This window comes from Dermochelys coriacea, chromosome 13 (assembly GCF_009764565.3).
Source record: "Dermochelys coriacea isolate rDerCor1 chromosome 13, rDerCor1.pri.v4, whole genome shotgun sequence".
Lineage (NCBI taxonomy): Eukaryota > Metazoa > Chordata > Testudines > Dermochelyidae > Dermochelys > Dermochelys coriacea.
In genome coordinates, this window is record NC_050080.1 from 22,396,718 (window position 1) to 22,468,806 (window position 72,089).

Consider the following 72,089-nt stretch of genomic DNA (forward strand, 5'->3'; position numbering starts at 1 on the left):
CTGGGGGAACTTTCATCCTAGCCCCTATCAGTTAGCGATTGCCTTGAAACTTGGGCATTTCTATCTTTTCTACAAATATTTTTTTTCTTTTCAGTGTAACTGTGGGTGTTATTATTATCTGCATAAATGTTTAATCCCTGTCTGAAGATGAACTATTACTGTACTATGTGGCACTTATTGGTGACTCTGGAAGCCCTTGACGTCTCCTCCAAGAAACAGGTTGCACCAGACTATTCTTACCTGTAATGCCTCAGAATCAAGTAATACTACCTGAATTATATAGTATCCTCTTTCAGTTGGGAATCTCTTGCATGTCTGAGTTAATAGTACTTTGTAAGAGGTCACTGGTGTTTTAACCTCCTCCAGCAGGGCTAACATTAATAACAGACAAGTCCTTACAGAACTTTCCTCATATGCAGCTAGTGGTAACATGGCTTTTCCAGGGCTCCGCATGCTACAGTGATAAGTGTCATCAGCCTTTCACCTCAAGGAGACCCGGCCATCCTGAAAGTAGACCCTTTTAGACAGGTCACTCCCTGGCACATTCTGTTTCCTCTGACATATGTGGATAAAAGGTTTTTCTGAGAGAGTGCACTGAAGATGCTAGTCAGTACCGGGAAGTGTAGGGGCATGGATCTGGGAAGGAAAAGCGGAAAACAGAGGAGCTATTTATAGACTAAATGACACCTCAATGGAGGAAGAATAAGAACAAGAGTATTAACATGTGCCTTATAAGAGTGTGGAATGCAGCAGCAAGGAAGGTAGACCTGGGGACTGGGTTGCACTAACAAGGGAAGACCTCAGGTTTGCAATACAGGAGCCATAATAATTTACACAGACGTTCTTTCCCATAGGGTCTGATTCTAATCTCATCTATTCCAGTTTACACCAGTGAAAGGGATACCCCAGGGAGATTCTCCTTTCATTTACTCCAGTGTGAATCCAGAGTAACTCCACCAATTTCAGTAATGACTCTGGATTTACAATGGCATGAGCAGAAGTTGTCCCGCAAATATGTATACGAGTGCAAGGTATTTTGTTGATATTTAGTATCACTACATCAAGAAAGGTAATGCTTTCTTTATGCAAGGCCCAGATTCAAGTACATTAGAAAGAGTATGTGCAGCGTGGTCACTTTTTAAAAAATAATGCAGTCAGAGTGGGCTTTTCCCAAGGGTCTATCTCTGCTCCCACTGACAAATGATAAAACTCCCACTTCAAGTATTAGGCAAAGGATTAGTTGGGTATGGACAGATTGTTTTATGAGGACAGCTTTTGATACATGAACCTGTACATGCTTTAAAAATGGTGATTGAATGGGGATTTGATCCTGGTTTATATGGGTTCATTGGAGGATATGGGGCAGGATGTGTACAAGCTACAAGATGAAGTAACAGGTGGTCATGAATTAAAGAAAAAAGATTTGCTTGAGTTTAGGTGGACCAAGGGCTTTCTTACTGGTATCAGCCGCATCATCAATATGTAGACTAGGCTGCTCATGGCGATAAACTGGAAAGGGGAAGACACAAAGCAGCTGGTGATCCCCTATCAGTACAAAACACATGTCCACAGGCTGTCTGGCCCAGGCAGACATTTATGGCCTGATCTAAAGCCATTGATGTCAATTGAAGTATTTTGAAGGCTTTGGGTTGGGCCCTTGAGTAGGCAGTGTATTGCTTATCATGTTACTTTTGGCTTGGGCAGGATATGATCACAGGTTCTGATTGACACTTGTAGCTATGTATATAATATATCCATAGTAGGTTGGTTTGGGGCAAAAACTCCTTGAACAGAAACATTCTCTTTGCTTTCAGATTTCAGGTTTCAGAGTAGCAGCCATGTTAGTCTGTATTCAAAAAGGAGTACTTGTGGCACCTTAGAGACTAACAAATTTATTTGAGCATAAGCTTTCGTGAGCTACAGCTCACTTCATCGGTGCCACAAGTTCTCATTCTCTTTGCAGTCTCTGAAGAGCAGCTCTGAAAGAGTTTCGTCCATGGCACTGAATCTGTAGTCACTTCCCAGTAGAATGGCTCCTAGTGCCACACACATTCCAACAGTTGGAGGGGATCCAGACTGAGATGCAAATGTGCATGGGAGCATGATATGGCACAACAGCTTTGGTTCTGACTTCTGACTGAAACCTCTTTGCCAGCCATCCCGGGAATCTGCTGTAAAGACTGTGATTTATTGTTGTGTTATCATGCCTGTCTGCCTCATTACGGCCCCTGAATTTTATCAGGCAGCTTGTCCTGTAGGGTCTGGTAAGCAATTACTATGGTCTGCAAAGAAGCCTAAAATGCATTGCCACACATTGCTGATAAACTCTGAAAGAGTCTGAGCACCTCCTTCAGAGTACTTTAAAAGAGATCCCAATAGTTCTTTTGGCTTTATTGGCTAGTTCTCGATATGAACTGGGCCTTATGAAGAGTCACTCATTACACAGAGCTAAACTCTTTACATATTAGATTACTATACATGAGCTCCCGTAAACTTTCCACTGTAGCTAGTTGGAGTCTGTCAACTGTCTACAATGGACTTTGGATAAGGCCCTCACTGTTTTCAGAACCCTGCGATCACTAACATGGTAAGAATATAAATATTCTTCAACTAGAAGAGACCAATGCCCTCTCTTGTCTTGTATCCTATTGCCCATAGCAATCAATGCTAAATGTTTTGGAAGTCACGAAATTTTGATAATGTACCTACTTGCACTGTGTTTTAGGTTCTGTCTGGAAAATTTTGGTCAAAAAATGGTGCTCTGAAAGGGTGAAATTCATGCCCCCATGCAGAGTGCTTATGCAAGGTTGTATATTAAGGTTTAAACAGTGGATAGTGCCTTGTATGGTGTTATGTTTCATGGCATAAACATGGAAGTTAGATAACTTCAAATACTCTGCCTGGAAGGTCACGACGTAGCATTACCGTTATTCTTAGAATCCAGAAAATAACATGTAGTAACCCCAAAAGAGAGAGAGAGACAAAGCTGGCAGCTTCCTAAAACAGAGAGATCACAGCTCACCCCACCTTATTTTAGGCAAGCTGGCTGCAGACTGACTGCTCCTAGGTGCAGCTCACATCCTTCCCCACAGAGCTCTCTAACCAAGCAGGCCTTAGGAAAAATCCCTGAAATGTAGTGACAGTTTACAATTTTAACACAGCTCTCAATACACCATATATGGGCCCTTGGCACAGGGGTGAGTTTCACACAAATGCATGTTGTGTGAAGCACTATATATAATTTTTCTTTTGGAGCTGACATGCCCTAACTGCACAGAAAGGGGATGTGGGGTGTGCTTTCGAAGGCAAAAATCATCAGCAAAATGCCCTCACTAACAAGTTTATAAATGTTTAGTGTCTCACTTTCCAGAAGTCCAACTCTCTGTGTTTCTGCTCTGTGCTCCAGCACCTTGCAGGACTAGCCTATAGCATTACTGCTGTGGGAGCTTGGCTGGTATCAGATCCTTCTGCTTGAAACTGAAACAGATTGGGAACCCTGTTCTCAGAGACAGCTGCTCCAAGGCTACAGAGCAGATTTCCTTCTCTTTTCCTCCTCTCCTTTTAAAAAAAATTTCCCTGTGAGGCAAGCCTCTTAAAAGTTTTTTTCCAGGTTATAAAAGACCTATTCCATAAAGGAATGGCTTAGTGCTACAGTGACATGATTTGTGGATTCTAGGCTCCAAGGCTGTAATTTATTCAGACAATTATCAGCAGCCCTGTATTCTTGACAAATTCTCCACTTGTGGTGTAGTAGTTGCACACAAGGTGCTTTTAAGAATTGTGCCTTTTGGATTAAAAGACTTTTTTTCTTCTCTCCACTTACTTGACAAGTTCTTCTCACAGTCAATGGAGATTAATACAAAGGGCTAGAGAGGTGATACACAATAATTCAGCTAGCCAGGAATATACTGTATGAAGAAAGCACGTGTAGTCCCTACAAGGATGTTCAATAGCAGAAAATGAATGCTTCACTCATTGCCTTTTGGTAGTGTTATTTCACCCTTCACTTCACATAAACCTCCAGAGTTACTGTAGGTGAATATTACTCACCATACTATTAATAAGTGGAAATGGTATTCATATGAAGGTGTCTTGTCTGAACTCTACTATATGTATTCTCTTTGTAGGATGTTTGGAATAGCAACCATCTTTCCATGGTATATGTGTAGAGGGCCTAACACAATGAGATCTTGATACCAAATGGGGCTGCTAGGAACCACTGTAGTATAAATTATTATTCTTTTCCTCCCAAAATCTAGAGCTAGGCCTGAGTTGCTAAATTCATGTACAAGCCTGGTTTCTGAACACCCCAAGGCTTCCAGAGGTTGAAGTAGATAGGAACGGGGGTTGAATCCAGGTTTTGGAGTCAGCCCATTATAGAGTTAGGTGTTCACAGCAAAATTCCAATCTGGTTTCAGATTCCAAGCTCATACAAAGTTCAGATCTAGAGGTATATTTTGGATTTGCCTCTGTCAAAAACAATAAGATATGCTTCAATTAAATTCCTCAAATAAAGATTTGGTTCATAGCATGAAAGAGTCCCAATCTCTAATTGGATCCTGTGGCAGAATGCAGCAGCCAGACTGTCCAATGTAGCAGCATGATAAAGTTTGGAGTTATTATGTTAAAAAATATAATACCAAGATTTCTTTCTCCCACACATCTCTTTCCATAACATGACCCCCAACAAGCCCAGATTCCTCCAGGTAGCCCTTCCTCCTCCAGCTGGAAGTCAGGGAGCTTTATAGAGTGCTTCCCTACCCAGAAGCCTTTGCAGGGAAGGGATGACCCACCTCTGGCTCTATAAGTGATTGACAGCTCATCCAGCCTATCAGCTCTCTTTCTCCCCTCCTCCCCCAACTTCTGGCTTTGTAAGTGCTTCACCCCATCACAGGGCGTCCAGGTGCTATAATAACAATATGATTAAGCAGCTGGCCCTCTTCTCAAGTGTGTCCCAGAGCCGCCGTCTCTCTGTAATGGCAGAGTGAGGACAAAGCTGATCATGTCACCTGTTTATATTACTGATGAACTCAAACAATTTCTGTGAACTAGAGGGACAAATACTAAGCTGACAAATAGGGCTGTTTGCTGGCACAGGTACGGGAAATCCGAATCCTCCCTCTCCAGGCTGAGAGTGGCTTTGTAGAGGCAGTGCAGTAGTTGGAGTACATTCTGTGGCCCTTGGCATACTCCCCACTAATAGGATTATCACCTCTGAGACATCTGAGACTGTGAAATCTTGGAGGATCCTGAGCCCCTAAAACTGGACAGCTGGCAGTGTGCATGGAGCACCTTTACAGATTTCCGTAGAGAGTTATCTCAAAAAAAGGACAATGCTGGGAAAACTTGGATAGGTGGCAATCCTACCCGCTAAGGATGGAAGTCTGAGGAATCTGCACAGCTCAACCCCTGCCCTGTCCATGGCCTGCCCCCTTCTTGGCATTCTCAAATCCTTACCCCTAACATCTCAACAGTTCTTCTGCCAGGGGATCCTCTGCAGCCATGGAGGCAGGGCCAGGAAACAGCATTATTGATTTACATGACCAGTCACACATCACATAAACAGCAGATATTCCAAGTGAACAATTTGCAAGGCTGAAATGTGTTGACACAAACTCTTGGGTGAATAGCAAGCAAATAATATGGTAATAGAATTCAGGATCAGTTCACTAACAGTTTGTGAGCAGATAAAAGGGTGACATTCATCATACAACATATTCATAATAAATTATTCAGCCAGATGTTGGAGCTCGGATGCTACAGTAATGTGAAACTAAGAAGTACCTGAGAGTGAGAGATACACTGAAGTTGCCACAAAACTGCTAATCTTGGTCTGAGGTTGCTCTTGTTTTGTTGGTCCTTTTCCATTGATTTCATTTAGATGAGGACTGGCCCCTGTGTGGACTGAAATTTTAAAAATAATCCACTTAATTAGGCAAAGAAGGTGTCTGTGAAGTTGAATTAACTTACACAAATCTATGTTAATTAAAAAACAAATACATTTTCCATGCACAAAACTTAGATGGCTATGGAAATATATTGACACCCTGTTTATCTCTCTCTTTCTCTAACCCTTTTTTTAAAGCTTTCTGGTTAATAAGAACAAACTCAAGAGGAAAAAATACAATAGAAAAATGACCTTATTAACAGATCTGCTAACTGAAGACATTTTAGGAACTGAACCAAAACACATTTCACAAAATATCTGCACCAAGTTAAATGAATACCTCGAAAATAAGGGATGTGTTAAAAGAAAAGCACTTTGGTGCAAGAGGATTTGTTAGGTTTCCACTGCATTAATACTTCATTGCAGGGTCTGTTTTCCCTGGGCCAGCTCCTCAGCTGGTGTAAATCGATGTAGCTACCTTGATTTCAATAGAGTTATGCTGATTTATACCAGCTGAGGATGCAACTCCCATGTGTGTAACACAGATGTTAATGGGAGTTGCAAGAGGGGAAAACAGGCCATTTTCATTGCACACAATTAGTTCATCAGGTCACCCAAATATGGGAGTTTGACAAATTTGCCATTCAGCTAAGGTCATATCTCTTCAGGGTCCTTTTTCTCAGACAAGCCTGGTTTATCTAATTTTTTTTCTTCTTTAGGGCTTCCCTGTGTTTTGGGATCATTTTCCTAAACATATATGTATTTATATATATATATTTAATGAGATTTTCTTGATTTTTGGCTGGGATTCAGACCTCTTTTACTGCTAATGTTTTCTCTGAGTAACAGAATCAGTATCTGCAACAGCAGTGGCACTTTGTATTTGGAAATGGATTCTGGAAATATCAAGCTTTGCTGGGACATTTCTTAATCAAATGGATTTTGTTTGGAAGCCGTAGAGAGAGATGGAGCAACCAGAAAAAAAAAATAGAAGAGAAAGAATGGGAATTCTCCATTCACTGTCAATTTAATAAGGCAGAGAAATTGTAAAGTAGGCTCCAGATTGCCCCCTCACACAGGAAAACCACTGGAGAAGGTCAATGCGGGGAAAAAAACACCTTTAAGTTCTACTCAGGTTATTTTCTCCTTGATGTGTCTTTCCCCTCCAAAGCAAGGAGGTTGGCCCCCAGACTCTGTGGATCTCAGGGGATCAGCTAGGCAGTGTTATTAACGCTGAGGTTCTGCACTTCTCATGCTTCCTGGCTCCCTGCTGCTTTCCCCTCATTTCTCCTACCATCTGCTCCTCCGGGAACTTCCCTTGTTCCACAGCATGGAGTGACTCTGCTTAGGAATTATTGCACTATCAGACTGATTAAACCCCTGTGCCACTATTCCAAACAGGAAGGGTATTAACTTCAGTGTTCTGGTCACCTCAGTTTGGGCAGTTAAGAATTGTCTAACCTAATTTTCCCTCTATCTACACCATTTTGTATTATTGTGGTGTGCTGTTTAATACTTGCTATGATCCATCCCAGAGGAGGCTGCATTTTCCTGGTCCCTTATGTTTTCATTAGCCCCCTGTATGTGTGAACTTCCAGGACAAAAGGTACCATATAAAGAGGATAATCTTTATTATTATGATTACCTTGTATGAAACTAATGTAAATCATGGAGTGTATTTAGCCATATTTAGGTGAGTAATTCTTAATAAGATTTCACTTTACAGTCATACTGAACTGTTTATGGCACAGCATATCATACAAACAGAGGGACCCTCCAGGATCTATGTATCTGTAAGCAGCGAAAGAAGGGCTTACTCAAATAATATATTAGGCACATTTGATTAAAATTGAGTACATTCCATGGTCCTACACGTAACCTCAGATTGGAACAAAGTCAATGGAATCATTGAAGGGGATCAATTTTTTTTTTTGCCCAATATGAACGCATAGGTACTATTAACGATAATGGGAGTTACAAGTATTCATCAAAGGAAGAAATGACCCATAAAAGCAGTTAGCTCTATCCTGCGGCACAAGTCAACCTCCTTTCTATATATAAAATGATGGGGTTAGGAAGGAATGTTCATCAGCCAGTCCACTGATCTGATTGGCTGCACATCGCTAAGTACTTTATAATATGTAGTTATAAATAAATATGTTTTTAATAATCAATTGGTATTTAAATAACATACAATAACTGTATTATTAAATCCAGCTCTTTAGAATGAATAAGCAGTTAAACGTTAAAGACGTGGGTACCAAATGGCCACAAGAATCCAGTCTATTTTCATTTTTATGTACAAGCCATAAATATCACTATGGAATTGCTTGGTTAGCCAAAAGCCTCGTGGAATCCAGCAGAAGACCCTGTTTTCTGATGTCCCTTTAAGCGCTCATATATTTTAATGCTAACATGTCTTTTTAAACAATAATCACACATTGTTTCCCTTGGCCTCTGCTCACATTTCAAAGCGGATGGCCTAGAGCTCCAGATTTGAAGCAAGTAATCTGTCCTCAAACCATAGCCCAAAAAGCAAGGAGCAACTAATAGCAGGTTTGAAATTATGGTCTCAGTCATCTGGAGCTACAGTGTTTCCAGAAGTTAAACTCATGCATTGCCTGAAGGAAAATAAAATCAAAAATTAAAAAAACAGCACCTACTCCCTTCCAAAAAAATTTGCCTTTATCTTGCATACATGCACACACACAAAGACCTCACATATGTACATATGCACATAGAGAGACTTCAAACATGTGCACACATCTCTGTCCCTTGATTTTACTTTTCTTTTAAGGAGAACAATATGTGTTGACTGGCCTAGAGTGCTGGTCCTCCACCAAGTGCTGAATATAGTTGAACAGCTAGGAATAGCAACCATAATGCAATTAAATTTAATATTCTTGGAGGGAGGAAAATGTCAAAAAAAAAATAAAAACCCACCACCATAGCATTTAGCTTCAAAAAGGGGAACTGCACAAAAATGAGAAAGCTAGTTAAATGGAAATTAAAAGAAACAGCCACAAGAGTGAAGTGCCTGCAAGCTGCATGAAAACTTTTAAAAACAGCATAATAGAGGCTCAGACTAAATATATACCCCCAAGTAATAATTTAAAAAAAACAGTAAGAGGGCCAAAAAAAAATGTCGCCATAGTTAAAGAATAGAGTAAAAAATTGGAAGTCAAATCCTACTGAAGAAAATAAGGAACATAAACTCTGGTAAGTCAAATATAAAAGTATAATTAGGCAGGCCAAAAAATAATTTGAAGAACAAGTAGCAAAAGACACAAAAACTCACAGCACTTTTTTTAAAGTACATCAGAAGCAGGAAGCCTGTCAAACAATCAATGGGGCCACTGGACAATCAAGGTGCTAAAGCAGCACTCAAAGAAGATAAGGCCATTGCAGAGAAGCTAAAGTAATTCTTTGAATCAGTCTTCAGTACAAAGAATGTGAAGGAGATTCCCACACGAGACATTCTTTTTAGGTGATGGACCGGAGGAACTGTCCCGGACTGAAGTATCAACAGAGGAGGTTTTGGAACAAATTAATAAATTCAAAATAATAAGTCACCAGGACCAGATGGCATTCACCCAAGAGTTCTGAAGGAACACAGGTATGAAACTACAAATCTGCTAACTGTGATATGTAACCGATCACTAAAATCAGTTTCTGTATGAGATGACTGAAGGATAGCTAATGCAATGCCGATTTCTGAAAAGGCTTCAGAGGTGATTCTGGCACCTACAGGCTGTTAAGCCTAACTTCAGTACCCAGCAAATTGGTTGAAAATATAGTAAAGGACAGAATTATTAGACACATAAATGAAAATAATATGCAGGGGAAGAGTCAACACAGCTTTTGTAAAGAGAAGTCATGCCTCACCAATCTATTATAATTCCTTGGGGTGGGGGTCAGTAAACGTGGACAAGTGTGACCCAGTGAATGTAGTATACTTGGACTTTCATAAAGCCTTTGACAAGGTTCCTCACTAAAGACTCTTAATCAAATAATCAGTCATGGGGATATGAGGGAAGGTCCTCTCAAGGATCACTAGCAGGGTAAAAGATAGGAAATAAATGTTAGGCATAAATAGTCAGTTTTCATGGTAGAGAGAGATAAATACTAAGGTCCTCCAAGGATCTGTACTGGGACCAGTGCTGTTCAACATATTTATAAATTATCTGGAAAAAGGCATAAACAGTGAGGTAGCAAAATTTGCGCATGATACAAAATTACTCAAGACAGTTAAGTCCAAAGCTGACTGCAAAGAGTTACAAAGGAATCTCACAAAACTGGGCAACTGGACAGCAAAGTGGCAGATGAAATTCAATGTTGATAAGTGCAAATTAATGCACATTGGAAAACATAATCCCAACTATATATACAAATGATGGGATCTAAATTATCTGTTACCACTCAAAAAAGAGATCTTGGAGTTGTTTGGATAGTTCTCTGAAAACATCCACTCATTTTGCAGTAGCAAGCAAAAAAGCTAAGATAATGTTAGAAACTATTAGGAAAGGGATAGATAACAAGACAGAAAATATCATTATGCCATTATATAAATCTATGGTACACCCAATGCTGCCAATAGGTCTGGTCACCCCTTTCTAAAAAGATATGTCAGAATTGGAAAAAGTGCAGAGAAGGATAAAAAAATGATGAGGGGTATGGAACAGCTTCCGTATGAATACAGATTAGAAGACTTGGACTGTGAAATTTAGAAAAGAGATGACTAAGGGGGGATATGATAGAGGTCTATATGATCATGAATGGTGCTGAGAAAGTGAATAAGGAAGTGTTATTTACCCCTTCACATATCCCATGAATCAGGGGTCACCTATTAAATTAATAGGCAGTAGGTTTAAAACAGACATAAGGAAGTACTTCTTCACATAATACACAATCAACCTGTGGAACTCATTAGCAGAGTATGTAATGAAGGCCAAAAGTATAAATGGAATAAAAAAGAATCATGGAAGATAGGTCCATCAGTGGCTATCAGCTAAGATGGTCAGGGATGCAACCCCATGCTCTGGATGTTCCTAAGCCTCTGACTACCAGAAGTGGGGGCTGGACAACGGGGGATGGATCACTTGATAATAGCCCTATTCTGTTTGTTCCCTCTGAAGCATCTGACATGGGCCACAGCTGGAAGACAGGATATTGGACTAGATGGCCTATTGTCTAACCCAGTATAGCCATTCTTATGTTCTTACATTCTTATCAGAAGGAGGAATTGCTTTTTTTTTTTTTGGTGGAAAGACAGCACATGTTGCTATTGGTTTTAAGTGCTGTGAATTTGTATGCCCAGATTTCCCATTGCTGGTGCGAATTAAATTTTTTGCACCAGTGAGCAGTACTGGACTCATGGGAAAATCATATGAAAGAGACAGTAAATGATGGATCAAGTGTGGTCTTCGCGAGGTTTCTTTTTGGGGAAAGGTAGTTTTAATCTCGGCTTTGAGCTTTGCAGGCTCATTACCAGCAGACATTACAGCAGCAATGCATTAAATCACTGCATGCTTCAACCATCCTGACCATGTCCCCACTCCAGGTGCTGCTACCCACCCTCAACCACCCATTACGCTGCATCAGGTTACATTTAGGTTTTTTCTAGTACTCTGAACAAACTGGGACTAGCAATGGCACAGCAGGTCCCCATGTAAGAATGGCTGATGTCTTCCATTCAGTGAAATTCCTGCACATGTGTTGGAATTCACTCATCAGCTCAGGAGCCGTGGAATGCATTGACACTGTGATGGTCTTCTGCAGAGTTATGGGAGCAGAGGTATATGGGGAGAAGGGGGGATGCAGAGATGGACTGGGAGAGAAATGTGGGTGTAGCTACTGGGTCTGTGACAAATGGATCCACTGGTCACAACCTTCTATGTTGGAGATGCGGAAGGGTCAGTAGAGTTGTCCTCAACGGTGCTCATGGGGCAGAGGGGACATTATATCACTCCTAACCCTCGCTTAGTTTCCTTGTTGATTCTGGCTTTGGGAAGAGTTGGGGTAAGGTGGGATGTCTCGGGGCAGAGCCATCCCTAGGTTCTGCGGGACCCAGTGACAAGTAAGGGATGTCATGCCTGGAGCAGACTTTTGAAATCTCTGTAGTGGTGACATGCTAAATCATTCAACCTTCCACCATCCTGGTTTCAGAGTAGCAGCCGTGTTAGTCTGTATTCGCAAAAAAGAAAAGGAGTACTTGTGGCACCTTAGAGACTAACAAATTTATTTGAGCATAAGCTTTCGTGAGCTACAGCTCACTTCATCTGATGCATTCGGTGGAAAATACAATGGGGAGATTTATATACACAAATAGAGAACATGAAACAATGGGTTTTATCATACACACTGTAAGGAGAGTGATTACTTAAGATGAGCTATTACCAGCAGGAAGGAGGGGGGAAGGAGGAAAACCTTTTGTGGTGATAATCAAGGTTAGCCATTTCCAGCAGTTAACAAGAACGTCTGAGGAACAGTGGGGGGTGGGGTGGAGGGAGAAATAACATGGGGAAATAGCTTTACTTTATGTAATGACCCATCCACTCCCGGTCTCTATTCAAGCCTAAGTTAATTGTATCCAGTTTGCAAATTAATTCCAATTCAGCAGTCTCTCGCTGGAGTCTGTTTGTCCATCCTGGAGTCCATCCTGGTTGTGCCCCTTCCCCAGCTGGCACTGCCCACTCTCAGCTGGTGAGAGTTATACAGTCTGGATCAGGATATTTGCCATTGTGAGCCCAGAGTGGACTGGGCTTCTATGCTTGTATTTCAAGGTATGTGTCGTGGATTTGAACGATTACAGCTGATGGGAGAGGCTATACATTTTGCTGGGCTGTTGCGGGGTTTGATAGGACAGAGACCCACGCAATGTGGGGCCGTATGCAGCCACCCATTGGCACATGCCTAGGGCCAGCTCTGCTGCAGGGTTAATTTGTGACCACCAGCTGGCTGCTCCTTTCCTCCCCTCTCAAGCAGCATAGCGATACCTTTTCCTTTCTAAACCCTATACATACAACTGAGATTTACTCCTCAGTGCAGAGGCTTCTGCAATTTACTGTAGCTCCCTTCGTGCAGTAAATATGAACATCAGGGCAATCCAGCACCAATTCGTGCAGTACGGCAATCCGACTTGGCCCCCCTTGATGCCTCCAGGACCAAAGGGAACCCAAGATCACAAGATTTTGAAACCATCCAGAGCCCTGAGTGACAAAGTTCCTAACCTCCCAGAGAATGAGAGCAAGTCAGAGATAGTTTACCAACATGCTTGCTTCAGTAACTTCTCCCATCATACTCTTTTCCCAGTTATTATTATTTTTCTCCCTCCCTTCCTTATTTTATTTTAGGCGTCTCCGAGAGTTCAACTGTCGCCCAAGGCTTCAAACTAATTTTCTCTTCAGAAATGATTGCGGAGAGCCGCATGCATAATAAATCCCGTTATTGCTCTTGTTATTAAAATAGGTTGTTAGGAAGTGGACTTGGAGGTCTTTTCCCATCTGATGACAGCAGTTCTTCTTAGCTAGGCACTTATAGCTTATTGACTGAGGCTACCAGGTTAAAGAGAAAAAAAAAGAAAATCAAGAAAAGAAGGAGCTGTGACTGCTGTTTAATAGTGAGGAAAAGTTGGGATGATTCGAGGCAGTTCTTTTTATCACGTCCATGGGCCATGTTTCAAAAGACAGCTTATTTCCAGGGTCTCTAAGACTGTACCAGGAACCACTGCAGGAATGTGTGCAATCCTTTCTTTAAAATTATTTTTATTTATTGTTCATATATCAGTAGGTGCTAGAGGCCCCCTCTGAGATCAGAGACCCATTATACTAGATGGTGTACAAACACAGATTAAGATACAGATCCTTCACTGAAGAGTTTTATTCCCGTTTTACAGCGAGGGAACTGAGACAGAGACACAAAGTGATTTTTGCATAGAGGCACACAGGATGTGTATGGCAGAACTGATAACTGAACCCTGCTCCCCCTGAATGCTAATCCAGTGCCTTCCCCAGAAGCCCATCTTTCCTTTCCTTGCTTAAATGAAACACATGTTCTCCATGCACCAAGCTGAAAACTCTGGTGAGCTAAAAGTGAAAACCCTTTTACAGTGAAGCACAGTGAAAGGAACAAATCAGCTGGAATAATAAACTCCTAAAGCAATGCAAGGTTTTAAAGCAATAAAAAATAGATTTGATAAAGGGAAGCATACTTTCCATCTACTAAATGGAGACATTATCTGGTTACCTGCACACTAAAATGTGTGTTCATAAATCACCATTTCCCTGTGAAATGAATATCTGATCTAGGGAGACGCTTGTTAAGGGGAACAAATGTGGGACATTTAGCAAGTTTCTTGTGAATGTACAGGATGCTGTGAAGTACAATATATTCCTACTTGGCTAAGCCATGCATGCTGTACCCATACAGAGCCCAGTATTAGATGTTCAATGCTTTTATGCAGAAAACTCCCATGGTGGGAATGGTCTGTATAAATGCAATCGCATGCCAGTTGCAAGTTGAGTTTTCAAACCAGGTAACCATACCTGGAAACCATGGATGACAATTCTCTAAGCAGTCACTTCAACATGTGTTATTGGCAGTAGCTTATCTTATGATAGTAACTAAGGGAAGTTAGGTGCTTAACTCCCATTGATTGATGTCTTTTTGTGCGTTTCAGCATCTCCCCTTTAATATATACATACCGCTGCTATATGTCTGAGGATCTGCAGTAAAATTACCACTATCAGCACAACTATTTGCCTTGAAAACATGAGTTATTTAATGGGTTACTGCCCCATAACGGAATGTGTTCTGCACACTATTCACTATAGCTTCGCAGTAAGTCTATGGAAATTGTGTGATAACTGATGGCAATCATGGACAGGGTATTTTACTAAGTACGGTACTATTCCCACACTCACACTGGAGTCAGGGTGGGTTTTGCCACTGTCTTCATGAACATGAGATTTTAGCCTCTTGTATGTAAGAATAATTTCAATCATTACCGTCAGGTAAAATGTGGCTACCATATAACAGTGTACAACAATACAACCTAATTTAGGACAGGAAGCAGAGAAGTATACTGCATTCAGTTGTAACTGCAGGAGAAGTTTAGGTACAGAAAATATATTTATCTCAATGCCCTGGCTGAATTCCAACTCCATCTGCGCTTGGGATAGATGTTTTTAATAAATCAGGACAAATAAACTGACTATTTAAATAACATTCTTAAAGAAAGTGACAGGGGATGTTTAATGGGCACATGAACATGGAGAGAACTTGGTTTAGATCTTATCTGATTAGACTGAACCTTTACCTTCACAAGCCCAGATCCTCATACATATGTAGGTGCCTAATTCACATTGAAATCAATGGGAGTCAGGCTCTTAAATATCTTTGAAGATCTGGGCCACAGTGCCTACCTCCAACATCATACTGAGTGATTGGTGTAGTATTTACTAGGATTAGAAGCTCAATCTGCTGAATTCCTAACACCCATATATCTAGGTGAGAGGGGCTCAAATGAACCTCTTAGAGTTGAACCCAAACTTTTTTTTTCTTTTGCAGGCATGTTTGGGTTCCAAATTTTGCATCTTTTGCCTCATACTTTCTAAGGTAAGATCCAAGAATCCAGTATAACATTTATCTCCCCTTAGGAGCAAAACAGGGGTCTAAACAGGTTGGAAGTCCCAATTTATAAATTTGGCCAATTAATTTAGGGTGCCCATTTGGGTGCTTAAATTGGCATAGACAGTAGATGTCATTTGGACACATAAGCAGCACTCCAAGGCCCAAATAGAGCACTGTGTGTCCTGATTGAGCCACCCAAAGTTAGAAAATTCAGCACAATCTCTGTACATGGGTTCCCTTCATAGATGAATTTTGAAGAATATAATTCATGTGCTAGGAATGTAAAAGTAGTTACAGAAATGGAAGCTGACTGAATCATTGTCAGGTATTCATAGACAATTGGCACCTCCTGAATATTGAATTGTCCTAAGTACTGGCTTTGTACTAAATGCAGAAAATCAGTAATTCTCATGGAAACATTTTACCAACATCTGAAAGGTGGCACACATGAAATAAGAAATTCCATTTATCTAGTACTGCTTGAAACAACAATACCTCCATTTGGTGATTATGTCTGGTAGCCTCCTGGAATGGAATGATTCTGCACAGTTCCATTTGCACATTTGAGAAAAGAGTGAATGAAGAATGCCCTGTATATTCATTACAGCTGAGTTCTGTTTGTTCTCCCACCCATCACTGTTATATCTGAGAGCCTAATTTGCTGGAAAACATGTTCTTGGAGAGATGAGGAGTGTTCCACAAAACAAATTTATGGGTCTACTGTGATCTTTCCTTTGGAGATTCTTTGAGTAATGATGATACTTAGCTCTTGTCATCTCAAAGCACTTTGCAAAGGAGGTAAGTGTAATCACCATTATACAAACTGAGGAACAGGCAAGTGAACCAAACTGCTCAAGATCAGATGGCCAAGACAGAGCTGGGACTAGAATAGAGGTCTTCTGATACAGAATCCCAGGCTCTATTCACTGGATCACAGAGCCTTCCGTACTAAGTTAGCTTACCGGCTCTCTTCCGTTAACGTCTGAAGTTCTCCTTTTTGGGGATCCTCCCAGGTTCCAGGCTCTTGAAACTTCACTACAGCAGATATCAGAGTTTGGGAGAATAAAGGCCTAAGGGAATAAATAAACTAGAAAATGTATCATCATTACAAACATAAAAAGCCACAAATCTGTCACACTGCAGAAACTCACACTTCATTGTTACTGTGATTTATTGGGGAGCTAATTTTAAACAAGTTTTCTTTTCCAAAACCACAACACACAAACAAACTGAACAAACAAGCCAGAGGACAGAAGCTAGTTACTACTGGACCATTTAAGCAATAATCTCATTTGCTTTGTAGTATAAAAATGCAGTAAAGGGCTGTTTACTGAGTGAATAAACACTGAATGAATCACAAAAAGCTCTTTATTGCGATTATACTCCAAGGCAGTGGAGATTATTGTTATTACACAGCAAGACACAATGTGAAAATTTAACTCAATGCCCCAGATTTTCAGACAGTTTTGGTGCACAATCGCAGTTGCAATCCACATTGTGTCTTTAATTTTAGCACACTACTCTGACAATTGTGCATGCATATTAGGTGTCTGGGTGCAAATGCACTTAATTAGCTATTTATAACCAATCTGTGCCTGCATGGTAGATAGACACATGTTTTGCACAAGCAATTGCATGCTTAACTGGTCTGATAATCTAGCATAATGGGATTAATTACCCTGATGCATGTAGTGCTGCAGAAGAGCAAAGCAGATACCTTTGGAAACATTCAAAGGCACATAGAAAGGCAAACAATATCAAGTTTTTCACTAGAAAAATTGAATGGAAAAGTGGTTTTTTAGGGAAAAAATCCTTTTCATGTGTTTTTAGCATGCTATTCTCCTAGCAGGGAGGCGAGACAAGTGCTTCTCAGTAAATATCTGTCCTGTCCAAAAATTGTTACTCTGCTGAAAAGGTGCTAGGGAAAAGGTTAACCTGCATGGTTCATCACTCCCTTGACTATGCTCCCCAAACCAGAGAGTGCAATCCAGAACAGGTGCAGGCCTCTCTGTGATGTACCTTTTTGCCCAGTGACTAGGCCAAAATTCAGCCCATTGGACCAGCAGTCAGTCAGTGTGCATGAATAGAGACGTGCAGTAGTCACCACTGCTCTCATGCTCTGCTCTATGTTTCCTCTGTGCATACATCCTGCTGCAAATGTGTGCCAGACCAGGGGCTTGTCTAGATAAACAGTGTGTGGCGAGCTGGGGTGTAGATTTACAGTGCAGCTGTGTGCTGCTGCTGCTGCGCACTAACTGTCCGTGTGGACCCTACTACTGCACACTAAAAGTCCTCTTGTGTGCTTTGATCTACTCCCATTTCAAAGCGGAGTAGATCAAACTGCATTAGGGAACTTGTAGTGCATGGTAATATGGTCCACACAGACAGCGGTAGCTTTACACGCCGCCTTGCTGGGCACTACTGTATCTGTTTTTCTAGACAAGCCTCTGGTATTCAGGTTACAGCACTGAGTAACCTCAACACTAGCTGTGCACGAGGGTGTTAGCTGGTCACCTGAAGTGGCTCCACCTGCACCTTGTTCAGTAGTGACTCCTCTTTCACTGTATGTCACTAGAACCTAGGTGTATGCTACAATGGATGCTATCTCCTTTCAACAGCTGCCTGCACCCTGCTGCCCCCCTTCCCCATTGCAGTCATAGAATCATAGAAATGTAGGGCTGGAAGGGACCTTGAGTAGTCATCAAATCCAGCCCTGTGTGCTGTGGCAGGACCAAGTAAACCTAAATCATCCCTGACAGGAGTGTGTTTGCAGAAAAATTGTCTCTCCTGTTTTACATATGACACACTTAATACATCCCAGAATGATATTTGTATTTTTTGCAGTTGCATTACACTGTTGACTTGTATTCAATTTGCAATCCACTATAACCCCAGATCCTTTTTAGCAGTACTACCACCTAGCCAGTGATTCCTTCTTTTATAGTTGTGCACTTTCATTTTTCCTTCCTAAGTGAAGTACTTTGCACTAGTCTTTACTGAGTTTCATCTTGTTTTCAGACCAAATCTCCAATTTCTCAAGGTCATTCTGAATTTGAATCCTGTCCTCTAAAGTGCTTGCAATCCCTCCCAGGTTGTTGTCATCTGCAAATTTTATAAGATGTTCTCCACTTTATTACCCAAGTCATTAAGTATTGAAATAGTACCAGACTCAGGACTGAACTCTGCAGTACCCCACTAGATGCGTCCTCCAAGTCTGACAGTGAAACGTTGATAACTATTCTTTGAGTATGGTCTTTCAACCAGTTGTGCACCCACCTTCTAGTAATTTTATCTAGTCCACATTTCCGTAGATTGCTTATGAGAATGTCAAGTGGGAATGTGTCAAAAGCCTTACTAAAATCAAGATATAGCACAACTACTGCTTCTCTCATATTCACTAGGTGAGTTACCCTGTCAAAAAAAGGAAATTAGGTTGGTTGGGCATGATTTGTTCTTGACAAATCTTTGCTGTCTATTCCTTATAACCCTATTATGCTCCACTTGCTTACAAACTGATAGTTTAATAATTAGTTCAAGTATCATTCCCGATATTGATGATAGGCTGACTGGTCTATAATTCCCCAGGTCCTCTTTGTTAACCTTTTTAGAAAGAGGTACTATGTTTGCCCTTCTCTGGTCTTCTGGGACCCTACCCGTCCTCCAGGAGCTCTCAGATATAATTGCTAACAGTTCCAAGATTGCTTCAGCTAGTTCTTTAAGTACTCTAGGATGTATTTAATCAGGCCCTGCTGTCTTAAATACATCTAATATCTAAATATTCTTTAACCTCTTTTTCCTATTTTGACTTACATCCCTTTCTCCTTGTTAATATGAATTGTATTGAGTATCTGGTCACCATTAACTTTGTTAGTGAAGACTAAAGCAAAATAGGCATTAAACATCCCAGCTTCTTGAAGTCATCAGTTATTAGTTGTCCTTCCCTGCTAAACAGAAGACCTACACTTTCCTTCATCTTTCTCTTTCTCTGAATGTATTTAAAGAATCTCTTCTCATTGCCTTTTACATCCCTTGCTAGGTATAACTCATTTGTGCTTTAGCCTTTCTAATATTTTCCCATACATGCTTATGCTATTCTATTGAACTCCTCCTCCTTAGCAATTTGTCCATGTTTCCACTTTTAGTAGGATTCCTTTTTGATTTTTCAGATTATTAAAGAGCCATATTGCCCTCTTACTATTCTTCCTCTCTTTCCTTCTCATCAGGTTAGTTTGCCGTTGTGCCTTTAATACTGTCTCCTTGAGAAACTGCCAGCTCTCTTGAATGACTTTTTCCCTTAGATTTTCTTCTCTTGGGACCCTACCTACCAGTTTTCTGTGTTTGTCAGTCTACTCTTTTGAAGTCCATTTTCCTTATTACACTACTCACTCCTTTTCCTTAGATTCATGAAATCTATCATTTTGTGATTACTTTCAACCTAATTGCCTTCTACCTCCAGATTTTCTACCAATTCCTCCCTGTTGGTCAGAATCAAGTCTAAAATGGCTGTCTACTTGCTTACTTCCATGGGCAGCCAGTGACCTGGTGATTGTGGGAGGCTAGTCCCCGGCCCTTCCCCTTGTGCCCAAAGCCCCACCTTTCTCCTTCTGCCCCTCCCTTCCCCTCTCCTTCTGGTCCCCTCCCCTGCAGGAGCCCAGAGCACTCCCACCGCGGCCCCCGTCCCCAGCACCGGGTGGATGGGGGGGTGAGGCCCCAGCCCTGGTACACCCCCAGCAGAGTGGCCGCAGTGTCTCCAGCTCCCATGCACCAGACGGATCAGCCCCAGAATGCCAGGTGGCACGGCTGCAGCGCACCAAATCCCAGTGCGCTGAGCAGCACGGCCCCAGCACCAGCCACCCTGACTCCCTGTGGGAGGCAGGCCAGCCAGCCCCAGCCAGCCTGAGCCAGCCAGAACAGAGTGCTGGGAACTGCAGGAGGGGGCCTGGCCTGGGGGGTGGAGTGTGGGCGGGGCCACGCTAGGCTGTTTGGGGATGCACAGCCTACCCCTGCCTATGATACCCACCGTCCATGGTTACTTCCTCTGCTTTCTGGAACAAAAAGTTTTCCCCAATACATTCCAAGAACTTACTGGAAATTGTGGGATTTTGTATTACTTTTCCAACAGATCTCTGGGTAGTTAAAGTCCCCCATTACTACCATGTCTTGTGTTTTAGATATTTTTGTTATTTGTTCTAGAAGTGCCTCATCCACATCCTCTTCCTGTTTGGTGGTATGTGGTTGATCCCGACCATGATGTCATCCCTATTTTTTTCCCTTTTATCTTTAACCAGAGACTCTGAACTGGTCTGCCTCTCATCTCCTTCTGGACCTCAGGACAAGGGTATATATTCTTGCTGTGCAATGCAAGACCTCCTTCCTTTTTACCCTGCCTGTCCTTCCTGACTACGCTATACCTTTCTATACAAATGTTCCAGTCATATGACGTATTCTACCAAGTCTGTGATGCCAATTCAGGAAAATGGGACATGATCCAAAGTCTATTAAGTGGACTTTGGATCAGGCTCTTGGCAGGGAGATAGCTAGTAAAGGGGAGACCCTTCCCCATTGTCTTGTCCTCTGGACACAGCTGCCATTTTAGCAAACACATCAGGGACTGAACTGGGGTCTTTCAGAGCTAAAAGCATGAGCTGCTACATCTTGAGGTAAAGCTTTCTAGCTAGGACTGGGACAAAGTCATATACTCTGCGAATCGGGCACAGAGGGGAACCACCAGTGGGTCACAGTAGCTCATATCATCATGGTCAGAGGGCTGTCAGATAACTGCTGCAAATGAGCTGATTTACAGCAGCACTTTCCATCCTTATGTGGTCAGAGAACTACTGAGAACCACTTTCAATGCAGCCTAACAGCAAATCTTCCAAAAGTACAAATCAGAACCGGATGGATAATACATGAATTTGCCAAAATGTAGGTGAACACAAGTAATGATTTCAGTTTCCTCCAATTTGTGGGATCCTATGACTTGTTATTTGCGAGATAATTGCCTGTATTCATGAAGATAGTATTGAACTCTGAGACACTCACCTTTTTGTATGCAACCCAAAACACACGTGGGACGATCATTACGCCTTGCTCATCACTGTTCTGCTTGAAGAGTTTCAACCATACCATCAGGAAACAAAATTATACCATGTGACTTGAGTGACCAGCCACAAAACACAAATAATAATCAAATCAAACAGCTCATGATGGCTGAAAATCTTTCATTGAAGACCCGAATATTTGGCAAAATCTCAAGAATAATGCATACGCTGGCAGAAATAAGGGTTGTCTCCTGAACTATCCACTACCCAAACAAGAAGCTACATTCATAGCAATTATTATTTGCAACAAATATTTCAGTCAGCTCTGTGCTCAGACATTTTTGAGGCAACTACTGTAGATTATAGTATATTTGTTTTTATATTATTTTATAAAGGCTGATGTGAAGGTTTTAATGCATAATTCTAATGCAAATTAAACAGACTTGTTTTTCCACCATAACTATACTCTTAAGAAGTCTCATATCCCATTTAGCATGTGCAGTTAACTGCAGAATATGCAGACTTTGCAGGAACAAAATAGGGGCGGATATTTGCAAATGTGGCCCACATATCTATTTCAGGCCAAATCTTATTTGACAAAGTTATTCAAATATGAGTATCAATAGGACCATGCTGGTAAAACAAGGTGAAGGTTTGGCTTTTATCATTACCATTTCCCCACTTCACCCACCAGTCAACTAGAATAGGGGAAGCGTGAGGGCTGTAATTGTCAACAAGGGCTAACGTAAAATAGCAAAAGGAAAAATAAAATATTATGGGAAATGTACATGGAAAATCCCCTCCCCCCACACCTTAAAAATATCAATCCCCTGAGCTCAAAGCAAGGGATTTATTTTTTAAATTGTTAAATAAACATGAAGCTGGAATGGAGGGGGCAGCCATAGATGAGAATAGAAAGGGTTTTGTTGCTGATGGTTCTGAATCTCCTTTGAAGGTTTATTTTGTGAAGGATGGAGCTTTCATGATTTCTGAATTCAACTCCTTGGGCCGCCAGCCTCTGTAAACACTTCTGCTGACTACCAGTTGGGAAAAGGGAGCTCTGGCCCTTGAGAAGGAAGCCTTTATGTTCAAGACACGTTTTCTCAGAGTAAGATGTGGTTTTGGCTGTCCTGTGGAAACCACTTACACCTGGTTTACTTCAGCAGTGCTGGGCAGGATATGGTATAAGACCTGGAGTGCTAAGGCCAAGAATACCAGATGTTCCTACACAGACAGGATAGGCTTCCATAGCCTGTCACAATGAAGCATCGGCAAAGACCCTGTCCCCTTTTTTCTTTGCTTGACCATAATTCAACAATGTAAGCAAAACATTATTTTTGAAGTACAGTTCTTTTTCATCTCTGACTCATGATACCCCTTTGGCCAAGTCCCTGTTCACCTCAACCTTCCTTCTGAGCAGAAAGGCTGATAATTTGCTGGATTTATATAGTTTGTATGCAGCACATTTCAAACTCAAAGTCTGGTCTTTGAAGGCACAGGATATCCGTTTGTATTTCAGATAGCACAGAGACACCTGTAAGCAGAGCAAACAGAGACTCAGGGGTGTGCATGAAGCAGGGCTCACACTAAAATGTCTCAGCGGCAGTTTAACATGGCTGAACAACTTGACTCAATAGCTGAATCACTGCAAGCCATATGGTTTAAGCTTTTCTGTTTCTTTACAGTACATAGTGTGCAAGGACTAGCCTAACAGATTAAAACAAACTGGAACTTGTTTTCTGTAGCCCCATATTCCTAGTACTTTGAACCAGCTTTTGTTTAGGCAATAAAATGTTTCAGAACTTTTAAAGTGCACTGATAGTACACACCTGTAAGGCAGAGCTGAGAGAGACGCAAGAGGTCTGTATGGAACAGGAAGCAAAGCACAACCCTAGCTGCCAGGGAGTGTCTAGACCCCCACAGACTAAAGAGCCACATGCATGTATTGGGAAAACCAGAGATTCAGGGTGTCTCTAGATACTACTAGGTACAGGAAGCACAATGAGGGAAGCATTCAAAAAGTTCAGCCACTGTGAAAACTTTAGCTATCAATGCAAGATCATAGCAGTCCCTTTTGTGTATGCCTTATGTTTACACTTAGATGAAGCATTCTGTTTTAGGGAAAAAAAATCAGGAATTTTGATGATTTATTATTTGCATTACTCTAGCACCCTGACCAGGGCCCCTTGTGCTAGGTGCTGTACAAACACAGAACCAAAAGTGCTGGTTCTCTTATTTTCTAGAAGCAATAGAGATGGCCTCAGGATGGTCCTATCAGGAAATTTGGGAATGGAAACAGATGATGGGCGAGAAGAGGAGGGAGTGCCAGGCCTTGTTCAGTAAAACCCCTCTAATTGTTAGATTACATTCCCAATTAACGCATCACAGGTTTTCATGCTGTTCAGACATGATCAATAAATCTCCTGCAGTAGGTATGTACTGGTTTGTTTAGCATACACAAAGAGCAACATGTATTCTGAGACTGCCTGAGTTTTATTCCAGATTAAGGAAAATGGAAAAATAAGAATAAATGTAAGATTTCCAGAAAAGTCCAGTTTGTCACTCTCTGTAGCAGGAGCCATCTTGAACTGCCTCCACAGACAAGGAGAAAGAAAGAGACTGTTCCTCAAATTTAAAGATGAAATGTAGGGGAAAACAGCCCTTAAAAATACATCTGCAACAAATAACTCATTTAATATTGAATATTGGTGGTTTGACTGAAGTAGTCTCCAGTGATTTTGTCACAACCAGTCCCTTTCCCAAAAGGATAGTAAGATCATTCTGAATTCCAGTCATGTCATGCTAAACTTGTGCAGCATTTTATCTTTAATATGTTTGTGATTAAACATGAATTGTTTGCCATGTTGTTGAGTAGGGTGTTATCAGAGAAAGTGCTGAAGGAATAGACCTGTGCTGACACTTCCCATCTCACAACTTACGTCTGCCTTGTCTCCTTCAATTGTAAGCACTTTGGGGCAGGAACTCTCTCTCAGTGTTTATACAGTGCCGAGCACATTGGGGCTGTAATCTCAGTTTGGGCCTGGAAATGCTGCTGTAATACAAATAATGAAGGATAATAATTAAACATCTTGATTTCACTTGCTGAGAGTATCACAGAAAAACTTGTATCATTTCAGGAGCTTTGTTTTTCTTTCCCAAATTTTGTCCCCTCTCCCCATTAGCTATCCTTCTGTTGCAAAAACAATTACAAAATGACAGTCATATGCAAGATGAAAATTCTCCTCTGAGATGTATGCAATTTCTGTTAACTCCAAGGGGATGTGCACAGGTCTGAAAAGGGCAGAATTTAGCCTGTGCAAAGCTTCACTGTAGAAAAGAAATATCTAGTGTCTGCTTTTTTGTTTATTTAAATAGTATACTTTATTTGTACTGCATTTATTATCCTAACAGATTTCAAAGTCCTTTGCAGTATAAATGGGAATTATTCTGCTTATTACTGAAATGCAGCCACCTCTGGAGTGGAGTAAGGCTGCAGTTTAGGACATGAGTTCAAGAAAAAAATACCGTATTCAGCTGAAGTTCTGGGCTAATTTTGATAGGCAGAATGTAATTAGCCATCTCTGTATTTGGCCAGCACCTCTGGTTCTTGTAAGAAGAGCCAGGGATTTTTAATGACCAGGAAGTGGGCAGGCCCTCAGTTTTAAGGGCCACCCACAAGATTAGCCAGACCTTGATTTTGGGATAAAACTTTGCATGTACTCAGCCAGGGAAACATTTAATTTACAAAAGACAGTTTAAAAAAAAATGTCTCAGTGGAACCTGGCTAAAGAGACTGGGAAGGAGACTTTCCACACTAGTCTGCACTAACTTGTTCAATGAATACTTTAATTTCATTTATTCTTTTATGCACAGTTTGGCTTGTTGTAGCTATTTGCTAGTACAAATCATGTTTTTCTCCCTCTCCTCTCATTACACTCCTTGCACTGACAGGACCAGGCTGCCTCTGCACTAAGTTGTGATCTGTCAGTTTGGCCACTGGGATGCAAATCTATGATGAGTATCTCTGTCTGTCCCCTTGGGGTGCCATTGATACTTTATTAAGAGTTTGCCTCTTTCTTTGTCTGGGGAAGTGATGGACTAACTGCATTTTCCTTCCTCTCTAGTGGTCTCAAAGAGCAATAAATAAATACTCTCTACAAATGTCTGAGAAACAGCTGAAGGAGCACTCATGATTTACTGGAGTTTTCTGGGGAAAAAACCCTAAAATTTGTTAAAAATGTGTATTTTAAGCATCACTTTTCTCCTTTTTCCAAGGACCATGTCATAAAATAACGAGGTGGGACAAGCTGAGTTTGAATATCCCAAAGTCTGAACGAATATAGCACTAGGGCATGGGTTCATGTAATTTTGAAGGTACAGGCCATGTACAGAACTCAGAACCTGCTCCCGATTTGGATTTGAATAGGGATCAAGTTTTGGGATGGTCAGTGCTGATGTTTGGTTTCGGGGGCAATTTCCAAAAAGAAACTGCTGAAGCTTCACCAAAGCCCCAAACCAAATCATTCCTGAGGTTTGAAAGCCTTCACAGAACATTTTTCTTTTTCATGCTGTCTCCATACTTCCTGGTTGCAGCTGAGATTCAGAGCAGCACATTTATAAATACCATGAGAAAGGCTCTGCTAACAGTACTCCTAGGCCTGACTGGAAGCAGGAAGCACTCACAAGAAAGTCGGCTCTCAGCAGACTGGCAGCCAGTCAAGAAGTTTGGAGAAGTCTCATCATTTTTGGTGTTTATCCAAACCAGTTCAGCAAAGCTCAGTATCTGCTTAACCGTAAGCATTGTAGTGACATCCTCAATGGGACTTCTCATATGCTTAAAGTTAAGCACACCCTTAAGCATGTTGCTGAATCAGGACCTCAATCTGTAACATTCTTAGATATACCTACCACCACTGCTTAGTTAAAATGAGAAGGAGAAGGCCAGGAGAAAATGAGAGTTCAAATTCCCAGAGCTCATATGAGATACTGGAAGAAGAGACCCAAGTTCCTCAGAGCTCAGATGGCACCTGAGAAGAGAACAGTCTAAGACAGAATTCCAAAGTCACTTGGAGGATACAGATACAGAACTCCCATTCATTTCAATGTAAATCCCCTAGGAAGTTTTCTAAATCAACATGCTCAGAGCTCCCCAGGTACAATACAATTATAAAGGAAGGTAACTAGTATTTCTTTTGAAATAAATGACCCTTTCCACATCTGAAAGAAATATAGGGGAGCATATGGTAGTGCAATTGTGTCCTACGCTGGCTTTTTTGTTTTGTTTTGCCTTAGCTCAGATCTTTATTTGCATCATTTAAATAGAAATAATTTTGCAGGAATCATCTTACTTCACATTTAAGGCTAGATTGAGCAGGATTTATTCACCCCGGTAATACCATGGACTTTAATAGGGCTGCTCATGTGAGCAAATGTTCACTCTTGTGAATAAGGATATCATAGTCTGGCCTTCCTATGGGAACCTCACAAAAACATTACATCATTTGATACATTCAACAGCCTGGGCTTGAGGGCTAGTATAATGGGGAAGCGGGTGCTGTTGCTCATCAGCATAGAGGGGTGTTGGCAGAGCTTGGCAGGGGAACAAGAGTGGAATATCAAGGAATGTTACAGATCAGGCCCAAAGTGTGTGAGGGGAGCTTGCATATGTTCATTTTAATGAGCAGCAAATTCACACATGCATCTATTTTAGGCAAGTCCCACTGCAGCAGTAACGATGAAAAGCTAGTATGAACTAGAGCAAAATCAGAGCCATTCTCTATTAGCAAATCAGACTAAACTCCCTATTTTGCAATAACAATCAGATAATACAGGGGAAGATTAAGTTCCAACCCATGGTGTCATTCTACCATCATTGCTATGGCAGGAACATTTGTCTATCCCAGATGCTGTTGGTGGGAAAAAAAAAAACATTATGAGATGTGATAGGTTACAGCCCTAAAGTCAGGGCAGCATGGCCTAGTGGCCAGAGTTTATAGGGGTGCCCAGGCCCACCCTACTCCACCAGGCCCCAACCCAAGGCCCTAACAGTGGCATAGCCACTTGCCACTGACTCAGCACAGAGGTCCTACTGAAACATGCTGAGGTTTCCCAGGTGGGAGGTACCACTCTGTCATCCTCCCTGGGCCACTTCCTACCAGTGTCTGTGTTGGGGTCTCCCATGAAACATCAGGTTCTCTGTGGTCAGCTTGGCTAGTCACCTCTGATGGCTCCTCCAGTCACCGGAGTTCAGGCAAGCCCACGGAGGCTCTGATTCCCAGTGCAGTCAGAGGGCAGTAGCTGGCCCTCCACAGGCATTTCCTAGACAAGTCCTTCCCCTACAGCCTCCAGCCCAGAATTAGCTGGGCTTCTTCCCTTTATACTGCTAGAGCATTTGGAGCATGCCCAGTCCTGCCCAGGAGGCGGGACTTCCACTGTCAATAATTTATGGGCTTAGCCCTCTCTGGGCTAGTGTGTGGTAAGCAGACCCCATCACAGAGATCTCTCGAGGCATATATAGCTGCACATTGCTTGACTGTACCTGACATAACACTCGGCACTGAAGCAGTTAAACATTTTACTCGTGTGAAAATGCAAAGCAGCTGCTTAGTGCTGTGCTTGGCACAACACAGCAGGCCTCTCTACACTCCCTGTCTTCTGCTGCTCTTGGATCACTGCAGAGTTAACCAGCTGTTGCGTTCCAAATGCCAGTTATGCCAGTTTGGAAAAGCAATAGCAGGGGTAGCTTTATGGCTGTACAAAGGGAATGGGAATAGTATTTGTTACTGAACCAGAGATGGCAATATTTATTCAACAAACGTTCAGGAATATAAGGCTTCCTTTGTTATAGAATATTTTGTGTGATTTGATTAATTGTGCCTCCAAAAAAAGTACCTAATTTGCATGCATGATGGCAGTCAAGTGCAAATTGTCAACTGTATGGCTGGGAATTTGCACAGACACTTACTGCAAATGCTCTCACAAATTGGGCACTCAAATGTTCATACATTTTTTGCAAATGCAGTTTCTTGCATGTGTAAGCAGGGGAATAGTCCCGCTATTGTGGAGAACTTTCCTGGCTTCTGCACTATCCCGGTGAAGTGGGCTAGTGAAAAGATCTGAGTCCTCGCTCCCACTTCCTTTACTCAGTGGCCTCCCTGCCCTTGAGGACTCCCCTTCCACTTTCCTGTCTGGTAGAGACCTCGTAACCCCAACAAGGCTGGGCCCAGGATTCCTGGGGGGCTTGACCCCCAACCCTGCTGCGGTCACCTAGGACAGGGGCTAGGGTGTCCCCACTCCGGGATACTCTCTCTGCCCTGGGCACTTCTCTGACCCACTGATTATTACATACAATTTGAAGCAAATGCAAGTTATTTAATCAACAATTAATTTTAAAAAGAATAAGGGGAAATGGGAAAGGTTAAAGGAAACATCAGCCCGCTCTGTGGCACAGAACATCACAAACAGTGTCTCTGGAATGTCAGGGCAGTTCACAGTCTGTTCCTTGTAAGTCCCAGGCCGCCTTCTCAGGCCCTGGCTGTGCTGTAGGGATGCTGTGGGTTGGACACTTGCTCTGGTGGTGGCCACAGGCTCTAGGTGGCAGGGCCCTTCTTCCCAGAGTTGCCCCCGCCCTGTCAAGGTTACCAATCCCTCTCCGAGTCTGAGGCGTCTCCCAGTGCTGGGCCCACTGCCCAGGGTCCCCCCTTGCTCTCCACAGCTGGTCATGACACCCGGCTCCGGACTGCTCCAGCTCCAGCCCCAGTTCCAGCTCCAGCTCCACTCTGCCTCAGCACAGCTGCTGCTCTGCCTCCAGCTCCCTGGGCTGCTTCTCTGGCCCCTCTTCCTCTGGTTGCTGCAGCTCTGCTCCCAGGACAGGTCTGCTCTGCAGGCTGCTTCTGTGATTCTGCTCCCGTGATTCTGCTCCCAGCGCTGCCCTGCTTCGTGGGCTGCTTTTCTGGCCCCTCTGGCTCTGGTTGCTGCAGCTCTCCTCCCAGGGCAAGTCTGTTCTCTCTGAGCTGTGTCTCTGGCTTTGGGGCTGCAGCTCTGCTCCCAGGACAGGGTCTGCTCTCTCTGGGCTGCTTTTCTGGTCCCTCTGGATCTGGCACAGCTCTGCTCCCCAGCTCAGCTTGGGCCCCTGCTTTCTCGTTAGTTCGGCCCCACTCTGTCTGACCCAGGCAATTCCAGCTCACACCTCCTTGACCTCCTGACTCCCTGATTAGCCTGCCCGCCCTGTCATTCAGGCTGATCTGGAGTATTGGCCTCTCCCCATTGTTCCTGGGGACTGTCAGTCTCAGGGTCCTGATTTCCCATTGACCCCCCTTTTAGTACTGGGAGCTAGCAACTAAAACACCCCCACTGAATGTTAGTAAGGGGGCAACAGTCCCCTTACAAATGCAATCCTGAAAGTAAGCCATTTAATAACTTCATAGTCATACACATAAGGTTGCAACTTGGCGAAAGTTTCACTTTTTGGGGGCAGATTTTGTTTCCAAGTTAGAATGTCAAGATATCCAAATTGTTTATGATTTCAGGTTTCATTACAAAAGGTTCACACTTGAGCTAGGCCAAAGTTTAAGAATTTTTATGCAGGTGCAGGCCAAATTGCAGAGATGTTCAGAACGGGGTCTTTGGTTAGGCCCCTTATAGAGATAGGGAACAGTGGAAAATATGAGATCCAAACTGAAGTTCAGATTCAGAACCTCTCCCTTCCTGAGGTGTTTGATATGAACTGACCTCCAGTTTATACAATTCTACATCTGACTAAAATCTAAGTGAAACTTTTGCACTGAAACCTCCCAGAAGAGGTTGTTTGTTGTAGGTTGGCTGAAAGACACTGTGCAGGAAATCCAGTTACTTGGTAGTATATTTTACCAAATGCCCATCCTCCTCTTCCTAAAGGGAGATTCTCATGATGACCTGTCAGGTAAATTGATGAAATGGCAGCAAACATTTGCTGAAAATGAAACTCAGCCTATGCCTACATTGCATACTTCTGCTGACACAACTGTGTTGGTTAGGGGTGTGAAGAGGTGTGATCCCTAACTGACTTAGCTGTACTGATGGAAGGATATAATGTAGATGCAGCTATACCAGCCAAACTGCATTTTTACTGATAAAGATTGTTTTGTACAGGGGTGGATGGAGTAAGCTATGCTGATAAAAGCACGACTTTGTCAGTATTAGCTATGTCCACACTAGAAGTACCTTGCTATGATAGTATACCAGAATGCTCGTGAAGTGCTCCTAGTGTAGACATGCCCTCAGTGAAAGTTCAGACTGATACAAAAAATTATCTGCTGTAGATTCATTTGCATCAGAAAAAGTTTGCAAAGAGAAACCCAAGGAGATTGCTGCAGGTCTAGGGTTTTGCCAAACATCTCACTGTATATCACATGTTTGTGATTTCCTCTCAGGGTTCCAGAGCCGTCCTTTACTCTCCCCAGTCCTTTACTCTCCCCAGGTGCAAAGAACTTCCCTCTCTCACTGAGGCAGGAAGCACATACTCTTCTACTTCTTCTCAGAGTTACTTCCTGACATAAGGATCCTTCCTGGTTGGAAGACGCCACATCCTTGAGGGGCTTTCTGTATATGTGCCACACACAGAGATCCAGCCAGAACAGTAACTCTGTTTACAGTATCTTCCTTGGCGCAATCAACCCTCCCACCCCACTCCTATTGTTGGCTTTCTGTGATGCCTGTGTGTTCCCGATGCCTGACACTGACATCCCATAGCACACCTTTCCTGACTGCCTGACCATTGAGTTTGTTCTTTGTGGCACAACATCCTGAAGTATCCGTTTCCCTTGGCACATTATTCCAAACCCCTGGCACTGGTTTCTCAAGGCTGTATCTTTGCTGATTCCCAACCTCTGGTACCAATATCCCCGTGACACATCTTCTTTTGCTGTTCAATTGCTGGTGGCGAATTCCCTATGGCATGGCTTCCCTGATATTCAGCTCTTGGAAGTGCTTTCCTTTGGCCCAGCTGCCTTCCCTTCTCCATGTGGGCTTACAAGTAGCCTAGATGAAGTTTTTATTAATGCAAAATAAAGGTTAAATGGGGGAAGGCCAAGCAAATATAAAATCAAAGTTGGATTCCATGCAGACCCAAGAAAGTGCTGCTGAAATCAGCAGATTTTCCTATGAAATTAGCCCTTCTGTAAATGGCTCAGAGAAATGTCCCAAACCAACATAATGAACTACGATGCTCCATTTGTTTGTCTGTTTTTGGGTATCTACCACGTGGGGGACAGTCTTGAGGGGCAGGGTATGTGATGGGGTGTATAACCCACAGTGGCACAGAAAGAGTTAACTGGAGCCAGAGAGTAATTAATGCACCTGATTACAGCTGGAAGGTGGACCAGGCCCAGTTTAAGATTAGGCCCAGCTGGAGAAGAGCTGGGTGGCTGAATTAAGGATGAATCTCAGCAGCAAGCAGCCAGGTGACTAATAAAGGAAGAACTTTAGGACAGTAGAAGAGAAGCAGGAGGTCCAGGGGGACAATACACCTCAGGAGACTCTCCTGAGAAGGAAGCTCTTGCCAAGAATCAGAGAGATCCTGGGAAGCCATAGGGATGGAGTGACCTCCTGGGATGAGCCTTGACTTGAGGCCAAGACCCCAGGAAGGCAGCCCAGCAGTTGGGTTTACAGAGGAAAGAGACACTGAAACTAAGAACTTTGGGAGAGGCAGACAGGGTATGGGCCTTCAGAGAGAAAGTCCTGGGAGGCATTGCTCTGTTGAGGAGCTGGAAAAATCTCTCCAGAGTCCAGGAAGGGGTGAAAAGTGTGGAGAGTGAGCCCCAGAAGGGGCTGGGGAAAGGGTCTTAGAGACTAGCCAAAGTAAGGAGTAACCCAGGTGGCAGGAAGGAGTCTGAGGAAAGAGATCTGAGCTGTTTGTTACAGGGTCTTTGGACTGGAACCCAGAGGAGAAGGAGGGCCTAGGTTCCCTTACCAGTCATCAAGGAAAATGATGTGAAAGCCACCTGAGATAAAGGAAGCAAGCGTCACTGAGCCCAGAGTCTGGCTGAAGACCTGACATAAAGTCACTGGATTGTTTGTTGGAACTCTCCGTTACCCTAGAAGGGGTGGGCCAAAAAGTCACCTGGCCAGAGAGCTGAGTCATGAGAAGCAGACCGCTACAGTGCCAGTGTGGCTGTCAGCAGGGGACACCAGAGATGGAGAACATGTTACATCACGCCCAGCCGCAAGGGAATGCATCAGATGGTGAGTCACTTTTTTAGAGGGTATCATAAAGTGAGTCATTTGTGACCTGTGTGTGATGCGTTTGATCACAGAGACCCCCTTGGGACTGTCCCCTGATGTGCTGGAATTACCTCTGAGCCCGTTTTCCACTGCCAGCTTGGGACTCCAGTACCCTCCCTTGTTGAACCAGAAATGCTAGTCTGTTGCAACACAGACCCAGGTCTGGTCCATGCCCCCAAAGCTGCAGATTTTAACCAAAAACTGCTCAGCAAGTCACCTATCTCCAGCGCCCAGACACCCAGTTCCCAATGGGATCCAAACCCCCAAAAATCCATTTTACTCTGTATAAAGCGTATACAGGGTAAAATCCTAAATTTTCCGCCCTCTATAACACTGATAGAGAGATATGCACAGCTCTTTGCTCTCCCAGGTATTAATCACTTACTCTGGGTTTACTGATAAACAGAAGTAATTTTATTAAGTATAAAAAGTAGAATTTAAGTGGTTTCAAGTAATAACAGACAGAACAAAGTAAAGTTACCAAGTAAAATAAACCAAAACATTCAAGTCTAAGCCTAATACATTAAGAAACTGAATACAGGTAAATCTCACTCTGAGATGTTCCAATAAGCTTCTTTCACAGACTAGACTCCTTCCTAGTCTGCGCCCAATCCTTTCCCCGGTACAGTTCTTGTTAGTTCCAGCTGAGGTGGTAACTAGGGGATATCTCATGACTTTCTTCTGTTCTACCCCCTTTTATATCTTTGGCACAAGGCAGAAATCATTTATCTCTCTCTGGATTCCCACCCTTCCTTCTAAATGGAAAAGCACCAGATTTAAGATGGATTCCAGTATCATGTGATATGTTCCCATGTCCTGTGAGACTTCATTACTCACTGGCTGGCACCCAGGTATACAGGAAGGCTTACAAGTAAACAGAACCATTTACAAGCAATTGTCCTAGTCAATGGGAGCCATCAAGATTCCAAGCCACCATTAATGGTCCACACTTTGCATAGTTACAATAGGACTTCAGAGTAATACTTCATATTTCTAGCTTCAGACAGAAGAATGATACATTCATACAAATAGGATGAACACGCTCAGTAGATTATAAGATTTGTAATGATACCTTACAAGACACCTTTTGCATAAAGCATATTCCAGTTACAGTATATTCACACTCATTAGCATATTTCCATAAAACATATGGAGTGCAATGTCACACTGTGCTAATAGTGCTATGTGCACCATTTCCTTCCCTGCATGTCCCAGGATGTGGCACTGAGCTGGAGAATAATACTCTGCAGAATAATATTGCCAGCTCTGGCAATAATGATTGGCTGTCATGCTGAAGTTACTCCTGAGAGTGCCCTGTTCCATTGTGATGAAGTCATAGGAAAGAGAGCCTGGGATACCCAAATGGGCCTGCCTACTAGTTATTGTTTGTGGTTTGTAGGCTAGCCTAGGTCAGAGACCTGCACTCCAGAAGAGTAGTTTTATCTTCATAATGGAGTAAATTATTATCCCCAGTCAGCACTGAATGGGTTTAGGGTTACATTTCAGAAACTGATTTAGTAAGGAAATGATGGCTTTGATATGTTATTAATTGTTTATAAAATGACTTTTGTATCCTGGTTACAAAAGCAGAGTAATGGGATTAGTTGCCTGTGATTTTTACACTGTGAAGGAAAGGTGTCTATCCTTACTTTTCAGTTTTGGAGAATTGGATGACTCAGGAATTGGCAATGAGTCTTTCACCACTTAGGTGTCAGCTCTAATTCATTGCTCATTAATGTCAGAAAGTGGTTATCATCTGGTGGCTACCTACAATGAGTTCAGTCCAGTTCCTCATGGACAGTTGTCCACATCACAAAGTATTAGCACAAGTGGGTCTAACTGGCACCCTTCTTGGCTGTCTAAATGGCAGGTCGGTAGACATAGAGACTCCAAATCTGAGTTGAGACAAGCAATGGGTGGGGAAGCTTACTCTGCTCTGACTATGCTGTACCTGTTCTGTGAATAGAGAATTTCTGTGTCCAGAACTGTCACTTCAGCATGTTTCATCAGGAGAACACTCATGGAATTAATATACATATACATCATCTTTCCCTTCAGATGACTACAATTATTCTGAGGGGGAATATGCCCAAAAGTTGAAATCGAAGGGGAATTCTGATACTTTACAAAAAAAAAAAAAAGTGCAGGCATCCAATTGCATAGTTCATGGTCCCCATGGTTTCAGAAAGGAAGTGCTGATGGGAAGAACGGTTAAGATGGGGTGTTCTGGTCATTTGATTGCATGTCACCATATTGGCAAGCCAGAGTAAAGAGTGTCCTCTGTATGATCAAAATCAGGGGCCCACTGTATGATCAAAATAGGATGAGTAAGTGTTACAGAAGTAATTGGCTTCTGTGCACCACACACAGAAAAGGAGTTGCCCTTCTGAAATGTTCAGAATTCAACAAGTCCTAATTCAAGTCACTCAGACTTCAGCCTCATGCCTCACATAACACCACCGCAGGCATATGTGATAATCGGCCAGAAATTCACTGCCTGCAGTGCTTGACTACCCTGTTCATATGGCTCCATGTGAAAGGTCATGCGTGGGCTGTTATTGTTGGGAACATCAGCCCGCTCGCCAACCAATTTTTAAAGCATGTCGCTGAGCTTCAGAGTTAACTTTTTAATGATGATGATTGTTATTGCATTACATGCATAAAAAAAGCCGAAATCCCTGTGAGGTTTCTTGTGATTGTCCCAGAAAGAAAACATTTTCATTGTGTGGGCCGTGATTGGGAACACATGTACTTGCCACACCCTACTTAGTTCTGCTTTCTCTGTTACTAATTAAAGGGGGAATGGAGCAGAATGTAGAGTTTCCTTTCATTCCTCGGGTTTGGAAACTCTGCAAGCAAATTACCTGAAGATGCTCTGGATTCCCTTGGGTATAATCAGTCATACAATTTGGGGTTAGACCAGTGTGGGGAGACATGGATAATTTACACATGCCACCAACATTATGTATCCACCCAACAGAGTAAAAGGAATTTCTCTTAATTAATGGCATGATGTATGACACGTTAACAGCACAAACACTTCAATAAATCCCAGTGCCTGTTTTACAACTCACATAAGATGAAAGCAGGCTGGGTTCCTGAAGGAACTGGGTATTTAGAAACGCTGGCAGTGAAAGTGTTTTAATTGGTGCACATGGTGTTTTTGATTCTGCAGTCAATTTTAGGCAAAGCTGCTTTGAAGCACAGGAAGAGAGCTAAAATTTCTAACCTCACTTGTGGGTGATACCAGGAGATGATGACAATGATGAAGAAGATAGTAGGAAATGCAAAATCTGCAATGGGACAAACTCAAAAGGTTTGGAGATTTGGTTCAGAGAAGTTTGGATAATTATCAGAACCACTTAATCTGAAATACTGCCCTGGAAAGTTGAGATGCAGGTTTCCATTTGGCAAGAGAGATAAGCCAGCTGTGAAGTTCAGATCCAGACCCAAATCTGCCCAAGGTTTTAGGGTGTTCAGATCTGTGGGATTTGATGCAGGCCCATCTCCAAAGAACAGGTTTATGGTTTGATTGCATGTGGCCTTCTCCCACACTAAAGGTTATTGGCTTAAGTGTCTCATTTTGGCCATGCTTTATCCATCTTGTATTTCTTACTTCCTAGTTTACACTAAGTTTCAGAAGATTTCTGCATCAAAAATTAGAGAAAGAATACAGATGGGATGTGAAGAGAGACAGACTCTTGATTTCTAAAAAGAAATGTGTAGTCATCATTTTATTATGCATTATTATTTATTGCAGGCACTTCAGTGGTGTCACTCACCATATTATCTGAATGCTCTATGTATGGTTAGAATAAATGGAGGCAAAAAAGAAATACCGTAACTCTAAATCCCAGTTACTAGTAATGTGGGAAGAAACCCAAAGTTCAAGGGTCTGAATCAAGACCAACTGAAGTCAATGAAGTTTTCCATTGACTTTCCAACTGGGCTTTGGGTCAGGTCCCTACAGAAGGAGGACCCCAAATTTCAAATATAATGTGGTACTCAAACTTTTCCATTCTGTGACCCTATGCTACTGCAACAAAAAAGTTTCAGGGCCCCTCTCCCCCATGCAGCTATTAAAAAAAGGAAGATGGTCATTGTCCTCCTTAGACCTGTTATGACCAGTAGGCTGAGACCCCTATGAAACTGAATATTCAATGGTCAAATTCCAGAACTTAAAAGGGGCAACATAAGGCAAGACTCTAGGCACCCAGAACTTAAGTGCAACACTGTAAAGGGAAAAAGAAAAGGAGTACTTGTGGAACCTTAGAGACTAACAAATTTATTTGAGCATAAGCGTTCGTGAGCTACAGCTCACTTCATCGGATGCATTCAGTGGAAAATCCGATGAAGTGAGCTGTAGCTCACGAAAGCTTATGCTCAAATAAATTTGTTAGTCTCTAAGGTGCCACAAGTACTCCTTTTCTTTTTGCGAATACAGACTAACACGGCTGCTACTCTGAAACTGTACAGGGACACTCCCCATGCTACATAGCATGGTCACAGCTACTTTCTTCTGTGACCCTCCACAATGTAAAGCATCAACAACAAAATTAGTTAAGAACAAAAACTGTGCACTAGGTATAAATGGCATCCACTGAAAGAGAAAGAAGGGAGGAAAAGAGCCTTGTTCCAATCATCCTTCCTTGTTCTGCAATAAAAATGTATTCTTTTTTTCTGAGAACAATTTAGTGTGGCCAATAAAATCCCAGCTAATTTCTAAATCAGCATGTAGCCAAGTCAGCCACCCAGTAGCTCTGTCCTTGGGCAATATTACTGAAGCACACACAATCTATACTAAAGCGATCAGCTTCCCTCCGGCCTGCCAAGGGGATGCGTTAGGCGAGCCCAAAATATGACAGGAGGAAATTTATGTGCAACTTTTACACATAATATCTCATTATGACTCTCCCCAATCTTTCAATTTTAAAAGTAAACGGCCTTTGTAATGATTTTACCAGGAGCATGTTGGATGGGAGATTGAAAAAGAAAAAGGAAAGTAGCCTTGGCTCCATTTATTTCTTTTGCTCTTCTCCTCCTCTCGGGTTTTTCTTTAATTTTCCTGAAGATGTTTCCACTCAATTTAAGAAGAAATGGAATTTCTTGCCCCCGCTCTTTCTTTCTTTTTTGTCAGTGTTTTCAAACATTGGAATGGCTGACTTAATGAAGCCTCTGTCAATAGCAAAATCATTTTGACTGTTTGGTAAATAATGAAAGTTTCCACTTCATATGCAGTCCAACTCCCACAGGAGTCCATTGTTTAATCCCATTCCAGGCCATCCCACTACACGCGCGCGCACACACACACACACACCACACACACACAATATCTGAGTGCATCCCCTTGCAATAATAATAATAAAAAATCCAGAGGACACTGTTGGGCTGCATGAGCAGCAGTTTGTTTCTCCTTTGGTATAAAGCAAATTAATTTTCATGACCCAGCTTTTGACTCTGGTTGCACACCCAGTGAGTCTCTGGTTGCACACTCATTTTGCACGGGAAGCAGAATGAGGCCCCAAAATCTCAGGTGTTGGAGTAGCATTTAAGGAAACATTTTTTGGTGGTGAGTGATCTGTACAAAACACATTAGTCAAAGAGTTTAATTCTGTGGCCCAGTTTGGTGGAGAGAGATCCTCTGATATACTTAACATCCCAACTCCTTACTGCCTGATTTTCACATGTTTCATTGTGAGGTACACCAGGAAGGAATTGGTGGACCACTCCTGGTCCATAGACCAGTTTGAGAACCGCTGCCAGAAAATTTACCTGAAGTTAAAAATCAGTCATTAGCATTTTGGGGAATAATTTCCTCTTGGGACAGGGGGTCATGGATGGGTGGGGGGATCTCACAACTTTTGCTGGTGGCGATATGGGTTATTCTCAGCAAAAGGAAAGGAAAATCTCTGCCAATGTATACTAAATGAGCTTTCCACTGTGGTTCTTATGAAGAAACTAGCATTATCAGGCAGAAATAACTGGGGCAAATGGAATAATATTCCAGGTCACATGAAAATCCTGCTCTGTTACCCTGCACTGTAACTCTCTTGCAATCCAGAATCTTGATGTTTCTCACCAGAGGTGCATCACATCTTCTGCCTGCTTTATCTGGGGCACTGTTAGCCCCCATGTGAGGTCAGTTCTATAGAATGCCTTGAGGGCTTTAGCTATATTTGCATAATAAGTGGTGTATTCCATTGCTCACTATTTGTGTGTTAGCATTGTCTTGTTCTCACTTATTCTCTTTCTTGTATATTTGTGAAAAATACTTTTTAGGGACTTTATGGGTAGACTCATAAGTCACTTTCTCCTCATCAGGCCATCCAGCTAGTTCTGCATTAATGCTATCTTTTGAAAACCCATCAATACCTGTCATGAATGAGTCAGACGGGTCGGTCCCTGTCCTGGAGTGACTCTTCACTTTCCCTTTGCATTAAGGACTGAGCAGTGATTTATTTGTGAAATTCCTGCAAAGGCTGGGGAAACCACAGAAAGGTCTAGACCAAGGTAAATAAAGGGAGTGTATATATATTTAGTAAATGATTGGGGGGAAAAAACCCACTGGAAAATACATAGAAGGAAGGCAAAAAATATACTCCCTGGCTGAGAAATTATATATTTACAATATATTAATTATACATTGTAACCAGGATCCAGATGATTTAGCAGGGCAAATTCACTGGTTTCTCCAACTACCAAAAAATTACAGGACTAGAGTGTGTGGTCCTCAATAACCTAACCCTTATAACAGGCCCAGAAGCTGAAAATTCAATAGGCCCTCATAATGGCTTTTTTTTTTAAGTGCAATCTATATTAACAATCTACTTAAGGCCTTGACCAAAGTTGGTGCTTAATAGAGGTGGCCTTCTAATAAAGCTGGAGAAGAAGAGTACACATTATGTTGAAGGATACTTTAGGGTGATCTCCTAAGACTGAAAGATGGCCAACAAGGATTGTCTATTGGAGAGGCTTCAATGATACAAAGAAAAGAAAAAATGCCCAGACAAAAACATGTTTAGTTTGTCTTTGTACATAGGAGGTGCAAGCACAGTTGGACTGATTGAGTTAGGGACTAGCAGTCAGGAAATCCCAAGTTCTGATCTTGAATTTTGCACTAACTTGGCACGTCCTTGGGTAAGATACCTGAATTCTCTGGGCATCCATTTTCCCATCTGTAAAATGGGAATAATGCTAACCTACTTTACAGAGGTGCTGTAAGGATGAATTAATGCTCTGAATTTGGCATGTGTCACAGATACTGTCAGCATATGAAACAAAGGGACTCCATTTAGTCTTCTGAGCTGTCTTCACCACAGATGTAGCGTGATATGTTTGACACTAATTATCCTGAGCATTCAGCATGCAATGTAGGATTCTGTGATTCTCCTGATTGCACTGTGTGTGTGTGTGTGTGTGTGTGTGTGTGTAATTTTGCAATTGCTTATGTTAAAAATGTATAAAATATTTGTTTTACAGTTAGGAGCTTGACTTTATTTTTCACATACTCTGTATGCTGTGCCCTTTATTTAATGTTTTACATGAGAAACGTTTAAAAAAACATGAGTTTTCCACCTTAATCTAATCTGCCTCAGATATTTCCAAGGAGTCTATCACCATGGCCTCTATGCACCATCTGAGCTATAACCCTGACTATGTGATATATCACTCTTTCTGATGCAAATTTGCCTTCTTTCCAGGCAAACCTCACCATTGTCACTTTACTGTAACTGAAGAGGTGGGGGTCTGGGGAACAAACACAGGTGTGGGAATCAGGAAATCTTGGTTCCATCCTTGACTTCCTGTGTGGCCTTGGACAAGTCCCATTTCACTTTCTACATCAATTTCTCCATCTGAAGAATAGGGATCCTATCTTCTGTTCTTAGTCTGGCATCCATCACCCTGGTATATGAATGCATCCTAGGAATGTCTTTCTAGTTTACGTATGAACACTGTGTATATGCTATTGGTAAGAGGGATAGGCTTCCATATGAAAAGGTGAACCAGCAGATTGAGAATCTAGAAACATTTTTACCTTTTAGAGGGCAGGGGAGGAAAGGTGCAGAATGGAGCTTAATTCAGGTTATTCTGTTTTCTTTATGTCCCTTGCTTAGGTTCTTTGCTGTATCTCAGAGGCCAGTGTCACACATTTAGTTCCTGGCAGGTTGAGAGCAAAGTGTAGGACCTGACCTACCCATATAAGCACAACATGCAGTTACCTAGGGCAGCAAAAAGTTCAGTTACTGTTTGTGGTTCCAAATCCCAGAACCCATAAAACTCAAATACAAGTTCTAACTGTAAGGCTGTGACCTCTCCGCTCACCAATAAAACATGCTGAGACTCATCATAAACAAAACATTACAATTCCGGGTGGCAAGGCATAAACCACTCACATGTATTTTCTTTCTGGCCACTAAGCAAATCTTTCTCTTTACCAAAAATTATCTCAGTGAACTAAGTTAGCAAAACAGTCCTCATTACAACATACTTTTTTTAATTAAAAAAAGTCATATAAACTTAACCTAGGTTTCTTGTGGGATGTTTTATGTTCTTGTTGTTGCAAAGCAGAGTGCGGGCCAGAAAAAACATGGAAGGGACATAAGTGTGATAATATAATGATACCTTTTATTAGCTCAATGAAGAAAAAAAGAGTAACAGAGCTTTGGATACATCAAAGGTCTTTTCCCTCTGCTTTCAGGATGCAGAAGGGAAAATAAACCACAGCTTGTATATTCCCGACAATACTAATCTTGTTAGCAGCATGAACTCACGGTGCTGGCTTTTCATTTCATAGGTTCTCTGGTGAAGGAGGGGTGAAAAAAAAGAGTAGCTTTGTAGGAACAGAAGGAGTTGACATCTGGTTATACAAAGATACAAATTTCTAGGTCATATTTTACAGCACAAAAAATACAACAAAAAGAGTTTCTGGCTAGTTTCAATACTGCATGGTCATTATCTCGTCAAGATGTTTTCCATTGGCTATCTTTGGAGCTGTAAAAGATAACAGCAAGGAAAGGAACGGGAGTCAGATTTTTAGATTCTTGCTTTACCAGAAAGATGGGGGATGGTAAGTAAAGGCCTGAAGGCAAAGATGGGCCAGATGGAAGTGGAAGAATGAATGTTATGACTGAGCCCAGGTCCATTGAACCTGTAGCTGAGGCTACCAGCAGTGGGGAGAGAATTCAGAGCCTCTGGGCAAAAAGCCATGGGTGAAGAAAAAGCTCTGAGTGAGATGTGCTAGTTGCCAAATATCTGCTTGGTGTTATAAAATCCATGCGTGACTGTTATAGTGGATGTGTGACATCCCTCCTTCCTACTCCCAAAAAGCCCTGCATTCCTTCCCTCTACCCACCTCCGTTTCTCAAGGCCTCTTTGTCGTGTGGATTAAACTGACAGAGCAAAAACAGATTACACTGCCTGTGTTTTCATAGGCAATTCCCCTTCCCACGGAAGTGGATCCTAGATTTTAAACACAGTAACCGCACCCTTCCCCCACCAGTATTACGTGACTTACTCCAAAACCGCAGTGCCGAACAATTGCCTTCTCATACTGGATGAAGAGCTTAAGATGCTTCAGATGGATCTATCAGGCAATGACTGATTAGTTCATTTTACTCTCTGCCCATTCAAAATGAACCTCAGGTTTCCTCCCAAGGACGGGAGGCATTTTCCAGTGGAGAGAGAGAGAGAGCAAAAGAGATGAGAAGGATGCAGGGAGATATTGAGAGGAGGAGCTATCTGTAAGGGAAGTTACAGAATGTGGGTGCAACCACCTGGTGAGTGTGGTTTACTATCTTGTTAATATCCCCCTTGATTTGGCTACAGGACTCGTGCACTTTCACTGCTGTTTCCCTGACATTCTCTTTTATATGGTTGCACCTCTGCTTCAGGGAAAGTGGGAAGAGCCTGGGACAGGACTGTTAGGAGAGAGCCAGCTACAGGTTGAGGGAACAAGTAAGAAGTCATCAGTTAATCAGTTGTTTCAGTGGAGTGACTGGAGACAGAGAAACATTTGAGGGGAGGGGTGTGTGCAGGGAGTGAGGAGGACTGTCTGGAAAATCCAGTGATCTCATTGGCCACCTAAGAATTAATCTGCTATGCAGACATTTGGTTTGGGTTGCAGAACTGGCTTTTGACCAGCTTGTCCAATTGTCCAGACACTAACCCACATCTCATTGATGCATGATTTTCTGAACCATAATACATTTTATTTGAATAAACAAACTAATAATTTAAGAACCTTTTCTTCTCCATCAGTAAAATTCTGAAATAAGAACAGTCCAAGAGTCACAATGGAAAAATAACCTAGGAGCAGTTTCTGTACTTTCCAGTCTGAGGCATCTCTATGCAAAGCCAGAGGGCCAGGAATATTCCTTCAGTCCAGCCATCTGAACTTTCACAAACACTTTATATAACTGCAGTGGAATCTAACTGTTGATCAGCTGGGCCCATCCGCTCCACTGTGCTCTGACACTTCAGGCAGAACCTTGATGAAATTTACAAAAAGCCTGAGGGAATTTGGTAAACTTCCATTCAGTTGCCTGGAAGCCTGGCCCAGAGCATAGAAGGAGTTTTTAATTGATTTAAGAGGAGGTTGGGGATGATGATTTTGCTGATTGTGTGCTTGCTAATTGATGAAGGATAGTTAGGTACTAATGTGATGGGTGTCCATAGATTGATATACAACACTAAAAGCCTGTCTTCTGCCTCTGAGTATCAAGGAAGAACACAGATAATGATGATCATATCTAATGTGTGTATAGTACGGCTGGACCATCGTCCAGCCACCACACCAGCCTTGCAATAGGTAGTGCGGGAGTTGAACAAATGGACTAAAACATACATTGCTTTTTTGCCATCCTTAAAATAATTGTCTTTTTGTGTTTCTTGTGGTCTCTCTTCACCATTGTGCAAGCTATTGTTTGTTGCGGCAGCAATATAAACAAAAATTAGGCCTGCTCAGAGTTAGTTTCATGATTACACAGTCCTTATTTACCAATTACTGTACCACTAAAGCAAACATGAAAAATGTGGTCTGTTTTGTGGGAGATCCATTGCTGGCACATGAACACAGCTAAGGATGCCAGCTATCAAAATGCCTATTGGTTTCCAGTTAACACATGGGTAAGTTGGTGGGAAGTACTCCATCTTTTTATGTTTATTTTTAATGTTGTAGACCACTTTTGAGGATTTTCTAGAGACAGGCATGAAAGGCAAAGTTTGAGTCTGGAACTAAATTGGACTTTCCTTAAGTTTGGGGGAGTGTTTGGATCATGGTCTTTAGTAACAGGGCCCGTCTTAAATATTGTCACCATCACATTGAAGATTGGGGTGGATATAGGAATACCAAACAGATATCTTACCTTTACCCACCAACCCATTTTAGCACCACATGGAGATTACAATTCCCTTTCTCCATCACTGATTGTTCTTTTTTTCCCTTTGGCGATAAAAGGGGTCAGGTAGGTCAGTCTGGCTTCCCTGTCCAGGTACTTGCATATCCATGATGAGGTTACCCCCACCCCCTTTTCATTGAAACCAAATTTCGCTTTGAACCAGGGAGCACCAAAGGAAATGAAAACATTAGACCCAAATGTCTATATCCTTATTCACTGGAACTGGCTCCACTTACCCTACTGGATCATGTGCCTGCTGCCTCAGTTTTCCCTTCTTCATTCCCCAATGAACACACACAAACCCACATTGTGACATAGTTAAAGTATCTTTTCCCCACATGGGTCTGGTTTATTGGACACACACATAATAAGTATAAGCTGTTGCTCCCCTTGGTTCACAAATAGTCTATTCCAGTGTCCTCTTAGGTATAACCATTTACCTGTCTCCTTGGAGCAGGGTCTCAGTCTCATATGGGCTTCATAATCCCTAAGCCCTCTGCTTAGCTCTAACAGACTCTCATCCCTTGGTGCAGGGTTCTCTGTTATCTTTCTCCTTGGGTTTTCAGTACAACCCTTTGCATTCCATCATCCCTCTGGCAACTATGGGGAGACCCATATTAGCACTTCACCCAAATATGGTCTCTCTTCCAGGTCATCCACCTAGCCCAGTGGTTCCCAAACTTGTTCTGCCACTTGTGCAGGGAAAGCCCCTGGCGGGCCGGGCCAGTTTGTTTACCTGCCGCATCCCTAGATTCAGCCGATCGCTGCTCACAGTGGCCGCAGTTCGCTGCTCCAGGCCAATGGGAACTGCTGGAAGCGGCAGCCAGTATGTCCCTCAGCCCGTGCCACTTCCAGCAGCTCTCGCTGGCCTGGAGCAGCGAACCCCAGCCACTGGGAGCTGTGATCAACTGAACCTGCGGACGCGGCAGGTAAACAAACTGGCCCGGCCCACCAGGGGCTTTCCCTGCACAAGCGGAAGAACAAGTCTGGGAACCACTGCCCTAGCCCATGTGTAGAGCCCTGTCCCAACTCCTTTAGCAAGACGGGGTATCTTTTGTCTACTCCCCTGCCTAAAATGCAGGAAAACTTAGATTAGGCTTCCTGTGGGTCACATACTTGTTCCTAGTTGTATGCCCTGCAATTACGGCTCCCAGCTTTAAAGGGATAGGACCCATAATAAATTCACTGGAGTACATGCATGCATCCATTGAAGACCATGGCTCTGCTTATTGAGTTAGACGCTACTTGTTTTGAGTAAGGGTGTCACAGCTTGGCCCTAAATGAACCACCAAACTTTTAAACTTGAAATGTAGTTCACCTTAGTTGACTTGAGTCATTATTCCCCATATATACTTCAGAAATTATAGTTCAGCTGACAAAAGATGGAATATCAGTGGTGCTTCATTGAGAGGGACAACACAAGGCCAGTAAAAGTAGATGGTATAGCATTAAAATCTGTGCAACAATTTAAATACCTCGTTTCAGTGTTGCGCCATGATGGGAGTCTAGCTGCAGATGTTAGGAGCCATATGAAGAGTACTTGATTTAAATGGAGGGAGTTTACAGGAATTCTCTATGTTAAGAATAGGCCAAGTAAACTAAAGAGCAAAGTGTATAAGATCATAATTAGGCCAGACATGATGTATGGGTTGGAATACTGGACAACGATCAACTATTTCACACTGCCAAAATGGGAATGCTTAGGTGGATGCTGGGTAAGACAAGAGCTGATAGGCTACTCAATGAAATTGTATGACCCAAGATGCAGGTAGCTGACAGAAAAGCTGAGGGAGTATCAACTGAGATGGCGGGGTCATGTGAAATGAAGAGATATGGTATATGTTGGTTAGAGTTCAAAAGCTAGTAGTCACAGGACAAAAACCACAAGAAAAACTTAGAAAAAGGTGGTTTGAGACATTGCTTCATGTTCTCCTTCAGATAGGTGTTAGTTTGGATGATACACTTCACAAGAATGCTTAAAGATGAAAAACAAGAGCCATTGACCTTGATTGACATGACAAGGCAAAGAAGAAGAAAAAGAAGAAGCTATCTCCAAAACTAGTTCATCCTCTCCATGCAACACAAGGGAATAACTTCATACCAGTAAGGCCCTGGTCTTAGGCAAATCTTCCATTAGCTTTATTAGGTGCCCTAAGTCTTGGTCAACACTGTATCTCTTTAAGAGCACAGTAATCCTCCAACAAATTGAATCTTCTCTGACAATTGGCAGCACATCAGAGACAATACACAGGCATATTTTTTTCTCTTTCCTTAACAGGAAATGGAGCTTGTGTTACATTTACCATGACCTGGATCTCCAGGGGCAGACTAATATCTCACCTAAACAAACACACAGTATTTCTTCACTGATAAGGGTGAAACGTCTGAAAGGGAAAGCAGATTTGGCTGGAGTTTGACCAACTTCCAGCAGCGGTGCACACAGCTGCAGCACGGGAGGTGTCAACAGTGCAGTAACTTATAAACATGAACGCAAGGAAATCAAACGCCACTCATTATCCAAACAATAGTTAAGAAGGCTGGAAACTACAGGTGATTGGGGAGGAATCAATCCTGCTGTGGCCCGCATTCACGGTTCATCTTTTAGTTTTGTTTAAAGAAATTGGCTGTTTTCCCATCCATCATAGATCGCAGCAGAGTTTCCCCAGCAGATTGCAGCTTTTTTTCCAGAGGGGCTGGAAGATTTCTGTGCTCAGTCCATGGCAGGACAGAAAGACCTCTAATGTTTTAGAGCAGCCTCCCTTAATACTTTGTTCTGAGAAATCTCTCCACCTCTTGGAAGTTTACAGGGTCCATTCAAAGCTCCCCAACAGTGGTGAAGGGGATGAGCTATGACTGTAAGTGCATAGATCACACAGGGTGGAAGGGGAGCTAGATCTTCCCAATGGACATCCACACCCCCAGGAACAAACAGTATCAGAGGGAAGAATTCCTAGGAAGGGGGATGGTTCTCCCTAAACCAAAAAATGAAGAAAAAATCCCCAGTTCCAAGGAGGCAGAGCTAAATGAAAGGGCACCCAACCATGAGATAGCATGATAACAGCATCAGAGTTAAAACCCCCTGTTAATATTGACTGTGGGGGGGAGGGCGTATTTCATATGGGTGTGCCCCAAATCCCACTCATGGAAGGCATAGCCATGATGGCCTCAACTCTCCAAAAATCAATACTACATTCCAGAGGAGCTTTCCATGTTGTCAAATGAAATGTGTTAACACTGAACAGTTCTGGGTACAAGATAGACCTCGTCAAAGAACTTACTCGCTAAAAGATCCTAATTGTTGGCATTACAGAGGCTTATTGGCCACAAAGCATCAAATCATTGTGGAAGGAGCAACCTTCCCCCACTCCAGCGGCCTAAACCACACTCAAGGTGTGGCACCTGTTATTAGACAACCTTAACAACATGGAACTCCATCTTCTCATCTTCATGTATGCTTATCAGTTGTTCCAGCCTACGCAGCAATGCAAAACACATCACCTGCAGGAAAGGACACATTCTACTTCCAATTTAGCAGCAAAAATCCAGTCACCTTCACCACATGACACGTTGCTAGTGCTTGGAGATTTCAGTGCTGTGACTGGCTGTGATCAAACTGGGTATGAAACTGGCACAGGTCCCTTTGGTTCAGGTTACCCAAATGACACCCTCACTTGGCTTCAGACATTGTGTGCTGCCAAGGTTTTGTCATGGGCTCCTGGTTTAGGCACCTCAGTAACCATCACTGGACTTAGACTTCAAACAATGGAGATGCCATGAAAGAAACTGACCTCATACTTATCAGAAATCACTCCATGGTGAAATCTTACTGGGTCCTCAGCAGTGTAGAAGCCCCAGCAAACTCAGAGCATAGACTAGTTGTTGATCAGCCCTCAGTGCATCTTCCAACTCCTCCCAAGCCAGACATCTGCTAACAAATGTAAAATGTCTAGCACTTTGCCAATCCTGCTGAAGATGTGAAATACATGCAGGCTGTTGAGACCACAGTAGAGAAATGTCCAAAAACTGAAACAGTCTAAAGGCATTTTCTGGGCCATGGCACACTGTGATCAATAAGAAAATCTTCAGAAAATCTGATGTTTTATTTGTATTAGTGTTGTGCCTAGGAGTCCTAGTCCTGGACCAGGACCCCATTGGCCTACGTGCTGCACAAACACAGAACAAACAGTAGTCCCAGCCCCAAAGAGCTTGCAATGTAAGTATAAGACGAGAGATTTGGTACTGACAAGGGAGTACAAGGAAACAATGAGACGATATTGGTCAGCATGATAGGCAGTGGTCTCAGCACACCAGAAGCCTGGCTGTTGTTTAGTTTTAATAAGCATTGGAAATAATAAGTGCCTCTGCATGCTAGCTTGTAAGATACATAAATACTAGACTGACATTCTTGTATTTGGATTTTCCCCACCAAGGTACTATTGCTCTCTTTGCCCAGGACCAAAGTTCAGTTCTTCCTTCATAAAACCAGAGAACCAAACCAACACTAATGAAGAGATTTGCTATTTGTGAAACTCCATGCAATAAACGCACATGACTAAACCTACCTTAGGGGAAAAGGGGGGAAAAAGGCCAGTTCATCTTCCACATATGAGGAACCCACATAGGGCAAAAGAAAACCCTGGAGGCTTCCATTCCTGTTCATGTCAGCAGAGGGATAGGATTTACCCCTCGCTGAGTGAGCAGACTTATCCAAAGTCCATCTGCTTCAATGGCAGGGTCCTTCTGTTGACATGAATGAACTTTGGATCAGATCCTTGGCCTCCCCAAACCTTCACATGATCAGAGATCTCACAAAAGCCCCACACACCTAATGACACCCATGTAGGGCAGAGCTTTTGTGCTAAAGCCATGACAACTCCCCTCCCTTTGTATCCTTTGGATCCATGCAAAAAATGAATCAGCGTTATTTTAAGCAGCTGTGTCCTTGGTATGATGCCATGGAGCAGAGCCACCCCAATAACTACGCACCCTCCCATCTCTGGCAGGCCATACCTGTAGAGTCTTGACCACCAGAAGTGAGGTGAAGGGGCTCCCTGTGGAGCGGAGAGCGAGAGACAGCATGCCATGGAGCCACTGCTCCTCACATACCACGCATCCCTAAGCACAAATCCACCCTTTCTGGTTCACCTTCACTTGTACTACCAGAGAGGAGCATCAGACCCTGAGTATTCACTCTGTGGACCAAAACAATATAGTTTGCGTATGTGCAGGGGGAGCAAGGGAGGAATCCTTAGTATTTAAAACACATGGATGATGCAATGTCTATAGCAGGGAGTATTCTCTCAGGAGAGGCAGACAGTGATAGGCAAGGAAGTAATACTACTGGAGTGAATTGCTTTAAGCTGTTCTTTTGGCTCTGTCAACACAACCACAAGTCTGTTCATGTTAGGAACAGACCTCTCTCTCTTTCCTCTCTGCTTATTTCCAGGAATCAGCCTTGTAGACATCAACAGTTGACAATTAAAACTGACTCTAACATAAACACCACAGCTGGCCACTTTCAGTAGATCTAGGGCTCTCAATTTGGTTTTGCAATAGAAATGATCTATCTCGGGCATTTCCATGGCACCCACCTCTTTAGCGCTAAATCAAGGGCACGGTTAATGATAGTCACATATAAACAGTCATGATACATTCTCTGAGGATCTCACAGGATTTCAGTAGGTAAATCATATATGCTTGGTTGTGGGGGGGAGCAGGGAATCTGCAGGCAAGGTTGCCATATTCCATGTGAAGCTCTGCTAATCTGGAAGTTGAAGTTGGAAACAAAACTGAATGTCAACTAACTGTTTTGGAGATCCAAGAACCTTCTGTTGAAACTCAGAACAAAACTTATGGTGCCCCTGAATGAGTGTGAATTTTCTGAGGCTGAATGTTGTGGTTTCAGCTGGTTTTGTAATCATGTTCGTGTCCTACTTTCATTCTGAGTTTCTGCTGATGCCATGTTCAATTCAGATAAATCAGAAAAGTAAAGTGAAACTCAAGAGCTGCAAATACGTGGACGCCCATATGAACTCGATTCTCCTTTCCACTCTCTATCCCAGTCTTTTTCTCCTTCCACCCTCTCTCCACACCTTTTCTAGTCACGCCACCCTGGGTTCTCTTGGGATGAGCAATGCAGTTCGGGTCCTGCTCATCTTGCTAGTGCAGACGATGAGAACGTTTCAGAAGGTGATTTCAGGGGGGAATTTGCAGGCATCCCCCTCCAAATGCAAGTGATCCAACAGCCTTGCATTACTGCTATCTTGTCCTAGCCTGCATATACAGAAGAGAAGAGCTGTAGACTCAGTTCTCCATCTTTTAAGAGTTGAACTTTGTTTCCTTGGGTCTGTGCTGTGTTTGTAAACACTGGGCAAGGTTTCTCAGTTTCAAAGCTGAACAGTGTGCAAACCCAGATGGCTGACAAGAATACATTAGAATGAGTTTATCTTGTGTGGCAAAGTTCTTTGGCCTGAGAGGCACTTTCTTGCTTTGTCAACTGTCCAGAGCATGAAAAGCAGCAAAGATAAACAAGCATTAAAGTGAAAGAGAATAGCCAAGTGGGTACTCGAGGGCTTTACTGTCATGTCTCCTGGAGCCTGACGCCAAGTGGCTAAGATTTGGTCTACAGCTCAAGATCCAGAGGTCACACACAAGGGGTGGCGTGTATGTGTGAAAGTTAAGTTTGATGTGATTGTGCGGTTTTGTTTTCCTGGTTAAATGTGTTGCCTACATCTAACAGGGATCAGTGGAAAGTTAGCATTACTGTTAAAATGAGCTGCCGTAGCAACAGGCTCGCCTGGGTTATGGCCTGAAAATGAAAAGACTGGATGAGATTAGGGTGTCAACTCAATTGTGAGCCCATTATGAAATCTGGATGGAGAGCTAGATGAATGAATGAACAAACAAAAGAAAGAAAGAGGATGTTAAACGGACTGTGGCAGCAAGGCCAGAAATGTGACCTATAAGAACTTAATATTATTGTAATGCAGTGGGAAATGTGCCTGGAATTCTACATAACACTGTGTTTTATATAATGTTCTGTAGGGACTGTAGCAGGACAAGGTCCTAAGTCCACAGCTGGAGGGAAACTCAGCAGGACTCCCAAGTCAGGCAGCAAAAACCCTCTGTTTTTCAGGATAGTTAGTTTTTTGCTTTTTATTGTTTTTAATAAACACCAAGCTCTGAGCACTTTTCTCTCATGCAGCCTACGGGCCTTAAAATACCAAACAAAATCTTTTTGAACAGGCAGCTCTTGTATCTCCAGAGCTCTCTGTCCTGCTTTCTGGTCAACAAACCCCTATTTATTGTTCCCCACTCTGCCCTACAATACTTTTTATCAAGTGTCTAGTCTAACTAGGCTCAGGTCCAGGTAGGAAGTGAGGAGTTAACCCTATGGCACTGTCAGAATCTCTGTGGTCTCCCACTGGGGACATCACTGAGCAATGGAATAGTGGGGCTAGGGACCACTGTGGTCTAGTAGAGTACTGGCCTGGGAGTAAAGAGACGTGTGCGCTAGATCTGGCTCTGGCACTGACCTGCATAAGTCACTGCCTCTCCTAGTGCCTCAGTTTCCCTTACTGATAAAGCACTGTTACATCTGTGCACAAAAACCTCTCTGTAAGAGCTAAGCATTATTATCCTCACACGGACATGCACAAAATAACCTTTAACAATCTTGTAGAAATGAGGGGGAAAATTGGTGGGTCAAATCCAGGGCCAGCCATAAGTGTTTTGTCACCCAAGGCAGGAAACATTTTCAGCACCCCCTGAATAATGAAACAAACAAAAAACCCTCAAGCCAAACAAAAAAGACTACAATTTGGTTTCTCCCACCCCCAAGGTTGACTTGGTGCCCCCAGAAGTTGGTACTTATAGCTACCACCCTGATCGCCTGCCCCTCGTCAAATCCTGGGAAAGCGAGAACCTCTCATGTTTGTGATTTGGACTCGGGGGAAACAAATGTTGTTTGTTTGTTTGTTTGTTGTTTGTCAGCAAGCAAGGGGATTAGAAATAATGGACTGAAGAAAAATTAATCTAAAGTACAAAATAAAGCATCCTTGACAGCAGTCTTCAGACATCGTTATCTTTGGTGCACTCCAAGGGTTTGCCTGAGGTACCAGAAATCTTTTCCAAAGTGGAATCTCCTCTCACCATCAGGAACACCTTGTGAAATTGCCTTTTCATAGCAGCAAGTGAGCATGCAGGTCATATAGGCTTTCATTTTTTAATAAAGATATCAGATAACAGCTGCACACTGCTTTCCCCCTAACCTCCCCCCTCGCATACACTCACACTATCTAAGATCAGATCCAAACCAGATAGTGTGGGAAGAACAATGGGAAACAGATAGCATCTGGTTCCTTTTTTAAAAAAAAAAAAATACCCTCCAAACTGCATATATTAGCTCCTTAAGTAACTGTCTTTCAAGGTGTTTTTTAGGGTTTTTTGGGGGGGGGCATTGGGGGTGTAATTTGATTGTCCTGTGGTTTGGATTTCAATCTTGTTGAGGTGGGAACAGGGAAGAAGGTGCAGAGGAGGAACAAGATAACTTGTTCTGTCAAAGGCCAGTATCCTTCCTCTGCAAACACAAATGGAGTGGGAGGGAAACTGGCAACTGGCAGAGTTATCTAATTTGTGTCTCTGTGTGACATAATGCAGCCAATTGCATTAGCCACTTGTGCCCTATCAAGCACTGGAATAGCAGAAAGTCTAATATGTTTGCGTGCATTTTTAAAACATTTTTGGTTCCTGCAGTTTGCAGGCGTGGATTAGGCAATGGCTGCTCTTCAGGGGCCCAATCCAAAACCCACCGAAATCAGAGGAAAGGCTCCCATTGACTTCAATGGACTTTGGATCAGGCCCTAAACGAACACCTGCATTCATGTGTGAATAGGCGCATTTGCAATTTATTTCCTATTCACTACTTACGATATAATGTATTATTCTCCCGCTTAAAAAGTTTCAGTCAACCGATCGCACAGTAGAAAAAAAAAGCCATGTGATTTAGGAGACCAATCACACATCTGGAAGAATGACTAGTTGCCATGAACAGTTTCTGAATATGTCTTAAATCAAGACTGCAAATCTTTCTGAAGACTATGATCTAGTTCAACCAGAAGTTACGGGCTTGATGCAGAAATTACTGGGTGACATTCTCTGGACTGCGTTATGCAGGAGGTCAGACTAGGTTATGCAAATCTTTCTAGCTTTAAGATATATGAACCTATGAAAGTTTGCAGGCTTAAAGTTGTTTGTCCAAACTGTTTGGCGAATAGTGATGAACAGCATATACTGTCACAGAAATCTCATCTGGAACAAGATCAGACCAAAGTGTGAAATTCATCAGATGTTTTATTTGAAGTGTAGACTGTGACCAGCTCTACCTGACTCCAGAAGAAAAGTGCTCTGACTAAGGCACTCGGATTCTGAACATCTGGGATCAATTTAAACGATCTGCCTCCTCCCAAACTTTGTCTTGCCTATTTAAATTGTAAGCTTTTGGGGGCCGGGACTGTAATTTATGTGTTTGTACAATGACAAGCAGAATGAGGCCTTAATCTTGGTTGGAGCATCTAGGTACAACTAGAGGTGATTGAAAACTTCAGAACACCTTGGTAAAATGTGCATGGAATTTCAGATTTTTGGAAAAATTCAACCACTATTATCAGCTGGTTGGAAGACAGACAAAAATAATAAAAATTAGCAAATGTAACATTTTTCAACTGTAAATTAAATAATGAACACCATTAAGCATAATAATCATTCTTAATAATAATTAATTATATACTTAATTCCAGGTTTAGTGCTCCATCATTTCCAGCTACAGATATCTTTGTCTGTTTAAAACATATAGATTTTTTACAAGAGTTGAAGCAATTAGTACCTAACAAAGGCTTATGTCTTGAACACTAACAGGGTTTAAAATGCTGCAAAAAGTCATCTTCAGCTCTAAAATCTTAGTTTGTCTGTTTCTGTAATTCAAAAATAAGAAAAAATTTTAGTGAAAAATCAGAGGCCATTTTTGAAAGACTGCCGTCAGAATGTAATAGCATTTCACAATGTATGAAAAAATGAAGCTTGTAAGTGTGTAAATGACTATAATGCGCTATAATCCTTCTATTCCTCTTGGATGCATAAACTATTCAGAATCAGAGGACACATGTCATTTGCACAGACAGGCAAGTCATTACTGCTTTGTCTGCCAGGAAATTTGTGTTGTAAACTAATACTAAGGTCAAGTTTATTATTATATTGACATTTAGACCAACAAGTAAATTGAAAGGTTACATTGTTGACATACCAGATGTTATGCAAACTGCATTTCAAATCACAGTTTCCATACATCTCTGCAAATAAATAAATTAGACACTTACAAATGGTGTGTAAATCAATCTAGGGTAAATCATCCATTAATATATATAAACACAGAGAAAACTACTGTATGTAAACCTTATTTTTCATGCAGTGTCAGAATCTTCTTTCCCAGCCCCCCAACCCCTCCACCCACACTTGTTATTCTCCTTAATATAACTGTAATCTATACAATGTACCAGTATATATTTTTCCCACCACGACCTAATGTGCTTTAGAATAAGAGGCCTATTTTCAAACTTGGGTGCTTAAATCAACACCTAGATGCTTAAAACAAGTATTTTGGGCCCAGATCCTCATTTAGGCACCTAACTCTCTCTAACATAAATCCAGCAAACACCAACAAGCTATTGATCTAATTTGAATTTATCGGGTGTAATTCTCCTCTCGTAGCTGTCAATGGGCTAGAAACTCTAGTCAGGATGAGCTAGCCTTGGCACAGCACTGAAAGGGCAACAGTAAAGGTGGCTGTAATCTGTTTTTTGCACTCCCTTGGTCCTGAGTCTGATAGAGACCAGGCTGGTACCTGCTAGAGCAGCCTTCATGGACCATTCTTGTGACCACAGAGAATGGTGTCCTGCCCATGCCCTCTTTGGCCAGCTACAAGCATAGGAGCCATTATGGCACCAAAATACTCCCCTCAATGCCAGAGGATTCCTTCACTGTCCAGATTCACCATCCGTACAGCCCAATGAATTTATTCTGGTATAAACTAAATGAGAATCAGGCACCATCTATTGCGGGGAGAGAGATGAAATCCTTTAGGAATGGTGCTGATGCCTTCTGCAAGTTATCCCATCTCCTAATCAAAGCAGTGTCATAACAAATTATCCCTTGTGTACAATTTGCATCACACACAGAAATGCAGTATGGTCTCAATATGTTCTAAAGTTTTCCTCCTGGCAGGGTGAAGCCTTGCTAAATTCTGACCCTTCTTAGCCAGCCGAGACATGGCACTGTGTCTTTCCCACTTTATAATTCTTCACTGAGTGCTCATACTGAAATTGTTTCATAACCACATGAATTTGGAGTTTTCACTTCACCTCTGGAAGAAATGTAGAGTCTGGCAGAGTGACAAGTATAACAGTGTGTAAAAGCACAATTAACTTATGCTCCCACCCCATTTTTTTTACATTTCTGGGGAAGCACAGAGATTTCAGAGTGATTGTTTTCACTTCAGAGCCAGCATCACACAGTTCCTTCACTTCATCAGCGATCCCAAACAAACTTGTACTTTGCCATAAGCAGTGCATGCCCTCCAACATTACACAAAAATCTGGTACTCTTTGGGTCTTTAAAATCAGCATATCCTGGTGCCCTCATCCTTAAAAGAGAGAGACAAAATAAAATGATTGGGAGTTTCAAAGGATCCTAGGGGAGTTAGACATCAAAATCCCATTAGAATCCAGGGGAAACCGGGTACCTTGGAAAATCTCAGACAAAATTCATAGACTGAAGCCGTTTTCAGATGTACCTGTGTATACATATGCTGTTGTTACAACCAGGGACACAGACCATAGTGTTTCTGAACCACTGTCAGGGCTAGTTCATGCAAACATGAAGACCCTGCTAAATCATTTGAGCAGATCTTCTTCGTCCCTCTTCCACTCCACCCCCGCCAATGACTAAGGATTTGATACTGCAAAATCTTACACACCAGAGTAGTTTTATTCATGTCCCATTGAATTCAAAGTTAACAAAGTTAGTCTCAAGTGTTTGCAGTAGTTTGCCCTATATGTTTAATTACCCTATCTGACCCAAATGTCTTGACCATGCCATCTGGGCAAAGCGGTGAGTGAGGAGGGTAGGTTATGTGTGAAAGTGGCTGGAGTTACAGTAATAGTGATGGATGCTCTCTCTCACACATCAGGTGGAATCTGTGATGCGCCCAGCCAAGGCCACAGAGCTCCTGGACAGCACCAAGCAGCTGTTACTGAACACCACATGGAATATCCCACTAGCATTTCAATTTGCCACTACTGAGCCCCAAGCCCCTAAGGTTCTTTGTGGCAGGATTGGCTGAATCAACCATATCCAACACCATAGTGTGCCTACCAGTATCTCCAAGCATTTGGCTGACTATTACTCCTTTTCCAGCACCCTGTCTTCCCTTTCTTGGCAGCTGCCTTTAGATATTCTATTAACAACTAGTAGAGATACAGAGTAGAAGATAGGTTCAGTTCTGATCACCCTAGTCCCTATCTCCACCATGGATCAAAACAAAACTTTGGAGCAGGACTGCCCCAAACTTTCTGAAGCTCCAGGTCTGAACTTTGTGGCTCAGGCTGGTCCCTACTAAAGCTCTTCAGTTCAGAGTCAGGACCAAATGGACCATCATCAATGCAGGACTAGTGTAATCTGTGCTTTAGGTGGGAGTAAGTATCATTCCAATGCAGGATTTCCATCTGGATCAACATAATGCAGGCTTTTCTCTTCACAACCAATGCCACAAAGACATTCTGCCAGGTATACGCTAATGTCTCTAGCATAGCAATCTCCAAGCTATCCTAAGCACATGGTTTGAAGAGCTTGGTCATTAAAAGAAGAATATATAAAATTGTGCTCTGCATTCCAAAGCAGAACAAAAACAGCACCACTACCAAACCTTTATGAGTTCTTTTATGAGTCTGGGCCGAATTTTGCACAGGGGTTTAAAACACTGTTGAAATAAAAGTATTGTGCGCCTCTAACCATTATAACAGGAGTAATTAAAAATAATACCCCCACCCCTACACACCTGCCCAGGTGAAATGCAAATGAGACTACGCAGATTTTACATCTCAGGGTTTTGATTTTCAATTCAGATTCCTTCCCCCTCTCCCCCCCCCAAATCTCAGCATTTTTAATTGGGTTATAATGAAACACCCTTGAGCTCTGTAACAGTTTGTATCTGTTGTTAATGGGCAAGGTACCTGGATATTTTGTTTCACAAGTTACAGATAACAGAGGGCAAGACTGTGCTCTAATTTTATAAGACCACACAGTTGAATAAGGGCCCACTCACCCTTCCTGCATAATGTACTTTGGTCACAATATGATGGTGGAGGGGTCAGAATATTTCCCCCATGAGCAAATTTCCTATTGCCTATTTCCTCCATGAGCAAATGGGTGGGGAAGGACTGGGAGGGCCTTCGCCTCATGATTCATACCCATCAGCAGACTTAGCCAGTTGTGAAGGGAAGTGAACTATTCCCAGAAAGTAGTGTCACAATTTATTTCTTCCCCTCCCCAGGCAAAAGGGGAGCATGGAAGGAATAGTGATTCTGAGCAACATTTTTTCCCCTTGGGTAGAGCATCTATGTGCGAGCCCATACTCAGGGCTGAGCCAAAAGGCTTAATCTGACCCACACTGTTTACATGTACAGAAAAATGGCGTATTCAGGAGATACTAGGAAAAAGTTGGCATTCCCCCATGAGCACAGATACATCCTATTCTAAGCATAGGCAAATGCTATCATAATCTCAGATACCATCGTACTGGGAGGTGAGACAAAAGGCTGTAGGTGGCTTTGGAGAATGGGTAGAGAAGCCTATAGAGACATTCTCTCTCAGAATCTCCTGATTTTAAAAAGAGATTCCTCACAGCTGTCTAAATCTGGAGGGGAAATGCAACATCACCACAATTCTCTGTAAAGTGGGGGGGGGGGGAAGAAAGGCACACTATGAGTTTGATCACAAATTTCACTTTTAATTATTTTTATTTAAATGTCATCGTGAAAATTACAGCTGAGGTCTGTCAGCTATTAACTTTCCACTGTTTAGAGACATACAGATCCCTGTTTGCCAAGGTCCATGGTTTCAGCAGGTGCCATACGGATTCCACGAGAATCACATTGGCACAGAGCAAAACCGTGTCACAATGGTCTCTGTTGATCCAGTGATTCTGTTCTCCTGCTTGCCAAATGGTTTACTATGAACTCCATCATCCTGTGGTGTCCAAACACCTCTGTGGGCAGGATCATCAGCAAATGCCCTCATTGTGTCTCACTGGAATCACTGGTTTTCCAGCTGACTTTGGTGCTCACAGAGTGAGACATGAAAAATGGTTTTATTCCAGCCTCCTGCAGAAGTTAACCAGGGCTTCTGGGGTCACTACTCTAACAGGCTCATGAATCTGAAGTAGGCTAAATTTATCACCGTCCATTCATTTTGGCACTAGCCCATGTCTGGGGAGCATGTGTTCAACTCAGGATCTAGCCAGAGTGTGTTGCTCCCTGGAAACATGGGCCTCTCCCATCACCCAAGCACTTCCTTTCACAGAAGGCCAAGAAAGGGAAGCAAAATTTCTTTTAAAGTCCTGTTGCCTGACGAAGGTCCAGTTGTCAGCTGTACCCTTCCTCCCCCAGGATTGACAGCTTATACATTTTCTGTAAGGGTAAGGCAGGTATTTTTCTTCCCTTACAGGGAAACTGAGTCACTCCCTCCTTTCCTCACATGAGGTACGTACACCTCAGCGCACAGACAGCATCTGAGACAGAGCAAGACCACAGCTCAGCAATGGCCCTTGCAGAACTTGACCAACCGCTCACACCAAGAGAGAGGTAGCATGAGCATTTCCTCATTGTCCTCTTCAGAACTGGAATAGCATTCAAGGTGGGCCACCATTAAGGACAGAAATGGGTGGCCTGTTCTGGATAAAAACAACCTCCAATCTGATCATTCACAGTAGGCTTGAGCTCAGCTCCTTAAGAGGTTTGAAAAGGCCCATTTACTAGAGGTATTAAGGCTGGAAACAGAGTCTTTGTAGGGGACTGAAATTTAGCTGGGCCAGCAAGTTCCCACTGTTGAACAAGAGGTTGTGGATAACCACTGGGTTACAACTCATTACGGAGTAGGCTGTGCATAGGGTGAGGGGACAGGGTTCATGAGGAGGCTGTGGAAAGAACAGACCAAGTTGCAGTCATTGCACTCTGACGAGCACAGGGTCAGCTCCCTGCCTACTCACCTGGATAGAGCTTCAAAGGGGTTAGTAGAGACGAAGAGGAGGCAGGGCCATTGCCAGATAGAGGGGAGTATCCACCCTTTGCAAAGTGCAAGCAGGCGGGCAGCCTCTGGATGCCCAGGAGCTCCAGCAGGCATTTTGCCTCCCCTTGCACCCGCTGGGGTAGTGCAGCTCAACCCGACCCCCAAGCCTAGCTCGGTGCACCGAGGGCACAATAAAGCTCTGCCTATGGAGCTGAAACAGGCGTATGTGTTAGAACAACAGAGCAGAAGCTGAAACACTGGAAAAAGGCAGGCATGGTATCAAATGCAGAGGGAAATGATGCACCAAGGGGAAAAAACCTGAAGTGATGAGTCACCCAAATTCTCAGAAATAAGATAGGAGACCAGATGCTCTCGTGACAGAAAGAGAACCAGTTCACAGGAAGTCCACTTGAAATATAAACCTCAGCCAAATGATCCTTGATGTAAGAAACTGAAGGAAATGGGAGCAAGTTTTGCTAGAAGATGCTGTGACATCTGGCTTAAGTAGAATGCAAGCCTGACTTCCAAGGGAGCACTGAATGAGGAAGTGAGGATGATGACACAAAAATTTTTGCTTGCTCATGATATGAGCAAACTTTTCCAATTGTTTTTTTATTTGTTTGTTTGTTAATTTATGCTTAGATTTTCAGTTTGCTTCTGAGATTGTATTTAATATTTATTATCATTATTATTTGTGTTGTATTAGCACCTAGTCATGGATCAGGGCTCCATTGTGCAACAAGACACTCTCTGCTCCAAATAGCTTAGAATCTAAATATAAGAGAAGAGACATTGGAGGAGATAGGCAGACAGACAGGCTGTACAGGGAAACAGCGAGGCAATACTTGTTGGCTTGATAGCTAGTGGTCTCAGAATCAAGCTGCTTAGCTATTGTCAAGTTTGTTGCAGGCATCCTGGCAAAGGACAGTTTTACTCTGTTTTTATAACAATATGCTATTATTTTTAATACCCTGTTACAACTTTGTTTCTAACAGTGATGTGCTCTTTAGTGTGAGAATAAAGAGAGGACTATTTTTTAAAAGATAAAAACCTACTGTAAAAGGGCTTATCATTTAGGTGTATTTTCCAGGCAACAGTTTGTGTCCTGGATTTTTTTAAAAACATCTTCTCTTTACTATTGTTTCTGGATATTATCTGATGGTTGTTCCTGGCTCGTGAGGCCATGACTACGTGGGTCAGGAGAGTGCTGTCCTATATGTGTATTAGAAATCAAAGATCCTTTGTTCATGCAAATATGCTCAGGAAAAGAAATCAAAACAGAAACCGTAGATGATATGGAAGCAGAATTGGTTTCTAAGAACTTGATCCAAGTCACATTGAAGTCAATGGAAAGACTCCTAATCACTTAAATGGGAGTTAGGTCAAGCCGTAAGCATGGTAATTATGGTCTATAAAATGGGAGTATTAGTATATTTTAATTACATCATAGGAGTGTTGCTTTTACGGCCCTTTGAGATAGATAAAAAACTCAGTGAAAGGGAAAGGTTTTCATCTACCTGGATTATTACTGAGCTAGAATGTGACTTGGACTATGCATCTGTGCACAGGAGTGAGAGGGGAAACAAACTTCCTATACCCCTCTACAGAGGCTACTCAAGCTCCAGGTAGAGGTGAGTAGGAAGGAATAAGTGGATCTATTCACCCATTTTTCCCCTCCCCAGACCAGGTGAGCAGGGGGTGTCTAAACTGGGAGAAACCATGATTCCATTCTCCCTACTTGCTGGCAAAAGCAGCAAGTGATCCATCCCCTCTCGTCCAGCCCCAGCTTCTGGCAGCTGGGGGTTTAAGGTACACCCGGAGCATAGGGTTGCACCCCTGACCATCTTAGCTAATTGTCATTGATGTACCTATCCTCCATGAACTTCTCTAATTCTTTTTTGAACACAGTTATATGTCTAGCCTTCACAACATCCCATGGCAACAAGTTCCACAGGTTGACTGTGCATGGTGTGAAGTACTTCCTTATGGTTTGCTTTAAATCTGACGACATGTGTGACCAGGGAACTACTCCCCTACCAAATCCAAGAGGAATAGGGGAGAAATTGTGACTCAGGAGGATGTCTCAGATTCACAAACCCTCTTAGGACTACTCCAGGGAAGCTTATGCCTCATCCCTTGCTCAGGACTGTAATGAAAAGCACACTCTAGCCCATTATTATTATTAAACAGAGATAGGCCCAAAGCCACAACGTTTGGGTTCCAATACTGATATGGGCCCAATTGTCCCCAAAATTCGTATGTGGCTTCACCCTGCATTTGGACTTGGCTCTGCTAAATACAGTAGAATAATGGGGGGAGGGGTTGTTTTGTTTTGTTGTTTTCCTAATTTTCCCATGAGTATTCTCTGTCTGTGGCATCACCATTGAGAAAATTTTTGTTTTCACTAATTAGGACTCGACAGCTCAAGGAATTGACTGGTAATGTGATACTGAGGCTTTCACCGCTAGGTCACTGGTTCAAATCAGGCTCAGGTTGGTAGTGAATGAAAGTAATTACCATCTGACAACAACTGTTCTATAGCTGGAATATGCTACCCATTACATTGAATCAGAGACCCATATGGCCAGGCTTTTAGAAACTTTGTATCCCCTGTATTAAGAAGTCTGTCAATGTAAAATAAACTAAGAAAGTGACTGCTCAATGATGTCTGCAGTGTTAGACCAAATGCTCCGTATTATATTGTTTGTGTTGTACTGGAGTAGGCTATGGCAGGACTGTCTGACTTCTGTTTCCCGGGGGGCCCTCGTGGATCTAATGAGCGTCTCAGTCAGCAGGATTTCTGAATAAAAATAAATAAAGGAGTTGGTGGTCTCAACCATATTTCTACTGTCAGCTGCCCATTGCAAAAACTACCCCCATAATTGGCACTAAGTGCCCCTCCCCCCCCCCCTTTGCTAGCAGTCTCAACAGAAAGGCCAACAACTTAATTAAAATAGAGAGTGAGTTACTAGGGCTATGCGGAGAACAGCAATTCATTTCACAAAGGATTTTGAGATTTCAAAATTTGGCTTCTTTCCAAACTGGAACAAAGCCAGAAAGTTTTGAAATTCCCTGTGAAAGAAAATTCCAAAAAAACATTTGTTTGAGATTGATCCAAACATTTTTTTAACAAAAAAACAAAATATTTAGTTTCAATTTTGACTTTTAAAATTGTGTGTTCTATTATAATGTACAATAGACCAAATTCAAAATATTCAAAATGAAAAGTCATTTCAAAATGAAAAATCAAAATGTTCTATTCCAACAGTATCAAAATGGGATATTTCAACTCTGCCAGAACTTTCCTTTTCCATTTTTCCTCTTGAACTTTCAGTGCGTCATACAGTGCTTCAGTTTTGATGGATCTGAATTCTCTAATGCAGTGGTCACCAACAGGTTGATTGCAATTGATTGGTCCATTGTGGAGCCTCTCACAGTCGATCTCAGTCTCAGTCTAGGATTGCCAACCCTCCTGCAGCCAAACTGGGAGATCAGCTGCTAATAGTCTGATGGCACAGTGGGGCTAAGGCAGGCTCCCTGCCCGCCCTGGCTCCACGTTGCTCCCAGAAGCAGCCAGCACATTCTTGCAGCTCCTGGAATGGCTGTGTCTCCACACACTGCCCTCACCTGCAGGCACAGCCCTCACAGCTCCCATTGGCTGGGAACAGAGAACTGCGGCTATGGGGTGGTGCCTGTGGATGGGGGCAGTGTGCGGAGCCACATGCCCTGCCCCTCCCCCCCAGGAGTCACTGCTGGACATGCCGGCCACTTCTGTGAGCAGTGCGGGGCCAGGGCAGGCAGGGAACCTGCCTTAGCCCTGCTGCGCCACCACCCAAGAGCTGCCTGAGGTAAGCGGTGTCTGGCTGGAGCCTGCACCCCAAACCCCTCCTACACCCCAACCCCCTGCCCCAGCCCTGAACCCCCTCCTGAATCCCAATCCTCTGCCCCAGCCCTGAGCCTCCCACCCACATACCCAAACTCCCTCCCAGAGCCTGCACCCCAACTGGCTGCCCAAGCCCTAAGCCCCCTTCTGGAGCCAGCACCCTGCATCCCCTCCTGCACCCCAACCTCCTGCCCCAGCCCAGTGAAAGTGAGTGAGGGTGGGGGAGAGTGAACGACAGAGGAAGGGTGGATGGAGTGAGTGGGGCTGGGCCTCGGAGAAGGGGCAGGACAGGGGCAGGGTCTTGGGGAAAGGGTGCAGGGGACGGGGAAAGGGTGTTTGGGTTTGTGTGATTACCGTTATTTCTATATTTTCTTTGAGGTAGATCCTGGGTTGCACTTCAAAAAGTGATCTTGTGCTTAAAAAGGTTGGAGACCACTGTTCTAATGGAAAATTGTTCCCTCAGAGATTTTCTGACCAGCTCTGTGAGTTACCTCTCAAGGTGGTCCATGCAGAAATATCCTTATTCCTCTTACCAGGTCAGTATGGAAAAGTGTGCACAGTCACTACCTGTATTGTAATGTGAAAACAGGCTTCACCCAGGCTTTGGTGCCTAAAGTTACTCTTCTCCTTTCCAAATTAAATAGTCCTAGTGTAAAATTTTCAAAAGCAGCTATGTGATTAGGAGCCCAGTCTCACTGAAGGTCAATAGGACTTAGGCTCCTAATTCACTTAGGCAGGTTTGAAAAACTTGCCTTGGTCTTTTTAATCTCTCCTTGTCTGTCATTTCCCCCACTTCTTCCATTCACCACCACCAGAGCTATAACCATTTGCTGAAGTGGGACTTCCCACAGAAACACTACACAATATACCAGCTACAGTTCTAATTAGGGCAAGTATTTGTGGGATTCAGATAGTGAAACTGGTATTCCACTATCTACTCTGGTTGAAAATTAAAAGAGAAATGGTCAAAGGCAGTTGTGAAAGGAAAATTACCAAACTGAGAGTATCAAAATAACTGGCTAAGAGAAATGCACAAAAGAGCCACAACTGTAACTGCTAGGAAGTGTTTCATAGTAGCTGTGTTAGTCTGTATTCGCAAAAAGAAAAGGAGTACTTGTGGCACCTTAGAGACTAACCAATTTATTAGAGCATAAGCTTTCATGAGCTACAGCTCACTTCATGCATCCGATGAAGTGAGCTGTAGCTCACGAAAGCTTATGCTCTAATAAATTTGTTAGTCTCTAAGGTGCCACAAGTACTCCTTTTCTTTTTGCTAGGAAGTGGTTAGATATTAGCTCACCAATCTGAATTGAAAGCATATACTAACTCAATGGTTTTCAAACTGGGGTATGCATACCCCAGGGGTACGCGAGCTCTCGTCAGGAGGTACGCAAGAAAAATCCTGTAATGCCAGATGATGCATTTTATTTAGTAAAACTAGGCAATCTAATCATAAGTATATTGGTATGACCCTATCTCAGATGGGGGTACATGGTAGATTACATTATTTGGAAAGGAGTTCGCAGCCTAAAAAATTTGAAAACCACTGAACTAATGTTTTGACATTTGCAAATCAAATTTTTTTTATTCTGCAAAAACTTTCACTATTTCCTCCAAAACAGGATGAAAACAAATGTCAAAATAACAGAATTTCCTGCAGGATGGAAATTCTGTTTTCTGAACAATTGTGATGGACATTCACCTTTGTGTCCCTCCTCCGTCTAGCTTCTGGCTATAGGTTGTTACCTTCTCTCAGGGATTGGTTCATCCTGCTCATGGGCACAATAAATATGTCACTGGTTCCAGAATCCAATTGCATACATGAGATGACAACTATTATGAGGTGATGGGTGCCCTGTTTGTTTTTTAAACAGAGTTTTGAAGAAAGGATATCTCGTCTGTCATGGAAATATTCCACTGCCAGGAAAAATATCCGCTTATTCTCCAGTCAGGGTTCTTCCCCACAATTTTGAGAGGAGACACTCTTAGCCAAACAACCAATGTCTGAGGTGCTGAGGACTCCTGGATGCTGACTGAGAAGGTGATAATCATCCTGGTATGAAAGGCAACCTCCAGCCCTATGTCTTTCTTAACTCCAGCTTAGAGCAAATGTCAGGTCCCAGTGTAAACTTTCCCATCTGTGTTATTCTATTAACTGAAAAGGAAAGGGATTTAGTATGTGTTCTTGTCACATCTTGTGACCTGCTACACATTGAGCCAGAAGGTACCATTAATGTCAACCACATTCTTTTCTTGCAAGCCTTCCTCGTGGGGATAAGCTGGGAAGGGGCTGACACTTTCATTTGTTAAAAGAAAAGAGATCCACATAAAATCTAGTCTGTACCCTCTGCAAAAATAAACCTTGAAAGCTGCAGGCCTCCAAAGGATATACCTTAAACAGGGCAAGAGAGAGAGGGGGCGTGGGGAAACATTTGAAAGGAAAGTTTCCCTCTTTGCCAAGCTCTTCCAGATGGAAGGCCTTCCCACGGAAATAGTTAGAGAAGACAGATCGCTGACAGAACACCTTGCCAAGTGAAGGGGGTCCCACTAGTTGTGCTGGTTAGAGCTTAGTGGATGAGAACATAATACTCCAATTAAAGCACTTGTTCTAGAGAAGGGGGCTGGAATGTGGTAAAACGCTCTTTAATGCGACAGAGTGCATTTAGCACAGCAACACAGAGTGTAAATTATAGAAGGTCAACACGGCTGGGGATATTTTTATTCCTTCTTTCATGTAGATTACTACTTTTGTAACTGTTAACTTAAAGAGGCACATAACAAAAAAGAGAGTCTCAACAATATGGCCCTCTGCTCCCTTCCCCCTCCTCTTATTTTTACAAATCTCCTGCCAGGATTCAAGCAGGATGAAGTGTTGGATGCTGACACTGATAGAGAATACAATTGGGTATAGAAGGTTTAAGCCAGCCAGGCACCAACAAAACCTTTCCCGGATAGTTCTGTTTTATGCCAGTTAACATGCCACGAAATTATTTATACAAGAAAGAAAGAAAGAAAGAAAGAAAGAAAGAAAGAAAGAAAGAAAGAAAGAAAGAAAGAAAGAAAGAAAGAAAGAAAGAAAGAAAGAAAGAAAGCGGTGAGAGTTTCCTCCCTTCCATTTGAGAGTTGTTCTCTGGTTCCCTCTTAAGATCTGTAGCAGTGTATGTACCTGATCAAAGGAAGGAAGAAATGCAGCAATTCCTGGATGATCAAGGCAGTCAGACAGTGGGAAACAAAGTGAAAACACAGAGAGCAAAATGCATGGGGCAGAATGTGCTGTATACAGCGTGTTCAGGAAACATTCCTCTCCATTAAGGCTACAGATACACCCTGATGTTCCCTTCATTTGAACAGGGGCCATTCTATTAAAACTATTGCTGAGACACAGGCACCATCCAAAATCAGCAAAGCCGTTAACAAGAGTAATACTTCTCACTGATCTAGACCTGCATTTTCAAAAGCTCTGCCCCCCATTTCTGTGCACAGTTTCTGCCTCCCAAATTTTCACCCACTTTTTTTTTCTTCCAGTTGCAAACAGGAGGCTAGACTCATAGACTTTAAGGTCAGAAGGAACCATCATGATCATTTAGTCTGACCTCTTGCACATTGCAGGCCACAGAATCTCACCCACCCACTCCTGTATTAGACCCCAACCTCTGGCTGAGTTACTGAAGTCCTCAGATCATGGTTTGAAGACTTCAGGTTACAGAGAATTCACCATTTATACTAGTTTAAACCTGCAAGTGACCCGTGTCCCATGCTGCAGAGGAAGGGCAAAAAAACCCAGGCTCTTTTCCAATTTGACCTGGGTGAAAATTCCTTCTTAACCCTAAATACGGCGATCATCTGGACCCTGAGCATGTGGGCAAGACCCACCAGGCAGAGACCTGGGAAAGAATTCTTGGTTGTAACTCAGAGCCCTCCTCATCTAGTGTCCGATCACCTGCCATACTAGAGTGAGGCTTAACTGAAAATTTAGCCCATAGTGCCTGTGATTCTATAGTTTTTAAAGCAACGTATCCAACTTCAGAACAACTCTATATGGTTGGTACATTTCATTTCCCCCAGTTTTACAGATGGTGTTATGAATGTTGCTCACCTGGAATCTGAGCCAACTTCAGCTGACTTCAAAGAGCTTTTGATCAGACCCCCAATTACATTGCTTCCAATCATTTCCATCAATCATCATCATCATCACTTATTTGTACTGTGGTAGCACCCCAGTGAAGGAACCCCCCATGAAGGACCAGCCCCCTCCCTTGTTCTAGGTTCTATACAAACTCAGAACAAAAAGGTCTCCTTTCTTTGCTTGACTCTTAACTTATGAATCCAGTGGACCCTTCTTGCACTACTAATTTTTTTTTTGGATGGCTAAGAATGACAAACAACTTCCCAGCAAAGATGTTTTCTTGCTGGTAGGCAAATAAATCCACTGGGATGGAAGAGTCTTGGCTTCCCCTTGACCTCAAACTAAAACAAGTTGGGAAATATTCCCCTATGCTTGGCAAAGCATAAAGTCTAGCAATTTGGGGTGGGGGTGAGGAAGCTGGGAGAGAAGTATAGAGACAATGCCACATGCAGTGGGTGATTTGCAGGCACTTCTGTTTTACACTGAGTTGAATGAGCTCTCTAGGACTTCTGCTGGAATTCTACAGCACTGATACACTATTCCAAGGACTGTTATTAAACCCCTAAAACAGACTAGTGAACCAAAGTTTATTGCTTGCTGTTATAATAAATATAGCCATTGCAATGCGGTGATTGGGAATGTTTACAGTGTGTAATTCTTGGCCAAACAGAAAATGCATTTTTGGGGAGGCCATGTGGCACAGGTCATTGCATTGTTTGAAGACAGAACACAGGATAAAGCACTCATACTCTGCCAGATTTACTGTTTTCCTCATAGGTAAATGTGGAGTTAGTGTCAGGCATGGTAAAGGCAGATGTGTGCAACCTTCCCCATGCAACTCCATCAATACAGTTCCAGCCTGCAGTGCACTATTGTTTCCCCATCCTCTTTTCCACTCCTGAGCCATTATTGTTATTTATTAGTTGTATTGCAGTAGCTCTTAGGAACCCTGGTCATGGACCCATTGTGCTAGGTGCTGTACAAACACAGAACAAAAAGATGGCTCCTGTCCTCAGATAGCTTACAGAGCCTCTGCTGAGTAATGACTGCCAGTTTTGCATGTTTTTATATGTTGATATAGCTGTGACCATCCAGCTCATTTCACTGTGACCTAGGTTGAATTGAAGCTTAGCTTTTCATAGGTGAATGGTGCCAAGCTGTCTGGAGTGGCTCACGAGTGTGAGTGTCAACCTCAGGGCAGACTACCAAGAAGCCAGGCACAAATCCCTAATTGATTGTGAGTTCTATACTTAGATTTCACCAACCAAGTAACAAGTGTGAACTCCTCAAACACTATAGCAGCCTAACCATAGAGTTACAGACAGTCCCCTTGGATACTCCCGTCCAGGCAAACTAGCCTTTGTGATAGAGGGTTCATTACATCAAAATTCAGAAGAATATTCAGGTTACTCCCAGTTCCAAAGGACTAGTCACTTACCCCAGGGTCAATTGCATCTTAGACCTCACCAAAGACCATGCTTGTGGCCAATTGCATAATGAGCTAACTAAAGATTTATTAACTAAGAGAAATAAATGAGAGTTATCTACAAGGCTAAAGCAGATAGACATACACACACAAATGAGTCACAATCTTAGGTTACAAAAGGTAATAGAAGCTGCTGTAATATGCAAGTTTTCCATGTCCTTTAGAACTAGTCCAAGCTTGAGGATCCCTTGTTCATGCTTAAAAGTATTGCCCTCTCCAAATTCCAAGCAGCATAGTGATACAGTTCCTGCTGGTTAGGGATTTTTATTCTCTTCCCCCAGAGTTCAATCTAATGGTACAAGTGTTTGCGCCTATGTCCTCCTCATGTGTGAGAGGGAGGAGCAATCAACAAAGTCTTTGTCCTTTGATGTTTCACAGTGTCTCATTTGGTTTCATTTATGTGCAGGACAAGCACTTCACATTAATTAATGCTTCTTTCCTGTTTGTTGAATTACACCATTACAGAGGTTTACAATGCAAACACTCAGTACAACTTTATACCATGGGATACAGACGTTATAAATGAGATTAATATGTGCAGCATCCTACAAACATGTCGTAAAGTCTAAACACTAGACACACTCTTATAAACTTAAGATCTATTTCAACAATATGAACACACAGGTGAGCCAGACCGGTTTCCAGCTCTGCATTTGTCAGTGTTCAGTGAGGCCTAGGAGCGTTGGCATGAGCTGGCACCTGGTCTGCCAGCATCACAAATGGTAAATGTATTAATTCACACACACTTAGACCTACTGACCAATATTTTTTGTGCTGAACACAAATATTGGGCACATATATATACACACACACACACACACACACACACACACACACACACACATACATACATACACACACAGAAACACACGTGACTATTAGAAAAGGATCCTACAACTCAAAGGAGGGTGAGTTAATATGGAGGCCAAGTTAGGCCATTTTGTCTACCAACGTAGTAATTTGAGCAGCCCAGTGTATATAATACTTCCTTGCAATCACAGGGTAAGCCCAATTTTCAAATGTGCGTGCATTAATATAGGATTTTGTGATAGGTAAATATATTAGACTAGGGTACTGACATTGCACTATGGCTGACAGATAAAGAGAAATATCTCTTTTTATGGGCTGATTGAAAGCCCATTGAAATCAGTGGGAGCCATTCCATAGACTTCAATGGGATTTGGATCAGGTCCTTAATTAACTGAACCTGCCAGTGCTAGCTTCCCTCAGGCTGCATGCCAATTGCCTTTCAGGCAGTAATGCAGATTCAAGCCTATGCTGCCTAATGGGCATAGTGCCAGACAAATACCAATGAGTCCCATTTTGTGTTATGAACCTACCGTTCTCTGACATCAACAGCCATTGCACATGCCCTCCAGGTCAATGGCAAATTTGTTTTTGCGCAAAGCCAAGGATTTTAAAAAGCAAACAACTCCCCACAAGTAGCCTGCTTTTTGCTCAGCAGAAGTAACTTGGACTCCTTGGCAGGTTTATGGTCTAGCTCTCTATCTCTGCACCTGCCAATAATCTGGCTAATGCATTTTAATCCTTAATTAGATATTTCACATCTCTTCCATTTAGCCAGACTCTTCCTGCCTGAAGAAGATATTGTTTCAAGGATCGTTTTTTGGGTTTGTTTTGATCTTTTTTGGATTGGGGGTGGGAGGGAGATAACACTGTATTATGACAGGTTTCAGAGTAGCAGCCGTGTTAGTCTGTATTCGCAAAAAGAAAAGGAGTACCCGTGGCACCTTAGAGACTAACAAATTTATTAGAGCATAAGCTTTCGTGAGCTACAGCTCACTTCATCGGATGCATTTGGTGGAAAAAGCAGAGGAGAGATTTATATATACACACACACACACACACACACACACACACACACACACACAGAGAACATGAAACAATGGGTTTATCATACACACTGTAAGGAGAAAAGGAGTACTTGTGGCACCTTAGAGACTAACAAATTTATTAGAGCATAAGCTTTCGTGAGCTACAGCTCACTTCATTGGATGCATTTGGTGGAAAAAACAGAGGAGAGATTTATATACACACACACAGAGAACATGAAACAATGGGTTTATCATACACACTGTAAGGAGAGTGATCACTTAAGATAAGCCATCACCAACAGCAGGGGGGGGGAAAGGAGGAAAACCTTTCATGGTGACAAGCAGGTAGGCTAATTCCAGCAGTTAACAAGAATATCAGAGGAACAGTGGGGGGTGGGGTGGGAGGGAGAAATACCATGGGGAAATAGTTTTACTTTGTGTAATGACTCATCCATTCCCAGTCTCTATTCAAGCCTAAGTTAATTGTATCCAGTTTGCAAATTAATTCCAATTCAGCAGTCTCTCGTTGGAGTCTGTTTTTGAAGCTTTTTTGTTGAAGTATAGCCACCCTTAGGTCTGTGATCGAGTGACCAGAGAGATTGAAGTGTTCTCCAACTGGTTTTTGAATGTTATAATTCTTGACGTCTGATTTGTGTCCATTCATTCTTTTACGTAGAGACTGTCCAGTTTGGCCAATGTACATGGCAGAGGGGCATTGCTGGCACATGATGGCATATATCACATTGGTAGATGCGCAGGTGAACGAGCCTCTGATAGTGTGGCTGATGTGATTAGGCCCTATGATGGTATCCCCTGAATAGATATGTGGACAGAGTTGGCAACGGGCTTTGTTGCAAGGATAGGTTCCTGGGTTAGTGGTTCTGTTGTGTGGTGTGTGGTTGCTGGTGAGTATTTGCTTCAGATTGGGGGGCTGTCTGTAAGCAAGGACTGGTCTGTCTCCCAAGATCTGTGAGAGTGATGGGTCGTCCTTCAGGATAGGTTGTAGATCCTTGAGGATGCGTTGGAGAGGTTTTAGTTGGGGGCTGAAGGTGATGGCTAGTGGCGTTCTGTTATTTTCTTTGTTGGGCCTGTCCTGTAGTAGGTGACTTCTGGGTACTCTTCTGGCTCTGTCAATCTGTTTCTTCACTTCAGCAGGTGGGTATTGTAGTTGTAGGAATGCATGATAGAGATCTTGTAGGTGTTTGTCTCT

At 42.6% G+C, this 72,089-nt stretch overlaps 1 long non-coding RNA gene across 2 annotated transcripts; it reads right to left on the minus strand.

Annotated features, from left to right (window-relative positions):
- Positions 1–13,325: 13,325 nt before the first annotated feature.
- LOC119842153 lies at positions 13,326–27,912 on the minus strand. Of its 2 annotated transcripts, XR_006275460.1 has the most exons (6): positions 27,714–27,912; positions 26,467–26,585; positions 24,498–24,610; positions 21,560–21,619; positions 16,480–16,587; positions 13,326–13,440 (listed from the first exon to the last, which is right to left on the minus strand). It is a non-coding gene; the product is annotated as an uncharacterized LOC119842153 (long non-coding RNA). The 2 variants fall into 2 exon arrangements; XR_006275459.1 differs by lacking the exon at positions 24,498–24,610 and having other exon boundaries at positions 21,560–23,092.
- Between the last annotated feature and the right edge of the window lie 44,177 nt (positions 27,913–72,089).